General features: G+C 36.1%; 2 protein-coding genes across 4 annotated transcripts in view; both read left to right on the top strand.

The window, feature by feature from the left end:
* Window positions 1-19,522: 19,522 nt before the first annotated feature.
* Window positions 19,523-53,707, top strand: CLEC4A (C-type lectin domain family 4 member A). 2 transcript variants are annotated; one of them, XM_077169939.1, is made up of 6 exons: window positions 19,523-20,947; window positions 22,445-22,561; window positions 30,557-30,655; window positions 49,230-49,381; window positions 50,137-50,252; window positions 53,488-53,707. In XM_077169939.1, exons 1-6 carry the CDS (start codon window positions 20,866-20,868, stop codon window positions 53,633-53,635), a joined length of 714 nt encoding a protein of 237 aa, XP_077026054.1. In that variant the 5' UTR covers window positions 19,523-20,865; the 3' UTR covers window positions 53,636-53,707. The 2 variants fall into 2 exon arrangements, with proteins under 2 accessions (XP_077026054.1, XP_077026055.1); XM_077169940.1 differs by lacking the exon at window positions 30,557-30,655 and having other exon boundaries at window positions 19,524-20,947.
* Window positions 53,708-64,528: 10,821 nt separating this feature from the next.
* CLEC6A (C-type lectin domain containing 6A) overlaps window positions 64,529-72,089 on the top strand; it is a 17,830-nt gene continuing 10,269 nt past the window's right edge. Inside the window, exons 1-5 of one of the 2 annotated variants that reach the window (XM_077169938.1) lie at window positions 64,529-64,748; window positions 65,237-65,329; window positions 67,201-67,302; window positions 70,956-71,107; window positions 71,897-72,012. In XM_077169938.1, the coding sequence (XP_077026053.1) occupies window positions 64,718-64,748; window positions 65,237-65,329; window positions 67,201-67,302; window positions 70,956-71,107; window positions 71,897-72,012 (494 nt within the window). In that variant the 5' untranslated portion in view covers window positions 64,529-64,717. The remainder of the gene's footprint in view (window positions 64,749-65,236; window positions 65,330-67,200; window positions 67,303-70,955; window positions 71,108-71,896; window positions 72,013-72,089) is intronic. The other variant, XM_077169937.1, reaches the window with a different exon arrangement.

The following is a 72,089-nucleotide window of genomic DNA, read 5'->3' as shown; positions in this document are numbered from 1 at the left end:
GGTCCTCCAGAAGTATCTCCTAGGCATGCCTATAGGTAATCTAAGCTTCTCCACTCCCTACATAAGCTTCATAAGAGTAAGCCTCATGATCAAGAGCATGGCCTATTGATTTGGATGTCCCTAAAGTTTCACACAGTATCAGAGGATTTCTTGATGGTAAGGTTTAATAGTTCCATATTCTTTCTCCCCTCCCTCAGGGGACTTTGCCAATACTTTTTGATTATCTGCTTAATCTACTGTAGGATATATCCAGACATTATATTATTAGGTTATACAGGATTAAAGGATCTTTTTCTTATTCTGTGCTCCCTGTGTTTCAAGTGTTCAAATGATCTATACAGCTAGGTTGAATTAGATTATCTACTACAGAAAATTTCAGTTCCAGACCAAATAAACTTTTCTTCCATTGGTCTCAAAGAGTATGTGTGGTTATAAAATATAGAACCTATGTTCTGAATTACTTTAACCCCAACCTGTTTTGCTTCATTCTTATCTCTAAATATCAGGTTATATATATAAAACAACCCCTCAAAATCCAGAAATAATAATCACCACTCCAGACTAAACGTGTCTACTATAAAAACTTACAATCTAGGCCCTTGTTTTCTTATAAGCATTTTGTAAAGGTGACCATACCATTCTTGTTCTTTTGTTCCCAGCTTATTTTGTCTCACCAAATGTCCCACATATTCTTTCACATTGTTGGCATGCCTCATGACTTTCTTCCTTTCTGTAGCAGCACAACCTTCATTCAACAAGTATACATCATCATTCACCAAACTACGTCTCTGTCAGTTCATCCTTCAGCCACCTGCATTCATTGGGCTTCATATATAGGGCCCAATGTCCACAGTCCATCAACATCCTCAATATTAGATAATTTCATTGTACCCAAGATAAAGAAAACCAACAAACACACCCTGCCAAATAATAAATCTAAATCTCCTGTTAATTCTTGTCCCTCCTCCCATTACTTACCTTGCTGTAGCTGTGATAGTGCTGATGGCTTCCTTTTGAAAATAACTCATAGCATGCAATAGCAGCCCCCCCATAAACCTGGATTTAAACACTCTTTGTACAAGAATCATAGCTTTAATTCTTGTGAGAACTAATTCCTATTTCTAGTATTAATCAGTGGGACACATAGATCTATACAACCCCTTTCAATCTTATTAGTCTTCAATATGGTAATATTACTTATAGACCTATTAGAGAACCACCTTTACTCATATCTATTCCCTTACATTGAAGTTCAAACTCATTAGCTAACAGTTCACCCATCTCTAGCTTCTATGTATCTCTAAGTCCCCTATATTCTGTATTATAAACCTCTGATTATACCTTTATGCTGGTCATAAAAGTGGAATCATACAGGAATCTATCCTTTTGTGTCTGGCTTATTTCAGTCATCATTACATCATCAAGGGTCATCCATCTTGTCCTGTGCTTCAGGATGTCATTTTGTTTTACTGCTGCATAATATTCCATTGTATGTACATACCACATTTTGTCGATCCACTCATCTGTTGATGGTTGTTTGGTTTGTTTCCATCTTTTGGCCATTGTGAATAATGCTGCTATGAACATCAGTGGGCAAATGTCTGTTTGTGTTGTTGCTTTCAGCTCTCCTGGGTGTATACCAAGTAGTGGTATTGCTGGGTCATAGGGCAACTCAATATTTAGTTTCCTAAGGAACCACTAAAGAGTCTTCCATAGTGGCTGTACCATTATACATTCCCACCAGCAGTGCATAAGTGTCCCAGTTTCTCCACATCCTCTCCAACATTTATAGTTCCCTGTTTGTTTAATAGCAGCCATTCTTATAGGTGTGAGGTAGTATCTCATTGTAGTCTTGATCTGCATTTCCCTTACAGCCAAAGAAAATGAGCATCTCTTCATGCGTTTTTGAGCTGTCTGTATTTGCTCTTCAGAAAAATGCGTATTCATATCTTTAGCCAATTTTATAGATGTTGTTTGTTCTGCTGTTGTTGAGTTGTATGATTTCTTAGTATATAGAGGAAATCAAACCTTTGTCCTATATGTGATCTCCAAAATATTTTCTCCCATTGAGTTTGCTGCCTCTGCACCTTTTTGACAAAAGTCTATTGAGGAGCAGAAGCATTTGATTTTGAGGAGTTCCCATTTATCTATATTTTTCTTTTGTTGCTTGTGCTTTGGGTGTAAAGGTTAGGAAGTTACCTCCTATTTCTAGGTCTTGCAGATGTTTCCCTACATTTTATTCTAGAAGCTTTGTGGTGCTAGTTCCTATATTTGTTTATCCACTTTGAATTAATTTTTGTGTTGGGTGTAAGATAGGGTCATCTTTCATTCTTTTGGCAATTGATACCCAGTTCTTCCATATCCAGTTATTGAGAATACTATTTTGTCCCAGTTCAGAGGATTTGGGGGACGTGTCAAAATTCAGTTGACTATAGATTTGGTCTATTTCTGCACTCTCAATTCGATTCCATTGATCAATGCTTCTATCTTTGTGCCATACCATGCTGATTTGATCATGGTGGCTTCATAATAGCTTTTAAAGTCAGGGAGTGGTAATCCTCCCACATAGTTCTTCTTTTTAAGGATGGTCTTAGCTATTCGGGGTCTCTTTCCCTTCCAGATGAATTTGGTAATTAGCTTTTCCAAATCCTCAAAGTACATTGTTGGAATTTTGATTGGTACTGTGTTGAATCTATAGATAATTTTGGGGAGAATTGACATCTTAATATATTTAGCCTTCCTATCCATGAGCTGAGAATGTCTTTCCACCTAATTAGATCTCCTTTGATTTCTTTTAGCAATGGCATGTAGTTTTCTGTGTAGAAGTTCTTTACATCCCTAGTTAAGTTCATTCTTAAGTACTTGATTCTTTTAGTTTTGAATGGAAGTTTTTCCTTAACTGACTCCTCAGCTATGTCATTGCTCGTGTATAGAAATGTTACTGATTTTTGCACATTAATTTTATATCCCACCACTTTGCTGAATTTTTTTTTATTAGCTCAAGAAACTTTGCTGTAGATTTCTCAGGAGCTTCCAAATACAGTATCATATCATCTGCAAATAATGAGAGTTTTACTTTTTCTTTTCCAATTTGGATGCCTTTTATTTCTTTGTACTGCCTGATTGCTCTAGCTAAAACTTATAACACAATGTTGAATAATAGTGGTGACAGTGGACATCCTCCTCTTGTTCCTTATTTTAGGAGGAAAGCTTTCAATCTCTCTCCATTGAGTATGATGTTGGCTATCAGTTTTTCATATATTTCCTTTATCATATTGAGGTAGTTACTTTTGATTCCCATGTTTTGGAGTGTTTTTATCAGAAAAGGATGCTGAATTTTGTTGAATGTTTTTTCAGCATCAATTGAGATGATCATGTGATTTTCCCTTTTGATTTGTTAATGTGCTGTATTATATTAATTGATTTTCTTCTGTGAACCATCCTTGCATTCCTGGTATAAACCCCACTTGGTCATGGTATATAATTCTTTTAATGTGTTGTGTATTTGATTTGCTAATATTTTTATTGAGAAATTTTGTATCTATGCCCATTAGGGAGATTGGCCTGTGGTTTTCCTTTCTTATAGGATTTTAGTGCAGTTTTGGTATTAAAATGATATTAGCTTCATAAAATGAGTTAGGTAGAGTTTCCTTTTACTCAGTTTTTTGAAAAAATTTTGAGCAGGATTGGTGTTAATTCATTTTGGAATGTTTGATAAAATTCCCCTGTGAAGCCATCTGGCCCTGGGCTTTTCTTTGTAGAAAATAATTTTTTGGGGAGGTGTATGGTCCGGGAACTGAACCCAGGTCTCCCAAAGGGAAGGAAGGCATTCTAACTACTGAACTACCCGTGCACCCTGTAGAAAGATTTTTGATAACTGATTGAATCTCTTTACTTGTGATTGGTTTATTGAGATCTTCTCTTTCATCCTGGGTCAGTGTGGCTTGTTTGTGTGTTTCCAGGAATTTGTTCATTTGATCTAAGTTATCTAGTTTGTTAGTGTATAGTTGTTCATAGTATCCTCTTATGATTTCTTTTATTTCTTCAGGGTCTGTGGTAAAGCACCCCTTTTCATTTTTGATTTTGTTTATTTGCATCCTCTCTCTTTTTTTTCTTTGTCAGTCTTGTTAGTGACCCATCAATTTTATTGATTTTCTCAAAGAACTAACTTTTGGTTTAATTGATTCTTTCTGTTGTTCTTTTGTTCTCCCATTCATTTATCTCTGCTTTAATCTTTGTTATTTCTCTTCTTCTATTTGCTTGGGGGTTAGTTTACTGTTCTTTCTGAAGTTCTTCCAGGTTTGATGTTAAGTCCTCGATTTTTGCTCTCTTTCTTCTTTTTTAATATAGGCATTTAGGGCAATAAATTTCCTTCTCACACAGTCTTTGCCACATCCCATTTCTGATAAGCTGTATTCTCATTTTCATTCATCTTCAGATAGCTACTGATTTCTCTAGCAATTTCTTCTTGACCCACTGGTTGTTTAAGAGTGCATTGTTTGATCTCCATATATTTGTGAATGTTCTTGTTCTTTAATGGTTATTGAGATCCAGCTTCATCCCATTGTGATCAGAGAAAGTGCTTTGAATAATTTCAGTGTTTTTAAATTTATGAAGATCTATTTTGTGCCCCAGCATGTGATCTATCCTGGAGAATGTTCCATGAGCACTAGAGAAGAATGTATATCCTTGTGCTTTGGGATGCAATGACCTATATATGTCTGTTAGGCCTAACCCATTCATCAAGTTATTTAACTTCTCTATTTCCTTGTTGATCTACTGTCTGGTTGTCCTATCTATAGAGGGGAGTGTATAGAAATCTGCTACTATTGTTGAAACATTTATTGCCTCCTTCAGTTTTGCCGATGTCTGTCTCATGTACTTTGGAGCTTCTTGATTAGGAGTATAAACATTTATGATTGTTGTATTTTCTTGGTGAATTGACCCTTTAATTAGTATATAGTATTCTTCTTTGTCTCTTATGATGTCTTTACATTTAAAGTCTATTTTGTCTTATATTAGTGTAGCTACTCCTGCTTTCTTTTGGTTACAACTTGCATGGAAAATCTTTTTCCATCCATTCACTTTCAATCTATTTGTGTCCTTGTGTCTAAGGTGAGTCTTTTATAAGCAGCATATAGCTGGATTATGTTTCTTAATCCATTCTGCCAGTCTGTATCTTTTAATTGGTAAGTTTAGTCCATTAACATTCAAAGTTATTACTGAAAAGGCATTTCTTGAATCCACCATCTTATCTTTTTTATTTTATTTGTCAGATCTATATATTCTTTTCCCTCTTTCTTTTTGTATTCTTTAAATTACCCTTGGTTGTACTCTTCTATTCTGTACCTTCCTCCAGACTCCCTCTCCTATCTTTTTTTCAACTGGCAGAACTCCTTTTAGTATTTCTTGTAGGTCCAGTCTCTTGTTGACAAATTCTTTCCGGACTTCTTTGCCTGTGAAAACTTTAATCTCCTTCAGTTTTTTTTTTTTTTTTTGCATGGGCAGGCACTGGGAATAAAACCCAGATCTCTGGCATGGGAGGTGAGAACTCTGCCTGCTGAGCCACCATGGCCTGCTCTTATCTTTAGTTTTTTTTTTTCTCCTTCAGTTTTGAAGGACAATTTGGCTAGGTACAGAATTCCTGGTTACCAGTCTTTCTCTTTCAGGGTCTTAAGTGATACCATTGTCTTCTCACTTCCAGGGTGCTAGTTGAGTAGTCTGAACTCAATCTTATTTGGTTTCCCTTGTAAGTAGTAGATTGTTTTTCTCTTGCCACTTTCAGGACTTTTTGCTTTTCTTCGACATTTAACAGACTGATTAGTATGTGTCTTGGGGAAGGTTTATTTGGATTTATTCTGTTTGGAGTTCATTGTGTTTCTTTGCATTGTATATTTATGTCCTTTATGAGGGTTGGAAAGTTTTTCCCCATTATATCATCAACTACTCTTCTTAGTCCTTTACTCTTCTCTTCTTCTGGGAAACCAATGAGTCTTATATTTGCATACTTTGTTTTGTCTATCATTTCCCTGAGATCCAATTCAATTTTTTCCCACATGATGTTTTGAGTCTTTGAAGTCAGTTATTCTGTCCTCTGTATCACTTATTCTTTCTTCTGTCTCCTTCAAATCTGGTGTTGTGTGCCTCTAGTATGTTTTTTATTTGATCGACAGAGTCTTTAATCTCTGTGATATCTGCCATTTTTCTATTTATTCTTTCAAATTCCTCTTTATGCTCTTCTACTGTCTTTTTTTTTTTTTTTTTAACATGGGCAGGCACCGGGAAATGGACCTGGGTCATCTGGTATGGCAGCAAGAACTCTGCCTGCTGAGCCACTGTGGCCTGCCTTCTTCTACTGTCTTCTTGATCTCCTTTATGTCATTTGCTGTCCCACTTATTTTAGTAAATAGAGGTCTGTGAACAACTTTGGTTAGTTTTTCCAATGTCGGTGTCTCCTCTGATGTTTTAATTTGGTCATTAGGCAGGGCTATATCTGTCTACATTGTGATATTCTTAGTGATTTTCTGCTGTCTTCATGGCATTTAAATATTGTTCTAGTTTGCTAGCTGCTGGAATGCAATATACCAGAAATGGAATGGCTTTTAAAAAGGGGAATTTAATAAGTTGCTAGTTCACAGTTCTAAGGCCAAGAAATTGTCCCAATTAAAACAAGTTTATAGAAATGTCCAATCTAAGGCATCCAGAGTAAGATACCTTGGTTCAAGAAGGCCAGTGAAGTTCAGGGTTTCTCTCTTAAGTGAGAAGGCACATGGTGAACACAGTCGGGGCTTCTCTCTCATCTGGAAGGGCACATGGCAAACACAGCATCATCTGCTAGCTTCCTCTCCTGGCTTCTGGTTTCATGAAGTTCCTGGCAGGTGTTTTCCTTCTTCATTCTCCAAATGTTGCTGGCTTGTGGACTCCCTACTTCTTGGTGCTGCAACATTCTCTGCTCTCTCTGAATCTCCTTCTATCTCCAAAATGTTTCCTCTCCAGAAAGCTGTAAAGACCCACCCAAATGGGTGGAGACATGTCATCAGCTAATCCAGCCTTGACAACCACTCTTGATTAAATCACATCTACAGATCTGATTATAGTTTCAAACATACAGTATTGAGAAGGGATTATTCTGTCTTTATGAAAATGGGATTTTGATTAAAACATGGCTTTTCTAGGGTCCATACATCCTTTCAAACCAGCACAAATATCTTGATTGATTTAATTTGGGAATTGACTTCTTTCAGTAGTCCAAGGCCTTGTGTTTGTGGGATGGTTGTACAGCAGGGAGCAGGGTATGAAGTGGAGCACTCAGGGTGGTGATTTGCTTCAGGGCAGATATAGGCAGTTTGGGGATGTTACGGTGATGCTTGTGAACTTGGGCACACAGAGGCTAGGGAGGATGTAGGTGTGCAGGTGCACTGGTCTGGGAGGCATGGCCCTGGTATGCACTGATCTAAGGCATGGGGCCCTTTGTGCACATGCACAGAGCTGTGGCAGCAGGTTGGTGTTATGCCTTCATGGATTGGGGGTAGATGTGACCCAGCTGCACAGGTCAGCACTTTCTCAGAGCTGGAAAAGGTGGTTGAGGGCTGTGCACATGTGCAGTTCTAGGACTGCTACAAACTGAGGTTTCCAAAGCTAAATGACATGATTGGGGGCCCACGTGCATTTGTGGGTCTAGGAGTGCCATAAACTGATGCACAGAGCTTGGGGTGGGGTGGGGTGAGGCTGTGTGACACTACAGGCAGGGGGCAGGGGTAGCCTGGGTATGGAGGTTAGTGCCCACAACCTTTATGCATTGGCAAAAACCTGCAGGGAATAAGGAGGGGAAGTAGTACTTGGGAGGGTTCAGGAGAGGTAGGTTGGGCTGCACTTGGGGTGGAGGAGTGGGGCAGGTATACACACTGGGGACTTGTGGGGTGGGAGCACCTGGAGCATGGGGAATAGGAGCAGGTGATGGGGTTCTATTATGTGGGGTGTGGGGTGAATCACCAATCATGGGGCTGCACTGGTGAGGGAAGCATGCTCAAGGAATGTGCCCTGGCTTACTTCCTTATTCCTGGTTCCCATGTGCACTCCTGTGGGCTCCACGCCTCTGTCCCAAGCTCCAGCTTTCTGCCTCTCAGTTCTTTGGCCTCTGCAACTGGGGCTGCCTTATGTTGTGCAGAAGGCTCTCCCAGGTCAGCCACACTCCTGAATCAATGCCTCGGTCACCCTTCTGTACCTTCTCTAACTTTTTTTGTGGAGCAGAGCTAATCTTGAGCTACTCTATTCAACCAACTTCCTGGAAGTCCAGTGTATGATTCTTTTAATATCCTGCTGGATTCAGTATGCTAGCATTTTAGTGAGGATTTTTGCATCTACATTCATAAAGAATATTGGTATATACTTTTATTTTCTCGTAGTGTCTTTATCTGACTTTGGTTTGAGGGTGATGTTGGCTTTGTAGAATGAGTTAAGGAGTATTCCATCTTCTTCAATTTTTTGTAAGAGTTTGAGCAGAGTTGGAGTTGGGTCTTCTTGGAATGTTTGGTAGAAATCCCTTGTAGAGCCATCTGTTTTTTTGGGCATTTTTTTGATAACTGGTTCCATCTCTTTGCTAATAACTGGTTTGTTGAGATCTTCTATTTCTTCTTGACTCAATGTGCTGGTTTGGAAGGAAGTGTGCCCCCTAAGAAAAGCCATGTTTTAATATAAATCCCATTTCATAAAGGTAGAATAATCTCTATTCAATACTGTGTGTTTGAAACTGTAATGAGATCATCTCCCTGGATGATGTGATTTAGTCAAGAATGGTTGTTAAACTGGACTAGGGGATGACATGTCTCCACCCATTTGAGTGGGTCTTGATTAGTTTCTGAAGTCCTATAAAAGAGGAAATATTTTGGAGAATGAGAGATTCAGAGAGAGCAGAACGATGTAGCCATGAGATGCAGAGAGTCCACGAGCCAGCGACCTTTGGAGATGAAGAAGGAAAATGCCTCCCGAGGAGCTTCATGAAACTGGAAGCCAGGAGAGAAAGTAGCAGATGATGCCTTGCTTGCCATGTGCCCTTCCAAACAAGAGAGAAACTGTGACTGTGTTCGCCATGTGCCTTTCCAGATGAGAGAGAAACCCTGAACTTTATCAGCCTTCTTGAACCAAGGTATCTTTCCCCGGATGCCTTAAAGTGGACATTTCTATAGACTTGTTTTGATGGGGATATTTTCTCAGCCTTAGAACTGTAAACTAGCAACTCATTAAATTCCCCTTTTTAAAAGCCATTCCATTTCTGGTATATTGCATTCTGGCAGCTAGCAAACTAGAACACTCAATCTAAGTAGTTTTTGTATTCTAAGAATGTGCCCATTTCACCAAGGTTATCTAATTTATTTTCATATAGTTGTTAAATTCTATATTTTCAAATATTTGTATAGCCACCTGTTCTAGTTTGAAAGCTTCCAGAATGTGATATACCAGAAATGGAATGGTGTTTGAATAGGGGAATTTATTAAGTTGCTAGTTTACAGTTCTAAGGCTGTGAAAATGTCCAAATTAAAGCAAGGCTACAAAAATGTCTAATCTAAGGCATCAGGGAAAAATACCTTGGTTCAAGAAGGGCAATGATATTCAGGGTTTCGCTCTCAACTGGAATGGCACATGGTAAACATGGCAACATCTGCTAGCTTTCTCTCCAGGTTTCTTGTTTCATGAAGGGTCCCCAGAGGCATTTTCCTTCATCTCCAAAGGCCTCTGGCTGTATGGGCCCTAAAGCTTTTCCAAAATGGTTCCCTCTTATAGGGCTCCACCTTGAATGGGTGGAGACACATCGCCATGGTAATCATCTAATCAAACATTACCACCCACAATTGGGTAGGTTACATCTCCATGGGACAATAAAAAAGCCCCCAATCTAGTAGTATTGAATTAGGATTAAAAGACATGGCTTTTCTGGGGGTCCACCACAGACTCAAATTGGCATGCAACCCCCACACTCTTTTGTTACTACTTGCATGATGTTTTTTTCATGCTTTCACCATCAATCTACTTGCACCTTTGACTTTAGGGTGAATCTATTACAGACAGAAAATAGTTGTGTCATTTTTTTTTTTTTTATCCATTCTGCCAATCTCTGCCTTTTGACTAGAGCATTTAATCCATTACATTTTGGTCTCTACTGATAATACAGGACTTCTGCAATTTCGCTATTTAGTCTTTGTGAGTCTATACTTTTATTGTCCCTCAATTCCATTAATGCCTACTTTCATATTTATTTGCTTTTTTTGTGTTGTACCATATTGTGTGCTTTATCCTTTCTATCTGGATGTTATTTTTTACTATTTTCCTTGTGGTTACCATGGAGTTAAAATTTAACATCCTAATAAATAGCAGTTATATTTGGTTTGATACCAACTTAAACTTCAATGGCACACACATATATTTTTCATATACCCATCTGTCTCCCACTTTTTTGTACTTGTTACCTCTATATCTTTGTACATTGTATGTCCAAAAACCTAGATTTATCATTTCTTCTTATGTATTTGCATTTTACTACCTGTAGGAAGTAAGAAATTGAGTCACATGACAAACAATATAATATAATAATATTGGCATTTTTTTTTTTTACATGGGCAGGCACGGGGAATCGAACCTGGGTCCTCCGGCATGGCAGGCAAGCATTCTTGCCTGCTGAGCCACCGTGGCCTGCCCTTTTTTTTTTTTTAATATTGGCATTTTTAATTACCCAAATAGTTACCTTTACCACAGTTCCTTGTTTGTTTATCCTGCTTTGAACCACTGTGTAGTGTTCTTTTCTTTCAGTCTGAAGAACACCATTAGCATTGCTTGTAGGATGGGGCAGTGGTGAAAATTTACTCCTCATCTTTTGTTTATCTGAGAATGTCTTAATCTCTTCCTCATTTTTGAAAGAGAGTCTCACTGTATATAAAATTCTTTGTTGGCAATTATTTTTTTTAGCACTTAGGTATTTCAACCTACTTCCTTTTTGCATTCATGGCTTCTGATTAGAAATTGGCATCTGATCTGATTAGGATTCTCTTTTATGTAACATGTTGCTTTTCTCTGTACCTTTCAGAATTCTCTCCTTATCCTTTGCATTCAATAATGCAATCACTGCATAATGGGGTGTATTTTCATTCATATTTATCCTGTTTTGTGTTCTCTGAATTTTTTGGATGTGCATATTCATGTCTCTTGCTAAATTTCAGAAGTTCTCTGTCATTATTTCTTTGACTACTCTTTCTGCTCCTTTCTTTTACTTGTCTCCTTTTAGGAATCCCAAAAGGTGAATAACAGTGTTCTTGATTGTGTCCCATGACAGTCTTAGGCTATTTTCACTTTTAATATTTAATTTTCCTTTATGTTTCTCAGCTTGACTCATTTCAAATGTCTTGTCTTCATGTTCACAGATTCTTTCTTCTGACAGCTCCAATCTGCTCTTGAAACCCTCCTGAGCTTTTTTCACTTAAGTTATTATAGTTTTCTATTCTAGTGGTTCTGTTTGGTTCCTTTTAAAAATTTCTATCTCTTCACTTAGATTCTCATATCATTCATTCTTTGTTTTTCTAATATCCTTTAGCTATTTATCTGAACTTTTCTTTCATCTCCTTGAACATTTTTGAGATAATTTTTAAAGACTTTGTTTGGTGTATCTACATTCTCATCTTCATCATTGGTGTTTTCAGTATTTTTAGTCTCTTCCTTTGGGTGGGCCATTGTTTTCTGTTTCTCTGTGTGTTTTGTGCTCTTTTGTTACACACTATACATTTAAATATTTAAAAATGTTTACTCTGGGATTTGATCCCTGGGATGTCTGTTCTTTGGTTTTGTAACCAGCTGGTGATAAATCAGAGGTTTTCTTGAGCTTCAGCCTTCCTATCAGGAAGGTCTGCCCTAGGTGAATGCAGTGTGCAGGGTTTACCCTGTCTTTCTGGGACTCTGTCTGTATCCTAGAATTTTGCTTTTTAGTTGCTTTGGAGTGCCCCTGTTTATAGGAGTTTGACTGTCCCCTCTGTTTCCTTGGGTTAAGACCTTTCTCTCCCAGGTATTTTTAGCCAGCAGGCTTTTATCCCAGTCTGTCTGCCCCTATATGGTTTTAGACTCCTTTCATTGTCTCTAGCTGCTTTTCCCTGAAGGGCAGATTCTAAGAGAAGGTCACCTGGAAGAAGATTTTCCCAAGTCAGTATTTTCCAGCCATACCAGGGCCAGAGTACCATGAAGGGGACACAGACTGACTCCAAAGTGTCCAGGGGAGGAGATTAGCAAGGGCACCAAAACTTTTTCTGATGGTTTTGCAAAGCTGAGCTTTCCTGGCTTGCCCAGAAATTACAGCCCTTCAACCAATTGTCTCAAGCAGCTCTGAGGAAGTGCTCTGTCTTTACAACTCCACCATTTCTTTCTTCTATCCAGAGAGGTTGAAACAATGGCTGCTGCCAACTTTGTCTGGGATGGAGTTGAAACAATGCACTGTCAGAGCTGGGCCTCCAGTGATCTATATTTAATAATCAAAAGTTGTGATCAGTGATCAGCCATGCCTACCCATATTCTTTGGTAAGAAGACTTTTTATATCTCCTTCTGTTACCAGAGAGCTAACCAGGGCTGGACTCTGAGACACCTTGCCATGAGATTGGGGAATGCGTGCCAGTAGTTGCAGAACAGAGAGAGAAATTACTGTTCTTTATGGTTATTTATCAGCTTCTTCCTCCTTTTCTTTCCTAGATGCTATACAGTGTTCTTATGAGTTTCAAAATAGTTGTTTCAGACAGTTCCTGTTTGCTTAACAGTTGTTTTGGTGGAAGTACTGAGTCCTGGCTCTCTACTCCATCATCTTCCCCAGACATTCATGTTTAATTTTTAAAGAAATGGTCAAACTGATTTTCAAAGTCACTGCAGCATCTTATTTTCCATTCCTGCCAGCAATGTATGAGAGTTCTGATTTCTCCACATCCTTGCAAACATTTGCTATTGCCCATGTTTTTTATTATAGCCATTGTAGTGAGAGCAAAGTGGTAACTTATTGTGGTTTTAATTTGCATTTCCTAAAAGAATAATGATGTTGTACATATTTTCATGTGGCAATTAGTAGTTCTTTGCATATTTTCTTTGGGGAATTCAACTCAAATATCTTGCCTTTTTTTAAATTGTGTTTTCTTATTTCTGATTTGTAAGAGCACTTGATAAATTCTGTGTACATACTATTTATTAGGTATATGATTTGAAAATATTTCCTCCAAGTGTGATATGTTTTTCATTTTGTTAATGATACCTTTTGATGTAGAAACATTTTGAGTTATAATAAAGCCCAATTTTTCATTTTTTTCTTTTATGGATTGTGCTTTTGGTGTAATTTCTAAGCAATCTTTGCCTGATCAAATGTCCACTGTATTGCTTTTGAAATAATAATGTGACAACAGCTTGGATTTATTTTTATATTTTTTTTTATCCAAACTGAGGAGGAACATCTCACCACTGAGGGAAAAAACTAATACTGCTGACTTGTTCAAGGTGACAAAATTAAAGAGTACTATTACTATTTTGCATGTCAGTGCTATATTTTACTAAAGGCTCTATAATTAGATTCAGTATAGGGTTCATTGTATCCTAATCTTAATCATCTGCATTGATTTATAAGCCTTCCCATGTGTTCTCATTTGCTAGCTGCCAGAATGCAATATAGCAGAAATGGAATGGCTTTTAAAAAAGGATATCTAATAAATTGCAAGCTTATGGATTTTAGGCCATGGAAATGTCCCAATTAAGGCAAATCTATACAAATGTCCAATCCAAGGGAAAGATACTGTGGTTCAAGAAGGCCAATGACATTCAGCATTTCTCTCTCAGCTGGAAGGGCACATGGCGAACATGGCATCATCTGCTAGCTTTCTCTCCAGGCCTCTTGCTTCATGAAGCTCTCTGGAAGCCATTTTCCTTCTTCAGCTCCTAAGGTCACTGGCTGGTAGACTCTCTGCTTCTCATGGCTATGTCATTCTCTGCTCATTCTCTGTCCCAGAATCTCCAAAGGTTGCTGGCTGGTGGACTCTGTGGTTTTCTTGGTCTCCTGGCTCTGCTTGGCTCTGTTGTGGCTTTTTCATCATTCTTAAAAGGCATTCTCTCAAAAAAATGTCTCCTCTTTTATAGAATCCCAGTAAACTAATCAAGACCCACCTGTAATGGGTGGAGACACATCTCCACCTAATCAAGTTTAATACCCGCACTTGATTGAGGCACATCTTCATGGAGATAATCTAATTAAAGTTTCCAACAAACAGTACTAAATATGGATTAGAAGAAATGGCTGTCTTTGCAAAATGGGATTAGGATTAAAACACGGCTTTTCTAGGGTACATAAATCCTTTAAAACCAGCACACCATGTTACTCATGTTGATGTACTCCTTAACCTGAACAAATGAGTATTTTTTGAGGTACCCAAAATTATCATTTAAAGGTGGCATCAAAAATATCAAGTACAGATAAACATGCCTTGTTATATTAACACTTGGTCAGGATTTTATATGTACTTTCGTGAATCAGCTTTTTATCTAACTAGTATTTGTTAGGGAAAATATGATATATAAAATAAAGGTGTTGTCTGAACAGCCTATATCTCTAGTGAAAAGGTTAATACATTCAAAAAATGCATTTAAAAAGTTGTTTTCAAAATATTTTGGCTTTAAATTTAGTGTAAAACAAATATTTAATTCTTAGTTCAGTCTATTAAATGGAAGTTTTAGCTTACTTAGCCTGGTTATTTGCCAAGGATGTGCTTCACATTTGGTATTATTGAGTAGGGGAGACTCTAAGGAGCTGATTCTGTGATATTTTCTTGGCAGGAGGAATGTCTCTAAACCATTGGCAGACAGTCATGACCTACATTTAGTGCCATAGTAATTGTGTAAAAAGACTATTCATCAGTAGGGGAACTGTGAACACTCATCTCTTCCATTTGTCATCAGCCAATACATTAACTCCATTCTTATTTTGGTCAAAATCCTTAATATTCTTATAGGTTCAAAGAAATCATAGAACCTTGGATTTGGAAGAGATCTTAATGATAATTTTGTAGAATACTACCTTTCCGATAATATCCCTGAAAGACAATTATTTAATATCTGTTTGAGTAGCTTACTCCTTGAAAGTTAATGTTTGGCATACAAGACTGGGTTTTGGAATTAGGCAAGCCTAGGTTAAAATTAAAAAAAAAGTTTTTACTAGATACCTGGCCGGTTAGTTAATGTCTGACTCTCAGTTTCTTCATTGGTCAAATGGGGAGTACAAGGTATGTTTTCCAGGTTCTCAGTCAGCTCAAACTTGGACAATTAGAGCATCAAAATAAACAATGTTATTGACAGGTTATAATTCATTGAATAAAATTGAAAATAATGAATCTATACTTTATAAAAAAGCAATGAATGATCTGAAAGTTTAATGAAGAGTGAGATGTTTAGCTAGTTTCAAGGACCGTCCCATACAAAATACTTGTTAATTGTAAAGGGGAAAAAGAATAACTTTACAGTAGAGAAATGTAACAGGCATCACCTTAATCAAGTGACTGAAGTGAACATCGGCAGTACTGGGGCAAGTTGAAATTGTGTACCACCTGATAGGAGGTAATGATTACAGCAGACAAATACAAATTGAGGAAATTATACAGAATAACTTGCCTGTAATCTTCAAAAGTGCCAGATCATGAAAGTCAAGAGACAATTGAGGATTTATTGCATACTAAAAGTGACTAATGAGAATGACAACTAAATGCAGCATGCAATTCAGAATGGCATTCGTTTGCTACAGATGATATTATTGAGATAGTTGGCAAAACTTCAATGGGGCTTGATGATTGGATGGCAATAATGTATCAATGTTAATTTCTTGATTTTGATGATTATATTGTGGTTGCTTGTTTGTAGGAAATATACATTAAGAATTTGAGGGGGCCTAGAGAACTGGATATCCATATGCAAAAGAATGAAAGAAGACCCATGTCTCACACCCTATACAAAAGTTAACTCAAAATGGATCAAAGATCTAAACATTAGGTCTAAGACCATAAAACAGTTAGAGGAAAATGTAGGGAGATATCTTCTGGATCTCACAACTGGAGGCAGTTTTATGGACCTTAAACCTAAAGCAAGAGCACTGAAGAAGGAAATAAATAAATGGGAACTCCTCAAAATTAAACACTTTTGTGCATCAAAGAACTTCATCAAGAAAGTAGAAAGACAGCCTTCACAATGGGAGACAATATTTGGAAATGATATATCAGATAAAGGTCTAGTATCCAGAATTTATAAAGAGATTGTTCATCTCAACAACAAAAAGACAGCCAACCCAATTACAAAATGGGAAAAAGACTTGAACAGACACCTCTCAGAAGAGGAAATACGGATGGCCAAGAGGCACATGAAGAGATGCTCAATATCCCTGGCCATTAGAGAAATGCAAATCAAAACCACAATGAGATATCATCTCACACCCACCAGAATGGCCATTATCAACAAAACAGAAAATGACAAGTGCTGGAGAGGATGCGGAGAAAGAGGCACACTTATCCACTGTTGGTGGGAATGTCAAAGGGTGCAACCACTGTGGAAGGCAGTTTGGCGGTTCCTCAAAAAGCTGAATATAGAATTGCCATACGACCCAGCAATACCATTGCTAGGTATCTACTCAAAGGACTTAAGGGCAAAGACACAAACGGACATTTGCACACCAATGTTTATAGCAGCATTATTTACAATTGCAAAGAGATGGAAACAGCCAAAATCTCCATCAACAGAAGAGTGGCTAAACAAACTGTGGTATATACATACGATGGAATATTATGCAGCTTTAAGACAAGATAAACTTATGAACCATGTAATAACATGGATGGACCTAGAGAATATTATGCTGAGTGAATCCAGCCAAAAACTAAAGGACAAATACTGTATGGTCCCACTGATGTGAACGGACATTCGAGAATAAACTTGAAATATGTCATTGGTAACAGAGTTCAGCAGGAGTTAGAAACAGGGTAAGACAATGGGTAATTGAAGCTGAAGGGATACAGACTGTGCAACAGGACTAGATACAAAAACTCAAAAATGGACAGCACAATAATACCTAATCGTAAAGTAATCATGTTAAAACACTGAATGAAGCTGCATCTGAGCTATAGGTTTTTGTTTTGTTTTGTTTTGTTTTGTTTTGATTTTACTATTATTACTTTTATTTTTTTCTCTATATTAACATTCTATATCTTTTTCGGTTATGTTGCTAGTTCTTCTAAACCAATGCAAATGTAGTAAGAAATGATGATCATGCAGCTATGTGATGATGTTAAGAATTAATGATTGCATGTGTAGAATGGTATGATCTCTAAATGTTGGGTTAATTTCTTTTTTTCCGTTAATTAAAAAAAAAAAAAAAAAGAGAAGGGATAATTGGAGATGAAGGGATACAGACTGTACAACGGGACTGGATATAAAAACTCAGAAATGGACAGCACAATACTACCCAATTGTAATGCAATTATGTTAAAACACTGAATGAAGCTGCATGTGAGGTATAGGTTTTTTGTTTTTGTTTTTTTTGTTTTTTTTTTCTTTCTATTATTGTTTTAATTCTTATTCTGTTGTCTTTTTATTTCTTTTTCTAAATCGATGCAAATGTACTAAGAAATGATGAATATGCAACTATGTGATGTTATTAAGAATTACTGATTGTACATGTAGATTGAAATGATTTCTAATTGTTTTGTTAATTCTTTTTTTAATTAATAAAAAAAAAAAAAAAAAAAACAGTTAGAGGAAAATGTTGGGAGATATCTTATGAATCTTACAACTGGAGGTGGTTTTATGGACCTTAAACCTAAAGCAAGAACACTGAAGAAGGAAATAAATAAATGGGAGCTCCTCAAAATTAAACACTTTTGTGCATCAAAGAACTTCATCAAGAAAGTAGAAAGACTGCCTACACAATGGGAGACAATATTTGGAAATGATATATCAGATAAAGGTCTAGTATCCAGAATTTATAAAGAGATTGTTCATCTCAACAACAAAAAGACAGCCAACCCAATTACAAAATGGGAAAAAGACTTGAACAGACACCTATCAGATGAGGAAATACAAATGGCCAAAAGACACATGAAGAGATGCTCAATGTCCCTGGCCATTAGAGAAATGCAAATCAAAACCACAATGAGATATCATCTCACACCCACCAGAATGGCCATTATCAACAAAACAGAAAATGACAAGTGCTGGAGAGGATGCGGAGAAAGAGGCACACTTATCCACTGCTGGTGGGAATGTCAAATGGTGCAACCACTGTGGAAGGCAGTTTGGCGGTTCCTCAAAAAGCTGAATATAGAATTGCCATACGACCCAGCAATACCATTGCTGGGAATCTACTCAAAGGACTTAAGGGCAAAGACAGAAACGGACATTTGCACACTAATGTTTATAGCAGCGTTATTTACAATTGCAAAGAGATGGAAACAGCCAAAATCTCCAGAAGAGTGGCTAAACAAACTGTGGTATATACATACGATGGAATATTATGCAGCTTTAAGACAGGATAAACTTATGAAGCATGTAATAACATGGATGGACCTAGAGAACATTATGCTGAGTGAGTCTAGCCAAAAACTAAAGGACAAATACTGTATGGTCCCACTGATGTGAACAGACATTCGAGAATAAATTGGAATATGTCATTGGTAACAGAGTCCAGCAGGAGGTAGAAACAGGGTAAGATAATGGGCAATTGGAGTTGAAGGGATACAGACGGTGCAACAGGACTAGATATAAAAACTCAAAAATGGACAGCACAATAATACCTAATTGTAAAGTAATCATGTTAAAACACTGAATGAAGCTGCATCTGAGCTATAGGTTTTTGTTTTGTTTTGTTTTGTTTTGTTTCGTTTTTACTATTATTACTTTTATTTTTTTCTCTATATTAACATTCTATATCTTTTTCAGTTGTGTTGCTAGTTCTTCTAAACCGATGCAAATGTACTAAGAAACGATGATCATGCATCTATGTGATGATGTTAAGAATTACTGATTGCATATGTAGAATGGTATGATTTCTAAATGTTGGGTTAATTTCTTTTTTTCCGTTAATTAAAAAAAAAAAAAGAGAAGGGGTAATTGGAGCTGAAGGGATACAGACTGTGCAACAGGACTGGATATAAAAACTCAGAAATGGACAGCACAATACTACCTAATTGTAATGCAATTATGTTAAAACATTGAATGAAGCTGCATGTGAGGTATAGGTTTTTTTTTCTCTCTATTATCGTTTTAATTCTTATTCTGTTGTCTTTTTATTTCTTTTTCTAAATCAATGCAAATGTACTAAGAAATTATGAATATGCAACTATGTGATGATATTAAGAATAACTGATTGTATATGTAGAATGGAATGATTTCTAAATGTTTTGTTAATTTTTTTTTAATTGATAAAAAAAAAAGACCAAAAAAAAAAAAAAAAGAATTTGAGGGGGTGATGGAGCATTAGGTCAGTAACTTTCACATGATTCAGGGGGAAAAAGTTTTATAATTGTAACTTTTCTAAATTTGTGGTTGTTTGAAATAGAAAAAGGATGACAAAAAGGTTTTGTGAACTTCAGTAGGTATGCCTGCAACTCACATTGGGAGGAGACCATGATGGGGGTTTTGACTTAGAATGTTCATGTCCATTTTAGCTCCTATGAGGATATTTTGAATATCCAGTTTTGCCTGTGGCTATGCTGTCTAAAACTTTTCTGTTAGACTCAGGAAGTCAGTTACTTTCACTGATTTTGCTGAAGGGTCTTCTGTCCTAGAGTATTACTTTAAACTGAGAGTCAGACTTTGGGAGGAATGAGGGCAGACAATTTGGGTTATGAAGTGGGAGCATGTCTGTGTAAAGACTCCACCTGAAAGATTTAATTTTTGAAATATTTTCTTCTTGTCATTTGTAGAAACTCATATTTAGCATCCAGTTTAAAATTTTTCTCTTCTGACATCATGATTCTGTTTAAATATCCCAACTGTTAAAAATAGCCATATGTACCTTGATAGCCTTTTGTTGTGGTAATACAGGGATTAAAGGGATACCAATAGGGGAGAATAAAGTGTGGCCTATACCTCTAGCATCCAATGGAGAGAGCTGCTTTCAGGAGTTCCTGGAGGTGTCTAGCAGAAAAATGATTGGGGATTCATGATGGAGTTAGTTAAGTGCAACAGAGAAAAAATCAGAGTGCACTGAGGAGCAGCTTCAGAAGGCATAAGAGTTAAATTCTGACTTCCTCACTACACTAGAGGAAGTTGACTCTTCAAATTGAGAAATCTGATATGATTTTTATGTCAATGACCTTTTAGAATGCAAGAAATTGTATGATCAGCCACAAATGATGAGGTGAATGCAACATGAACGAGCATATACTCAGCTTAGATGGTCTACAAATAATTATGTTTAACTGTGGATATGTACAAATACTTGAATTTTGTTCTTGCTGGTGAATTCAGAGAACACAGTTCTCAGGAAACAGTTCTCTAACTGCTTGGTTCCTCTTTTTCTTTCCTTCTTTTTCCCTCCACCCCCACCCTTTCAGTTCCTACTTTTACTGCATTTGCTAAGGAATGATTAAAAACTTTGGTTCTCACTGAGTTGATACTGGGGATTGGGTCTCTGTGGACTGGGTGTTCCTGTATTGAGGTTTTTATGTTTTGTGAGATTCTTCTCAGGGCTATGTACCTATTTGACACTCGTGCTTTTGTTTAGTTGAGTGATAGGAAGTGTGACAATTTACCAACATGTTTGGTTCTCATAAGATGTTTTAAGAAAGAGATGAAACAGATTTTCTGAAGGAAGAAGTCCTCTTCTCAATATGACTTCAGAGATCACGTATGCTGAAGTGAATTTCAAAACTGAATCCAAGTCCTCAGGTACCAACTCAAAGTCTCTTTCAGGTAAGAAACATTTTCTGGTGGTCAGAGTTGGTGATGAGATGAAAAATGATGGATAAATTATAGTTGGTGGTTCTGTGACTGACCATGCTTGGGAAACCTTGAGGATTCCTGGAAAATTAAGTTGCCTATAGATGGGCAGTAGGGGGTTGTACAGATATACGATAAGGAAAAAAGATACAATTACTTGATCTTTAAGCTCAATCCCACTATAAGAAAACTGGAGTGAGAAATCAACTACAGTCTGAGCTAAGGAAGGTGGTAATGATGCTGTGTTTTCTGAGTCTGAATGAGGCTGGAGTTAAGTGCTTTGGTACAGCTCTTGAAACCATGTCCAGCCCAAACACAGGGTTTATTGACGGACCAGTGGGCTTTATTTCTTTACCAGTTAGAGGGGAAGAGTTTGGGTGGAGAATGTCAAGTATATGTCTTTCAGTAGTGGGAGAAGTGCAACAAAAGCATTTCAGTTGAAAGACTATTAGGTCTTCCAAAGAGAATAAGTCTCTTAAATCTTCAGGGAAAGTTTTCTGAGCTCAGAAAATCCATCACATATTGCATCTCCAAGACAGACTCAGTTCAGTTTGAGAGTAGATAAAATATGCATGCATGTTATCTTAAGTAACTAACAAGAGAGAAAAATGTATGTAGATTTCAAGAAGGTATGAGGGACAGTAAGGATTGCTTGGGATTTCTAAACTTTTTGTCTCTGGTGATAGGACAGCACTGAAGGAAACTTTATTCCCCCCTTAAAATAATTTATATCATTTCTTTATTATACAAGTAATAATGCTCATTATAGAACATTTTGTTATACATAATCTTACTGTTTAGAGAGAAACAAATTACATTTTCATGCATATCCTTCCATGTATAAGTGTACTTAAAATTTTTTTTCTAAAAATAAGATCATATTATACAATATTGGGTCCCCCCTCACCTGCATGCAACAATATATAGTAACATTCTGAAAGTGGTTCTTAACAATGAAATGGTGACTACAAAGTACTGGATCTTATTCTAGAGAAATGATCAAGGATGATTTTAAAGTTTTATGTACAATAGCATTATTTAAATAGATAATATTGGAAAAAACCTTGAGGATTATTTAACTATATAATGAAATACTATGTGACTATAATAAAGAATGTAAAAGAACAAAAATTTTCATGATACAGTATAAATAAAAATAATAGATCAGAAACTAGTATTTATAGTGCGTCAATCATGTAGGAGAATATGCATACATGTATAATCACTTTAATAAATCCAGAAGAATATATACCAAAATGCCAACAACACTTATCTCTCAATGGTAGGAATTTGTACTTTTATGTATTTTTCAAATACGTATTTGGAATTTTCCGATGGACATTATTATTTCCTTTCTATTCCTTATTGCGAATGTCATTTAGTTAATAATTGCATGTCATCCAGGAAGAGAAGGAGGAAGAAGTATGGATAGAATCCTTACTGATGAATTTAAATTGGTTTCTCCTTCAGATCCCAAAAAGAAGACCAGCCCTCACAGAAGTAACCCCAGTTTTCCCAAGCTGCTTCTTACTTCATTGCTGATATTTCTGCTGCTATTGGCAATCTCATTCTTTATTGCTTTTGTCAGTAAGTATGTCAATTGAATCAATAGGAAATATCCACCTTACATGAAAAGGAGGTACCTATTAGATACTGATGAATTTAACAATATCTGGAAAATAACTTTTCTCTTGGAGGGACATAATTAGTGGGAGTCCATTGGGAATTTTGCTATTTACTTGGATTTAGTTACAATTTTGCAAAAATATTGTAATCTGATTTCTTCAGAGAAATTGAACAAAGTTTGTTTAGCAAGCATTTTTGTTACAGACTGAAATCGGTGGGACACCATCTGTATATTATTCAGCTGTGCGAGGCCAAGCCTATGTTTCCTTCGTTGTGTTTATAAGGCCAACTCTATTTGAGTGCAGAACAATTTATATTTTGAGATGAACAGGCAAATAAGAAAGAGATTGGAAGAAATATTACAGAAATAGTTAACTTCTGATTTTTTTTAAAGTACTAGTCTGTCTTGGTTTGTTAGGGTTGTTTAACAATGTACCACAGACTTGTTGGCTTAAACAGCAGAAATTTATTGTCTCACAGTTATGGAGGTTTGAAGTCCAAAATCAAGGTGTCAGCAAACCCTGTTTCTCTTCTGGCTTTTGGAGGCTAGTCAGAAAATCATGGTGTTTCTTGGTTTATGGCAACATAGCTGAATCTTTTCCTCTATCACATGGCCATTTCTCTCTCTGTGTCCAAATTTTCTTGATTTATATGGACTCTAGTCATACTGGGTTAGTGTCCACATTAATCCAGTTTGACCTCATCTTAATAAAAAGATCTTCAAAGAACATTTCCAAAGGAGGTCACATTAATGGAACTCTGGGTCAGTATTTGAACCTATCGTTTTGGAAGACACAATTCAATCCATAACATAGACTTTACTTTTTATAGCAATTTTAGCTTGACAGAAAATATAGAGAGTTCCCCCAAATTTCCTGTTTTTGGTTCACACTTTCCTCTATTATTAAAATCTTGCATTGGTGTGAAACATTTGTTACAATTGATGAACCAATACTGGTTAATTATTAACTAAATTCCATAGTTTACATTAGGGTTCATTCTTTGTACTGTACAGTTCTATGGGTTTTGACAAATCCATAACATCATGTGTCCATCATTACAGTATTATACAGAATTGCTTCACTGTCCTAAAAGTGCCCTGCCCTCCTCCACCTAGTATTCATCCCTCCTTTTTTGCCACTCTATGCCCTCCAAACCCTGGTCAAACTGTTGACAGACAGTTATCTTTTTACTGTCTCTATAGTTTTGCCTTTTCCAGAATGTCACATAGTAAGAATCATACAGTAAGTAACATTTTCAGACTAGTTTCTCTCACTTAGCAATATACATTTAAGTTTCCTTTATGTCTTTTCATTGCTTGATAGCTCTTTTTTTTTTTTTTTTTGGATCAAATCTGGCCTGCTGGCTATTTCTGTAAATAAAGTTTATTGGTGTATGGCCCCACTCATTCATTTGCAAACTGTCTATGACTGCTTTTGTACTTTGAAGCAGATTGAGTAGTTGTTAAGAGAGACCATATGGCATGCAAAGTCCAAAATAATTACTATCAGCAGTTTTCAGAAAAAATTTGACAATCTCTACCCCAGAGAATAACGGCAATTTAGGAAGTTGTTTCTCTTTGAAAAGGCCTCAGGAGTCAACAGTGTGCTGTGGACAAGAACCTTCACTGTGCTTTCAATGAGCTCTTACCCATACTAGACTCCTGATCAAGTCTATAAAACTCAGGATGTGTGCATATATGTATGTGTATGTGTGTCTATCTGTGTGTATATAATATCACACAGAGACACATTCAGGGATCATTCCAAAAGGGGGCTAATGGCAGACTCTTGTTGTTCTTTGTGCTTATTTCTTTTTATCACTGTATAATATTCCAAAATATGGATGTATCAGAATTGGTTTATCTAGTCCCTATTGAAGGACATCTTGATGGCTTCCAATTTTTGGCAATTATGAACAGAGTTGTGATAAACATTTGTGTGCAGATTTTATTTGGACATTAATTTTTAACTCAATTGGGTTAATACTTAGGAGTGTGATTGAATTGGATGTTAATACAGTGTTTAGCTTTGTAAGAAAATTGCCAAATTGTCTTTCAAAGTGGATGTACCATATTTCATTCCCACCACCAGTAAAGGAAAATTCCTGTTACTTCATATACTTACCAGCATTTGATATTTTCATTTTTTTTGTTATAGATGTATAGTGGTATCTTGCTGTTTTAATTTGCAATGAATTACCTAATGATATATGATGTTGACTACGTTTTCATGTACTTATTTTCCATCTCTCTGTCTTGTTTGATGAGGGGCTCTGATTTGTTGTTAATTTTTTATTTGGGTTGTTTGTTTTCTTGTTGTTGTAAGAAGTACTTTTTATATTTTAAATGTGTTCTTTTTCAGATATTTTTTGTAAATGTTTTTCCAATTTTGTGGCTTGTCTTTTCATACTATTAGAGTGTCTTTTGTGGAATGGAAGCTTTAAACTCTAATTAAATCCAATTTATCAATTATTTTTTCTGCTATGGATCATACTTTTGGTGTTGTATCTAAAAAGTCATTACCAAAGCCAAGGCCAGCTAGATTTCCTCCTAAGTTATCTTGTAGTTTTTGTGTTTTGCATATACTTCTATGATCCATTTTGAGTTAATTTTTGTGAAAGGTGTAAAGTCAGTGTCTAGATTCATCTTTTTTTTTTTGCCTTTGGATTTCCAATAGTTCTAGAACCATATTTTGAAAAGATTACCCTTCCTCCATTAGATTGCCTTTGCTCCTTTTCAAAGTTTAGTTGACTCTATTTATATGGGTCTATTTCTGGGCTCCATGTTCTGTTCCAGTGATCTTTTTGTCTATTCATTCATCAATACTCCACACCTCCACTGACTGTATACTTGTATTAACTCAATAAATAATGGGTGCAAAGTAAATTAAAATAATGACTAGCTTTTTGAAGTATGTAAAATTCTATCTAAAAATAATACAGAAAATTGAAAATGACTTAATGTATTCTAAGGCCATTTTATTTTTAGAAAGGTGAATAGAGAAATTGGATTAACTTTTTTCTTTGTAAAATTATTTAATTAAAATAAGCAAAATGAAACAGCATAAAAAATACCTTTATGATGTTCACAAATAACCATGAATGCATAGCTTCTAAACCAGAAGCATGCAAAAGTCAATGAATACATTTTTATCAAATAGAACAAAGATATCAAATGCCTGGTATAGTTTTCTCACAGGAAAGAAAGGTCTTGCTATTTGAAGGATATTGATGATTGGCAGGTAATAAGAGCACACTATTATTTATATCCTCTTCCCTGTTCATAAAAATACCCCCCCAATAATTTAATGTTGCTATCTCAAATACAGACAAATGCCATCTACCCTCCTTAAAGTAAGTGACTTAAATGTCATCAATTTATTGTACTGGTTTCAAGTTCTGGAACTTTAATTGAGAAACTATGTGTTTCTAATTGTGCTTTTCTTCCATTTAGTTTTTTTTTGTGTGTGGGATACCTTTATTCTTTTTTTTTTTTTTTAACTTTTTTATTGTATAATATAACATATATACAAAGCAAAGAAAGAAAAAAGCAACAGTTTTCAAAGCATTCTTCAACAAGTAGTTACAGGACAGATTCCAAAGTTTGTCATGGTCTACCATACCATCATCTCAGATTTTTCCTCCTAGGTATTCCAGAACATTGGAGGCTAGAAGGAATAAATATTTTTTTTATCATCACAGCTTACTTTCTTTTTCTTTTTTGTGAAAAATAACATATATACAAATAAGCAATAAATTTCAAAACACATTCCAACAGTTAATTGTAGAATAGATTTCAGAGTTTGGTATGGGCTACAATTCCACAATTTTGGTGTTTACTTATAGCTGCTTTAAGATACTGGAGACTAAAAGAAATATCAATATAATGACATAATCATTATATTGCTCATTATAAATGAGCAATCACACTCATTTGTTAAACTCTACCTTCTCTGAGTAGCTCCACCATCACTTTTGCTCTTTCTCCCACTCTTTAGGGGTATTTGGGCTATGCTCATTCTAACTTTTTCATGTTAAAAGGGACTGTCAATAATATAGGGTAATGAGATGGGTCTAGCTGATGTTCTGGAGAGGCTGGCCCCTCTAGGCTTCAGGACTTACCTTATCCAGTGGCCCATCTGCTCCACTGACTTTTCATCTTATTTGTTTCTGTTTTGCCTAAGGCTGTGTGAGATTCAAAAGTCAGCTTAGCAAATAGGTTTATTTCTGCATATCTGGCTTTATCAAATTTTTTAAAGTATTGAAAACCAGTACATATTTGGGTAGAGATTTTAGTTATTCATTTTGTTTGGAAAGTGCTATACAGCAAATAAGTAAAGGAAGCTGAATAGGCTTCCTGGAGGTGGTAATGTTTGGGCTCAGTTAAGAACAGGATGAAGAGCATATTAAGCAAAGAACTGTGTGTACTAAGAATGACACAGAGATGTGATAGATTATGGAAAATTTTGGAGAAATATAAGCATGTATGGCAGGAGCAAATAGTGCTAAGTGAGAAGCGATAAGAGATGAAGTTGTAGTAGGGAGTAATAAGCAGGGTTCTGATCATGAAAAGTGTTGGGCACCTTTCTAAGGAGTCTGGATTTTTTCTGAAGGTTATTATATATCAGTCATCTTTAGCTGCTTGATAAGCCAATCCAAAATTTATTGGATTAAAATGACTAGGTCATGATTCTTTGTGATGACGATTTGGACTGGACTCAATTGGGAGGTTTCTTTGATTTTAGCTGGACTCACCTATGCACATGCAATGAGGTGCCAGCCACCTAGGCAACTCAACTTCTGAGGATTGGCTAGATGCAGATATTGGCTTGAGCAACTGGGGCAATTGGGCTACATTTCTTTCATCATTCTTTAGGCTAATCTGGGACTCTTTACATGTCAAATTTTAGGCTCTCAGGAATGAGGATGGATGTAAGTAAAGCTTCCTGAAGCTTAGGCTTGGAACTGGCACTGCATTGCTTCTGCTATATTCTATTGGCCTAAGACAGTCATAAGTTCAGCCTAGATTTCAGCGGTGGAAAAATAGATCCTGTTTCTTTATGGAAGAAGCTGTGATGTCAGATTGCAAAGGGGTGTAAATACAGAGAGGGATAGAATCTTGGCTATATTTGTAATGTGACACAGTCATGGAGAGCCATTACATAATCTTAAACTGTGAAATGATATAATAAAATTTCATTTGTGGAAATGTACTTTTGCAAGAGGTGGAAAATAGATATATGAGGACAAAGATTGAGGCAAAGAGAGACTTAGAGAACTAACTCATTAATCCAGTAGGGAAATAGCAAGAGCCTCCTCTAAGGCCAGTAGTAGTGAAGAAAGAGAAGGGGAAAGATTTGAATGATAATAAGTAGGTAGAATCAGGTTGGTAGAGGCTTTATGAATATTTAAATTTGGGGAATAAGGGACCCAGAGAAGTAAAATGTGACTTCAAGTTTCTGAGTTGGTGTATTCAGAAATGATGAAGTTATTCAAAGAAGTAAATATATAGGATGAGTAGCAGGTCTGAGTTGGAAAACAGTGATGTAAGTTTCGGCATGTTGAGTTTTCTATGACTATGTGAACCTCAAATGGACATGCCTAGTGGGAGATATATTTGTCTGGATTTCAGAAGAGAAATAAAAGCTTTGAAAGTCATTCATGTATAGGTAGCTGCTGAAACCAGAGTACATGATATTACTCAACATCATGTACTCAGTGGAGAATATTTAGTATGTGAAGAGGGATAAAAGTGTTACTCTGGAGAATGTTACAATGAAAAGAAGTGGATGAAGGAAGATGAGTATATAAAGGAGTATAAGAAATAGTAGCAGAAAAGGTAAAGCAAAATCAGAAAAGAGAAGTATCCTAAGAATTAAGAGTATGAGAACTGGGATCAAGTATCTCAGGAAGGTTTTTTTCTCAACATTTTTATTCACACACTATACAACCTATCCTAACTGTACAATCAATGACTCACATAGTTATTTTTCACCACCACAATCTATATAAGAACATTCACATTTCTTCCAAAAAGAAAGAAAAAAAATCCCATACTTCTCCCTTACATCCACCTATTATTGACTTTCAGCTTTGGTATAGTGCCTTTGTTACAATGAATGAAAGAATATTATAATGTTGCTGTTAACTGTATTTCCACCCCATTATTAACACCTTGTAATAGTGACATATATTTGTTCTACTTCATGTAAACATTTTCTTATATTTGAACAATTAACCACTTTCATCATCTACTTTAGGTTTTTCTAAGTTATATAGTACCAGTTTTTATCCTCTAGCCCTCCTTCTGGTGACATACATGACCTTAATTTTCCTCTTTCAGTCATACTCACACACAGCTTTGTTATTTACACTTACAATATTGTGTTTCCATCACACAGTATTTTGTTTTCCATTTCCAAACTTTTACAATCAACATTATTAAACATTCTGTACTCCTTAAGCATAAATTGCCCAATCTCTGCCCTCTTTCTATCTCCTGAAAACCTATGCTCTCTAATTTAACCCTCAGAATTTCTCATTATAGTTAGTTCATATTAGTGAGCCCATACAATATTTGTCCTTTGTTTCTGGCTTATTTCACTTGACATAATGTCCTAAAGGTTTATTAACATCATCACATGCATTGGGAAGGGGTTTTAATAAGTACTCTTTGGATATATCCCCTAGGAGATTATGGGTGACCCACTGCAGGAGCAATTTTGTGGTGTGGTGGAAGCAGAAGCCAGATATGGTAGATCAAGGAACAAATAGGGTATAAGAAGGGAAAGAAGAAAAGTCAGTTTCTAGAGGGGGAGGTAGCTTATTTTAAATTGGGAAAGACTTGAGCATGTCAATGTGCTGAGGAGTAAGAGCCATTTGGGATGGAGACAGTAAGGGGAAGAAGAAAAAGAGGATATGCCCTCTTTATCAATGTCAACATGTCTTTTTCTGGTTTCCTACTCTCCAAGCTAATCCCAAACCTCTCAGAATGAACTGAATACCCTCCCCACAAGACCCATTTTGGGTACATCCTCAAATAGAGATTATTTTAGTTTGCCAATGCTTCGAGAATGTAATATAACTGGGATGGGTTGGCTTTTATAAAGGGGATTTATTAAGTTATAAATTTACAATTCTAAGGACATAAAAATGTCCAAACTAAGGAATCCAGAGAGAGATACCTTGACTCAAGGAAGGTCAGTAGCACCCAGACACCTCTGTCAACTGGGAAGGCACACGGTGGGCATCTGCTGGTCCTTTGGCATCTGATTTCAAGCAGCTTCCCCAGGGGCATTTTCTTTCTGCAGCTCCAAAAATCTCTTTGTCAGTTCTGAGCTTTTTCCAAAATGGTTCCCTATTAAAAGAACTCGAGTAAGTGGATTAAGACTTTACCTTGAATGAGAGGAGATACAGCTCCATGGAAATCACCTAATCAAAAGGTCTCACCTATAATTGGGTGGGTTAATCTCCATGGAAACAACTTAATAAAAAAGATCCCACCCAACAATAGGTCTGCCCCAAGAAGATTGAACTAGGAAAAAGAACATGGCTTTTCTGGGGCACATAACATTTCAAACGAACACAAAGGTGTTTAATTAATTGCCTTCCATTCTTCTCCTCTCCCCAGTTTTGATCTTGCATACATCATACATTTAGTATTGAAGAAGAATATGGATAAGTACCTTTGTGACCCATTATAATGGAACTGTCATTTCATCTTTCAACTACTGATCTCACAGCTATTCCTAAAGAAATCTTTAGGAGAAATCAGTAGGAGTAACATTATGTTGGTGGGGTGATGGGAGCTCTTTCACACAGTTAGGATTCCTCCACTCAAGTAATTGTCATTTGTAGATTTTTTTCCTATAAAGAATATAAGAATAACAAAACAGTAATAAAGAGTGAAGTCATAACACTATTAGGAAACTGAATGGTCTTTATTCTCTTTTTCAGTTTTTTTCCAAAGATATTCTCAGCTTAAAGAAAAAAAGACTCTAAAAGAACCAATTCCCAGATTTGTGGAATGTGAGAAATCAAATTGGACAATGGGAGGTAAAAAATTAATGTGCCTATAATTCATTTGCTGACTATATTACGTAAGGATCCCAAATCAATATTTCTAATAAGATTTCCAGGTATGTAGCATTAAGAAGTTGAATTTGATAATCATTTTCAGCTACAAGTGTACAAATATATAGGACCTATAATTCTTATATGCATGCCTGTAATTTGTGCAAGAAAATAGAGGCTTACTTGTGAAACAGGTTACACGGTTTCTGGACTTCTCTAACTTCCACTTTTTTCTGAACTTTCTATGCACACTTGATCTTTTTCTGACACATCAGTTAAAACCTATTCTTCAAGAAATATCTGATGCATTTGTGTTTGAACAAAACATTGCATGTACATAAAATATTTCTGGAAAGTACATAAAATGTTCTTATCAGATTTTACCTCTATGGACTGGAGTTGTGGCTGTTATGAGAGAGAGAGAAATTTTTAGTTTTCATAATTTAGCTCTGTTTGCTTTTTTTATTAATTAAAAAAATTAACAAACGAAACATTTAGAAATCATTTCATTCTACATATATAATCAGTAATTCTTAATATCATCACATAGTTGCATATTCATCATTTCTTAGTACATTTGCATTGATTTAGAAAAAGAAATAAAAAGACAAGAGAAAAAGAAATAAAATGATAATAGAGAAAAAAAAACTATACATACTATACCCCTTACCCCTCACTTTCATTTACCACTATTTCAAACTGAATTTATTTTAACATTTGTTCCCCCTATTATTTATTTTTATTCCATATGTTCTACTCTTCTGTTGATATAGTAGCTAAAAGGAGCATCAGACATAAGGTTTCCACATTCACAGAGTCTCATTGTGAAAGCTATATCATTGTTCAATCATCACCAAGAAACATGGCTGCTGGAATACAGCACTACATTTTCAGGCAATTCCCTCCAGCCTCTCCACTACATCTTGAACAACAGGGTGATATCTACTTAATGCATAAGAATAACCTCCAGGATAACCTCTCGATTCTGTTTGGAATCTCTCAGCCATTGACATTTTGCCTCATTTTACTCTTTTTTTTGGTCGAGAAGGTTCTCTCAATCTCTTGATGTTAATTCTCAGCTCATTCTAGGGTTTTTCTCAGTCCTTTGATGCTGAGTCTCAGCTCATTCCAGGATCTTTGTCCCACGTTGCCAGGAAGGTCCACACCCCTGGGAGTCATATCCCATGCAGAGAGGGGCAGGGTGGTGAGACTGCTCATCATATTGGCTGGAGAGAGAGACCACATCTGAGCAACAAAAGAGGCTCTCTTGGGGGTGACTCTTAGGCCTAAATTTTAAGTAGACTTGACCTATCTTTTGTGGGGTTAAGCTTCATGTGAACAAACCCCAAGACTGGGGACTCAGCCTATAGCTTTGGTTGTCCACACTGCTTGTGAGAATATCAAGAATTCAACTTGGGGAAGTTGAATTTCTCCCCACTCTCACCATTCCCTGAAGAGCTCTGTTTGCTTTTGTTGATAGTGATGGTGATCATGATATGAAGATTTTATTATGGATGTGAAAGATTATTTATCTCTTTTATTACTAGACTTCAATTTTCAAATCAGTTTTAGATTTACAGAAAATGGGCAGATATTAAAGAGAATTCCCATTTAACCCCCAGGCAAAGTTTCCCTATTATTAATGTCTTACATGAGTAAAGTATATTTGTTACAATTATTAAACCAATATTGAATTAATGAACCAATATTATTATTATCTAAAGTCCATTGTTTATTTAGATTTCCTTAGTTTTTATCTATTGTCCTTTTTATGTTCCAGAATCCTATCCAGGATACCATGGTACATTGAATTGTCCTGTATCCTTAGGCTACTCCTGGCTAGGATAGTTTTCCAGACTTTCTTTGTTTTCAATGACATTTAAAGTTTTGAGGAGTACTGGTTAGGTGTATTGCAGGATGTCCCTCTATTGGAATATTTAAGCTGCTTTCTCATGGTTAGACTGGGATTATGGGATTTTGAGAGGAAGATTACTGAGATAAAATTCAATTTTCATGACATTAAGGGTACTGTAATGGCTATTGATGTTGATCACCTGGCTGAAGTGATGTTTGTCAGATTTATCCACTTTTTCCCCCATGTTTCCATACTGCATTCTTTGAAAGAAAGTAACTACTATAGCCCACACTTAAAGAGTTGGGGACTCTTTTAAGATGGAGTATCTGCATAATTTATTTGGAAATCTATTTGGTAGAGTTGTCTACTCTACTCCATATATTAACTTATTAACATTTATTTCTATCAGCATGAGCTTATAGATTTTTAAAATTTTTATATTAATTAAAAAAAATTATAAGAAAGAAAAACAAACATTCCCAACACATGCACTCAGCAATTCACAATATCATCACATAGTTGCATATTCATCATCATGATCATTTCCCAGAACATTTACATCAATTCAGAAAAAGAAATAAAAAGACAACAGAAAAATAAAACTAAACAGAAAAAAAATTTTTACATACCATACCCCTTGCCCCTCCCTTTCATTGATCACTAGCTAAATTCATTTTAACATTTGTTCCCCCTATTATTTATTTTTATTCCATATGTTCTACTCATCTGTTGACAAGGTAGATAAAAGGAGCATCAGACACAAGGTTTTCACAATCACATAGTCACATTGTGAAAGCTATATCATTATACAATCATCATCAAGAAACATGGCTACTGGAACACAGCTCTACATTTTCAGGCAGTTCCTTCCAGCCTCTCCATTACATCTTGGTTAACAAGGTGATATATACTTAATGCATAAGAATAACTCCAGGACAACCTCTCGACTCTGTTTGGAATCTCTCAGCCATTGCCACTTTGTCTCATTTCACTCTTCCCTCTTTTGGTCAAGAAGATTTTCTCAATCCCTTGATGCTGGGTCTCAGCTCATTCTAGGGTTTTTCTCAATCCCTTGATGCTGCATCTCAACTCATTCTGGGATTTCTGTCCCACGTTGCCAGGAAGATCCACACCCCTGGGAGTCATAGACAGGTGGAGGGAGGTGAGTTTGCTTGCTGTGTTGGCTGGAGAGAGAGGCCACATCTGAGCAACAAAAGAGGCTCTCTTGGGGGTGACTCTTAGGCCTAATTTTAAGTAGGCTTTACCTATCCCCTGTGGGGTTAAGTTTTGTATGAACAAACCCCAAGACTGGGGACTCAGCCTATAGCTTTGGTTGCCCACACTGCTTGTGAGAATATCAAGAATTCAACTTGGGGAAGTTGAGTTTTCCCCTGTTCTCACCATTCCCTGAAGGGGACTTTGCAAATACTTTTCCACTCGCTGATTAAATCACTCTGGGATTCATCAGGGCATCACCTGGATAAACCAACAAAATCTCATGTCCTATACAAAGTTCCATGTACTTAAGCTGTTCAACCAACTATCTACATAAATTATATTAGGAGATGCACTAGTCAAAGTATAAATTTGTACCAAATACACATTTTTGGCTTTAGACTCACACATAAGTTGAAATTTTAAAATATTAATTACCATCTATTTTCAGCACCCTGCAGTAATAATATTCTTTTGTTCTTCCTCATACAAACATTTTTAAAATTTGTACATTTAGTTACTATCATTATACACTCTAGGCATTCCTAGATTATACCATCTCAATCTTTATGGTCTATCTTTCTTTGTGATTTCATTTATGCACCAGCTGTCCTCCCTCTATCATTCTCATATGCAGCTTCATTCAGTGTTTTAACATAATTGTATTACAGTTAGGTAATATTGTACTGTCCATTTCTGAGTTTTTATATTCAGTCCTGTTGCACAATCTGTATCCCTTCAGCTCCAATTACCCAATATCTTACCCTTTTTCTTTCCCCTGATGGTCTCTGTTATCAACGAAATATTCCAAGTTTATTCACTAATGTCAGTTCACATCACTGAGACCCTACAGTATTTTTCCTTTTGTTTCTGGCTAATCACACTCAGCATAAAATCCTTAAGGTCCATTCATGTTGTTACATACTTCATAACTTCATTCTGTCTTACAGCTGCATAATATTCTCTCTTAGGTAAATGCCACAGTTTGTTTAGCCAACTCTCTGTTGATGGACACTTTGGCTGCTTCCATGTCTTGGTTATTGTAAATAATGCTGCTATAAACATTGGTGTGTAAATGTCCATTTGTGTCCTTGCCCTCATGTCCTTTGAGTAGAGACAGCATATAGATGGGTCCTGTTTTTTAATCCATTCTGCCAGACTATGTCTTTTGATTGGAGAGTTTAATCCATTAACATTCAGTGTTATTACTGCATGGGTAATACTTTCTTCTACTATTTTGCCTTCTGGATTTTATATGTCATATCTAATTTTCCTTCTTTTTACCTTTACTCATAGTCTTCCTTTCTACACTCTTCTCCACACCTCTCTGTTCTATCTTCGTGTCTGTCTCTAGTGCTCCCTTTAGTATTTCTTGCAGAGCTGGTCTCTTGGTCACAAATTCTCTCAGTGATTTTTTGTCTGAAAATGTTTTAATTTCTCCCTCATTTTTGAAGGACAATTTTGCTGGATATAGAATTCTTGATTGGCAGTTTTTCTCTTTTAATAATTTAAATATATCATCTCACTGTCTTCTTGCCTCCATGGTTTCTGCTGAGAGATCTGCACATAGTCTTATTGGGCTTCCCTTGTATGTGATGGATTGCTTTTCTCTTGTGGCTTTCAAGATTCTCTCTTTCTCTTTGACCTCTGACATTCTGATTAGTAAATGTCTTGGAGTATGTCTATTTGGATTTATTATCTTTGGGGTATGCTGCACTTCTTGGATGTGTAATTTTAAGTCTTTCATAAGAGTTGTAACATTTTCAGTGATAATTTCCTCCATTAGTTTTTCTCCTCCTTTTCCATTCTCTTCTCCTTCTGGGATACCCACAACACATATATTCATGCGCTTCATATTGTCTTTCAATTCCCTGAGTCCCTGCTCATATTTTTCCATTTTTTCCCCTATAGTTTCTTTTTCTTGTCGGATTTCAGGTGTTCCATCCTCCAGTTCACTAATCCTATGTTCTGTCTCTTGAAATCTACCATTGTAGGTTTCCTTTTTTTCCTCATCTATTCTACTGTGCTTTTCATTCCCATAAGTTCTGTGATTTGTTTTTTCAGACTTTTGATTTCTTCTTTTTGTTCGTTCCTTACCTTCTTTATATCTTCTCTCAATTCATTGATTTGGTTTTTGATGAGGTTTTCCATGTCTGTTCGTATATTCTGAATTAATTGTTTCAGCTCCTGTATCTCATTTGAATTGTTGGTTTGTTCCTTTGACTGGGCCATATCTTCATTTTTCCTGATGTGATTTTTTATTTTTTGCTGGCATCTAGGCATTTAATTACCTTAATTAGTTTATTCTGAAGATTGTTTCACTTCTTTTACTTATGGTTTTCTTGCTGGATGAAAATTTGTTGTCTATCTGTTCTTTGACATTCAGTTCAGCTTTTTATGGACCTCTAGCTTAGGTTTTGTTTAACAGAGGAGAAATTTTCAGTTCTTGTTTTCTTGTTTCTTGCCCTGCTTGTATGGTGTCTTCCTCCCACCCCCCCTTAGGAAGGTCTACTTAGGTATTATGGACCCCAGCCAGATTTTCCCAGGCCAAACTGGCCTCCTATCAGGAGGAAAGATCACCTGCATTGGTTTTCCCTTAGCATGAGACCTAGCAGGTTGAAAGACTTTCCTGTGAATTCTCTGGGCTCTGTTTTTCTTATCCTGCCCAGTATGTGGCACTTGTCTGCCTGAAGGTCCCACCAGCATAACATGATGTGGTACCTTTAACTTTGGCAGACTTTCCCTGCTGGGGACATGATAGAGACAGAGGAGAGGTTGTAGGCTGGTTTTAATGGCTTCAAATTGCCAAGCACTGGTGTCTGAATTTCTTGAGGGAGGGATTCCACCTGATTTGGGCTTCACCCTCCCCTGGGGAAGGCACAGGATCCAGACAAGCCCTCAAATGGACTTGTTTTTGCCTATGCCTGAGGCAGTTGCAGCCTGAGAAACCCTGTTGCTGTATCCAAAGGCAGTCAAGCCTTTGTAGAAAAACAGCCACAAAAACCTCTGTTTCCTTTTTTTTTTCTTTTTTTCTTTTTCCATCAGCCCTGCCCCCTTGGTGCCTAGGCAAAACTGAGCTACCTCAGCTTTGACCAGGTTCACCTGAGCTGGAGGCCTATTTTTAGTAGTTAGAATTTGTTAATTAATTCCACAGTTGGCATTTGGTTGGGCTCAGCCCCTACTGCTGGTGAAGTCTCTTTCCTTTCCCTCCAGGGAAGCAGCTTGTGGGGTAGGTGTGCTGGCCGCCATGGCTTGGGGAACTCATGGTTATGGGGGTGCTCACAGCCAGTCCAGCTGGTCCAGACTGGAGTATGCTATGTGTTTGGTTACTGACATGGCCCCAGGAGCTGTTCTGTACTGGTTCTGGTTATTTAGTAGTTGTTCTGGAGGACAAACTAAAGCACACACATTGCTAAGCTGCCATCTTGGCCCGGAAGTCCTCTTTTTACTTTCTTGACAAAGTTCTTTGATGCACAAAAGTGTTTAATTTTGAGGAGTTCCCATTTATCTATTTCTTTCTTCAAATCTCATGCTTTGGGTATAAGATCTAGGAAACTGCCTCCTATTATAAGATTTATAAGATATTTCCCTACATTTTCTTCTAAAAGTTTTATCATTTTAGGTCTAATGTTTAGGTCTTTGATCCCTTTTTAGTTAATTTTTGTATAGGGTGTGAGATATGGATCCTTTTTCATTCTTTTGCATGTGGATATCCAGTCATCTAGTCACCCTTTATTGAAGAGATTTTTCTGTCCCAGGTGAGTTGGCTTGACTGCCATATCAAGGATCATTTGTCTATAGATGAGAGGGTCTATATCTGAACACTCTATTCGATTCCATTGGTCAGTATATCTACCTTTATGCCAGTACTATACTGTTTTGACCACTGTAGCTTCGTAATATGCCTTAAAGTCAGATAGTGTGAGATCTCCAACATCATTTTTCTTTCTCAGGATATTTGTAGCTATTTGGGGCACCTGCCCTTCCAGATAAACTTGGTTATTGGTTTTTCTATTTCTGAAAAGTAAGTTTTTGGAATTTTACTTGGTATTTCGTTGAATCTATAAATCAATTTAGGCAGAATTGACATCCATGAACATGGTATGTCTTTCCATTTATTTATTCCAAAACACTTCTGTGTTTTTTTTTTTTGTAGCAATTTCTTATAGTTTTCTTTGTAGAGGCCTTTTGCATCCTTAGTTAAATTTATTCCTAAATATTGTATTCTTTTGGTTGCAATTGTAAATGGATTTTTTTCTTGACTTCCCCTTCAGATTCCCCTTCATTTTCCTATGAAAATGAATTTTAATTATGAAGTATCATTGCAAAGGGAAGCTTTATCTTTACAATTGGAAAACTGAGTTTTTATAGTAGATTAAAAGTACAAGTTGGATCCTGAGAAATGCTAATAGAGCTGATTAGGTTTCCTTTTTTGCACTTGGAAACCTCTAGCTATATCTGCATGAACCTCTAGCTCATGTGCACTGTACCACCATCACCATGACTAGTTTCATTTTATTTAAAAAAAAAATTTTTTTAAAAATACAACAAGAAAGAAGTACAATCTCAACACATGATCACTCCACTCCACACACACAGCCAGCAATACACAATATCATCATACAGCTGCATATTCATCATCACCATCACCTCCCAGAACATTCACATCAATTCAGAAAAAGAAACAAAAGACAATAGAAAAAACTCATACATATCATACCCCTCACTGCTCTCCCCCACTGATCACCAGCACCTCAATCTAAGTTTAACATTTGTTTCCCCATCACTCACCTCCACTCCATATCCTCTACTCATCTGTCAACAAGGCAGACAAAAGGAGCATCAGACACAAGGCCCTGACAATCACATAGTCACACCATGAAGGTACACCACCATACAATCATCCCAATAAACATGGACACTGGAACACAGCTCCACACCCTCAGGAAGCTACCCCCAGCCTCTCCACCACATTCTGACCAACAAGGTAACATCTACCCAATGCATAAGAATAACCCCCATGACAACCCCTTGACCCTGCTCAGAACCCCGCAGCCACCAACACTCCATCCTGTCTCATTTCACTCCTCCAACCCCCCCCAGTCAAGAAGTTTCCCGCAACCCCTTGATGCTGAGTCTCAGCTCATTCTAGGGTTTTTCTCAATCCCTTGATGCTGAGTCCTAGCTCATTCCAGGACCCCCATCCCACGCTGCCAGGAAGGTCCAGACCCCTGGGAGCCATGCCCCACATAGACAGGGGGAGGGCAGTGAGCTTACTTGTGTTGACTGGAGAGAGAGGCCACATCCAAGCAACAAAAGAGGTTCTCTTGGGGGTGACTCCTAGACCCATCCTCCATGGGGTCAAGTTTCATATGACCAAACCCCAAGACTGGGAGCCCAGCCTACCACCCTGGCCATCTGCTCTGCTTGTAAGAATGTCAAGAACTCAACCTGGGGAAGTTGAATCCTCCCCCCACTCCCACCACTCCCAAAAGAGGACCCCACAAACACTTTTTTATTCACTGTTCAAATCACTCTGGGATCCATCAGGGCATCCCTCTGGACAAGCCAACAAAATCTCATGCCCTACTCAAGTCTCCATGCACCCATGGCATTCAATCAAGCTGTCTACATAAGCCACACTAGGAAATGCACCAGTCAAAATATGAACCCTGCACCAAATAAACATTCCCTGCTCCAATCCCACATACAAGTTAAAATTTTAAAATATTAATTACTATCAATTTTCAGTACCCTGCAGTAATGTCATTCCTCTGTTCTTCCTCATGTAAAAACAATTTTTAAAATTTCACTACTGATTTTTTGAGTGTTGATCTTGTAACCTGCCACTTTGCTGGACTCATTTATTATCTCTAGTAGAAAAATCTAGTAGATTTTTCAGGGTTTTTGACATAAAGTATCATATCATCTGCAAACACTGAAAGTTTTACTTTTTCCTTTCCAATTTTGATGCCTTGCATTTCTTTTTCTTGTCTAATTTCTCTGGCTAGAACTTCCAGTACAATGTTGAATAACAATGGTAATAGTGGACATCCTTGTCTTGTTCCTGATTTTAGGGGAAAAGTTTTCAGTTTTTCCCCATTGGGGATGGTGTTAGCTGTGGATTTTTCATGTATTCCCTTTAGCATATTGAGGACGTTCCCTTCTATTCCTATTCTTTGCAGTGTTTTCAACAAGAAAGGATGTTGAATTTTGTCAAATGCCTTTTCTGCATCAATTGAGATGATCATTTGGTTTTTCTGCTTTGATTTGTTGGTATGGTATGGCTCACTACATTAGTTGATTTTATTATGTTCAACCATCCTTGCATACCTGGGATGAATCCTACTTGGTCATGGTGTATAATTATTTTAATGTGCTGCTGGATTCATTTGCAAGAATTTTGTTGAGGAGTTATGCATCTATATTCATTAGAGAAATTGGTCCGTTTCTTTTCTTGTAGTATCTTTGTCTGGCTTTGGTATGAGGGTGATCTTGGCTTCATAGAATGAGTTAGGTAACCTTCCCTACTCTTCATTTTGAAGAATTTGAGCAGGATTGGTACTAATTCTTTCTTGAAAATTTGGTAGAATTCACATGTGAAGGCATTTTGTTTTTTGGGAGCTTCTTAATGACTAATTCAATTTCTTTACTTGTGATTGGTTTGTTAAGGTCATCTATTTCTTCTTGTGTCAATGTTGGTTGTTCATGCCTTTCTAGGAAGTTGTCAATTTCATCTACATTGTCTAGTTTATTAGCATAAAATCGTTCATAGCGTCCTTTCATTACCTCGTTTATTTCTGTGGGATCAGTGCTTATGTCTCCTCTTCCATTTCTGATTTTATTTATTTGCATCCTCTCTCTTCTTCTTTTCGTCAACCTCACAAGGGTCCATCAAACCTAAGGTTTTCTCATAGAACCAACTTCTGGTTTTGTTGATTTTCTTGATTGTTTTCATGTTCTCAATTTCATTTATTTCTGCTCCAATCTTTGTTCTTTCCTTTTGCTTGTTTTGGAGTTAGATTGCTGTTCTTTCTCTAGTTCTTCTACATGAACAGTTAATTCCTCTATTTTTGCTCTTTCTTCTTTGATATAGGCATTTAGGGCAATAAATTTTCCTCTTAGCACTACCTTTGCTGCATCCCATAGATTTTTATTTTGCATGGGCAAGCGCTGGGAAATGAACCCAGGTCTCTTGTATGACAGCTGAGATTTCTACCAGCTGGGCCATTGTGGCCCCATCCCACAGATTTTAATATGTTGTTTTTTCATTTTCATTTGCCTCAAGATATTTACTGATTTCTTTTGTAATTTCTTCCTTTACCCACGGGTTGTTTAAGTGTATGTTGTTGAGCCTCCATATATTTGTAAATTTTCTGGCCCTCTGCCTATTATTGATTTCCAACTTTATTTCTTTATAATCTGAGAAAGTGTTTTGTATGATTTCAATCTTTTTAAATTTATCAAGATTTGCTTTGTGACCCAGCAGATAGTCTGTCCTTGATAATGACCCATGAACACCTGAGAAAAGGTGTATCTTGCTGTTGTGGTATGTAATGTCCTATAAATGTCTGTTAAGTCTCATTCATTTATTGTATTATTCAAATTCTCTGTTTCTTTATTGATCCTCTGTCTAGCTTTTCTGTCCATTCATGAGAGTAGGGAATTGAAGTCTCCAACTATTATGGTAGATATGTCTGTTTCTCTTTGCAGTGTTTGCCTCATGTATTTTGGAGCACTCTGGCTCAGTGCATAATTGTTTATGATTGTTGTGTCTTCTTGTTGAATTGTTCCTTTTATTAATACATAGTGTCCCTCTTTGTCTCTTTTAATTGTTTTATATTTGAAGTCTAATTTGTTGGATATTAGTTTAGCTACTCCTGCTCCTTTCTGATTGTTATTTACATGAAATGTCTTTTCCAAAACTTTCACTTTCAACCTATGTTTATCCCTGGGTCTAAAATGTGTCTCCTGGAGACAGGACATAGATGGGTCTTGTTTTTTAATCCATTCTGCCAGTCCATGTCTTTTGATTGGGGAGTTTAATCCATTAAAATTTAGTGTTATTACTGTAAGGGCAGTACTCTCTTCTACCATTTTGTCTTTTGGTTTTTGTATGTCATATCTAGTTTTTCTTCTTTTTACTTTTACTGATAGTCTTCCTTTTTATACCCTCCTCCACACCTCTCTCTTCTGTCTTTTTGTATCTATCTCTGGTGCTCCCTTTAGTATTCCTTGCAGAGCCAGTCTCTTGGTCACAAATTCTCTCAGTGATTTTTTTTTTGTCTGAAAAATTTTTAATTGCACCCTCATTTTTGAAGGACAATTTTGCAGGATATAGAATTCTTGGTTGGCAGTTTTTCTCCTTTAGTGTCTTAAGTATATCATACCACTGTCTTCTCATCTCCATGCTTTCTGCTGAGCAATCTGTGCGTAATCATATTGGGCTTCTTTGTATATGATGGATTGTTTTTCTTTTGCTGCTCTTTCTCTTTGACATCTGACATTCTAATTAGTAAGTGTCTTGGAGTATGTCTATTTAAATCTGTTCTGTTTGGGGTACACTGTACTTCTCAAATATGTAATTTTAAGTCCTTCATAAGAGTTGGGAAGTTTTCCATGATAATTTCTTCCATTAATTTTTTTCCTCATTTTCCCTTCTCTTCTCCTCCTGGGATGCCCCAAACAGGCATATTCATGCACTTCCTGTCATTCAATTCCCTGAGACCCTGCTCATAGTTTTATATTCTTTTTCCTATATTTTCTTTTGCTTGTGGGATTTCAGATGTCCCACCCTCCAGTTTATTAATTCTATCTTCTGTCTCTTGAAATCTAATGTTGTAGGTTTCCATTTTTTTAATCTCTTTTACTGTGCCTTTCATTCCCATAAGTTCTATGATATGTTTTTTCAGACTTGATTTCTTCTTTTTGTTCATCCCTTGACTTCCTTATATGCTTCTGCAATTCATTGATTCAATTTTTGATGAGGTTTTCCATGTCTGTTTGAACATTCTGGATTAATTTTTTCAACTCCTGTATTTCATTTGAATTGTTGGCTTGTTTCTTTGACTGGGCCATATCTTCAGTTTTCCAAGTATGATTCATTATTTTTTGCTGGTGTCTAGGCATTTTTAATTAGTTGAAATTGAACTAAACTTAATTAGTTTATTCTGCAGATTGTTTTCACTTTTTTTTTTTACCTAGGATTTTCTTGCTGCATGACTTTGTTGTCTATTTGATTTTGACATTCAGTTCAGCTTATTCTAGACCTCTAGCTTAGGTTTTGTTTAACAGATCAGATTTTTTCAGTTCTTGTTTTTCTGTTTCTTGCCCTGCCTATATATATGGTATCTTTTTCCCCCACTTAGGAGGATCTACTTAAGTATTATAGCCCCCAGTGAGAATTTCTCAGACCAACTGGCCTCCTCTCATGAGGAAAGAGTCATCTGTGTAAGTTTTCCCTGAGGGTGAGACCCAGGAGGTTGTAAGACTTTCATATGAAGCTTCTAGACTCTGTGTTTTTCCTATCCTGCCCAGTATGTGGCATTTGTCTGCCTGTGGGTCCCACCAGCATAAGATGATGTGGTACCTTTAACTTCATCAGACTCTCACTTCTGGAGGTATGGTTGAGACAGAGGAGAGTTGTAGGCTGGCTTTAGTTGCTACAGTTTTCCGGGCCCTGTGGTCTGAATTCCTTGAAGGAGGGGCTCTACATGTGCTGGGGCCCACCCCTCTCCTGGGGACGGCATAGCCTCCAGATAAGCTCTCAGATAAGCTTAATTCTGCCCTCTCCTGGGGGCAGTTGGAGCCTGAGAAGACTTGCAGTTGTATGCAAAGAGCAGTCAAGCCATAGAAACACAGCCACAAAAAAGAAAAGAAAAAAAGTCCTTTTCAGAGCATGACCCCCATTCCTTGGGTTTGCCAATCAAAAGCTTAAGTTGATATGTTGCTCTGTATATCTCCAGGTGGTATGTACCCCCTCCTTTCCTTTAGGGCTCAAACCCTTTCAAGTATTTTCTACTGTTCAATCCAAAACAACCTGTTTGTTTTCTTTTTCTTTCTCTATCAGCCCTGCCCCCTCTGTGTGGGGGCAAAACCCAGCAACCTCTGCTTTTACTCAAAGTTCAGCTGAGCTGAGGGCCTATTTTTAGTAGTCAGAATTTGTTAATTAATTCCACAAATTGGAGCTTAGTTGGGCTCAGCCAACTTCTTCCTAGTAAAGTCTCATTCCTTTCCCCTCTGGGAACCAGCCTGTAAAGGAGAAGTACCGGCTGTGGCTTGGGGGACTCACAGTTCTGGTTGGGATTGCAGCTGGTCCAGCTAGTCCAGGCTGGTGTATGGACTGGTGTGTCTGGTCACTGATGTGTCACCAGCAGTTGTTCTGTACTGTTCCTGGCTATTTACTAGCTGCTCTGGAGGACAAACTAAATCCCACACCTCAGTAAGCCACCGTCTTGGCTTCCCTTTCCTGTTATTTATTTCCAACTTCATTCCATTATGATCTGAGAAAGTGTTTTGTATAATTTCAGTCTTTTTAAATTTATTGATTCTTGCCTTGTGATCCAGCATATCGTCTATCCTTGAGAATGATCCATGAGCACTTGGGAAAAATGTGTACCCTGCCCTTGAGAAAAATGTGTACTCTGCTGTTGTGGGATATAATGTCCTGTAAATTCCAGTTAAGTCTAGTTCATTTTTCATATTTTAAAAATCTCTGTTTCCTTATTGATCCTCTGTCTAGATGTTCTATTTATTAATAAGAGTGGGGAATTGAAATCTCCAACTATTATGGTTCAGGTGTCTACTTCTCCCTGTAGTGTTGTCCGAGTTTCCCTCGTGTATTTTGGAGCTTGTGCATAAATATTTATGATTGTTATTTCTTCTTATTGAGTTGTTCCTTTTGTTAATACACAGGGTCCTTCTTTGTCTCTTTTAATTGTTTTACATTTGAAGTTTAATTTGTCAGATATTAATATACCTATCTCTGTCCTTTTCTGGTTGTTGTTTCCATGAAGTATCTTTTCCCAACCTTTCACTTTCAACCTGTTTTTGTCCTCAGGTCTAAAGTGAGTCTCCTGTATACAGCATATCATTGGGCCCTGTTTTTCAGTCCATTCTGCCAGTCTATGTCTTTTGATTGGTGTATTAGTTAGGGTTCTCTAGAGAAACAGAATCAACAAGAAATATTTGTAAATATAAAATTTATAAAAGTGTCTCATGTAACTGTGGGAACATGGAGTCCAAAATCTGTAGGGCAGGCTGTGAAACTGGCTATTCCTATGAAGGTTCTGGATGAACTCCAAAGGAGAGGCTTCCTGGCTTACCCAGGAAGAGAGCCTGTCTCTTCTGAATCCTCCTTAAAAGGCATCCAGTGATTATATTAAGCATTACTCACTGCAGAAGACACTGCCCTTGGCTGATTAAAAATGGAATCAGCTGTGAATACAGCCAACATGATCATGATTTAATTCTATGAAATGTCCTTATAGCAACAGACAAGACAGCACTTGTTCAACCAGACAAACAAGTACCACCACCTAACTAAGTTGGCACATGAACCTGACCATGGCAATTGGGGAGTTTAATCCCACTGACATTTAATGTTATTACTATAAAGGCGATACTTTCTTCTATCATTTTGTCTTTTGGGTTTTATATACCATATCTAATTTTTTTCTCTTTTTACCTTTATTGATAATCTTCAGTTCTACACTCTTCTCCAGACCTTTCTCCCCTGCCTTTTCCTGTCTGCTTATAGTGTGCCCTTTAGTATTTCTTGTAGAGGTACTTATTTAGTCAGAAATTCTCTCAGCTGTTTGAAAATATTTTAGTCTCCCACCTATTTTTTGAAAGACAGTTTTGTTGGGTATAGAATTTTTGGTTGACAGTTTTTCTCTTTCAGTATCTCAAATATCTCATACCACTGCCTACTTGCCTCTATAATTTCTGCTGAAAAATCCACACATAGCCTTGAGCTTCTCTTGTATGTGATGGATTGCTTTGCTCTTGCTGCTTTCAAAATTCTTTTTTTCAAAATTCTTTTTGCCTTTGACATTTGAGAATCTGATAAGTGTCTTGGAGTAAGTCTATTTGTATCTATTTTGTTTGGGGTATACTGCACTTCTTAGATCTGCAATTTTATGTCTTTTATAAGAGATAGGGAACTTTCAGTGATTATTTCCTACATTAGTCTTTCTGCTTTGTTTCCCTTTTCTTTTCTTTCTGGGACTCCCAGAACATGTATATTCATGTACTTCGTGTTCATTCAGTTCTCTGGGACACTGGTCATATTTTCCCATTCTTTTCCCTATATTTTCTATTGTGAATCATATTTCAGATTTCAGTCCTCTAGATCTCTAATCCTTTACTCTGCCTCTTCAAATTTATTGTTGTAGATTTCCATTTTTTTATCTCTCCTATTGTGCTTTTCATTTCCATAAGGTCTGCAATTCATTTTTCACACTTTCAAGTTCTTCTTTATCTTTTCCTAATGTCTTCTTTACATCCTCCCTCAATTTGTTGATTTGGTTTTTGATTAGATTTTGCATGTCTGTTCAAGCATCCTGAATTAGTTGTTTCAACTCTTGCATCTCATTTGAAATGTTGGTTTGTTTCTTTGACTGGTCAATGTCTTTGATTTTCTTAGTATGATTGCTAATTTTTGCTGACATCTAGGCATTTGATTTCCTTAATTAGTTTATTCTGGGGCTGTTTTCACACTCTTATTTTTTTTTACATGGGCAGGCACTGGGAAATTAACCTGGGTCTCCAGCATGGCAGGTAGGAACTCTGCCTACTGAACCACCATGGTCCACCCTGTTTTCACACTTTTACTTAAGGTTTTCTTGCTGGATGGGTTTGTTCTCTCTCTGTTCTTTGGCATTCAGTTCAACTTATTCTAGACCTCTAGCATATGTTCTGTTTAACTGATCAGAATTTTTCAGTTCTTGTTTTTTTGTTTCTTATGCTGCCTATATGGAGACCCCCCCCATTTTAAAAGAAAGGTCTTAAGATATTATAGACTTCAGTCAGATTTTTCAACACCAGACAGCCCCATGTCTCAGGAGAAAAGAGTAACTAGCATCACTTTTTCCTGAGCTTGAAACTGAGCATGTTGTCAGACTTTCCTATGAAGCCTCTAGATTCTGTGCTTTTCCTATCCTCCCCAGCTGTGGTGCTTGTATGCCTATGGCTTTCCACCAGCTTAAAGTGATGTGGTGCCTTTAATTTCAGCAGACTCCCTTCCAGAGGCATGATTAAGACAGAGGTGAGGCAGTAGGTGGGCTTTGAGTATATCTGTTTTCCAGTTCCTGGGGCTTGAATATCTTGAAGGAGGGATTTTGCTTGAACTGGGCTCCACCCTACTTTTAGTGGGGAAGTTACCTCCTTTAGGAAATTAACCCTTTTTATCTGATTACTTACTTTGTCTCTTATATATGCTTTAGTTCTTCCCTTGCCTGGAACAGTGCTGGAGACTGAGAGTGCTTACCATTCTATCTAGTGTGTTGTTTGTGAAGAAAAAAAAAAAGCAAAAAGAACCTTTTTAAGAGTTAATTTCTGCTCTTTAGTTTTGCCAATCAAGAACTTGAGTTTGTATCTGGCTCTATGTATCTCTTGCTTCTTTGTGCTCCTTTTTCTTGGAGTCCAGCCCTTTTCCAGTATTTTGTGCTATTCAACTTGAAAAGCCTGTTTTTTCTTTTTCCTTCAGCTCTGCCTCCTTTCTGCTGGGGTAAAAACTCCTAGCTCCTTTTTTCAGTAGTCATAATTTGTTAATTAATTCCACACCATAGCTTGGTTGAGCTATGCCCTTGCTACTACCAAAGTCTGTTTCTTTTCCCCTTGGGAAACCAGCCTGCCATGCCCATGGGGGAGGAGTGCTGGCTTCAGTGGCTTAGGGTACTTACAGTTCTGTGTGGGATCTCAGCCATCCACCAGACCCAGACTAGGGTACATTGGGTGTCCTGTCATTGATGTTCCCCTAGCAGTTGTTCTGTACTGTTTCTGTCTATTTACTTGCTGCTTTGGAGGATGAACTAAATTCCACACCTCACTGTCTGCCATCTTTCCCCACCCTCTATCATCTTCTTAAATCTATGAGTTTATATTCCTTTCCAAATTTAGGAAGTTTTGGCCTATTTCTTTGAGTAGTTTTTCCTTGTGAGCATGCTCCATGATGACTCAAGTGTTAGACATATTGTCATAGTCCCATAGATCCTAGATGTTCTCCTCATATATTCTTTTCACTTTTTTCCCCTCTGTTGTTCATATTGTCAATTCCTACTGTTTTCTCTTCCATTTCACTGTTTCCTCTGTCCCTTTAATTCTGCTGTTAAGCCCTACTACTGAATTTTAAATTTTGGTTATTGTAGGTTTCTGTTTTAAAATTTCCATTTGGTTCTTTTTCATATCTTCTATAATTCCTTGCTGAGAGTTTCTATTTCTTTATTGAGGCTTCCTATTTTTTCCATTTATTTCAAGACTGAACTTTCTCATTGAAACATTTTTATCATGTCTGCTTTAAATCTTTTTTCAAATCATTCTAACATTCTATTAGTCAGGTATCAGCTTCTAATGCGTGTGTTTTCATTCAGTTTGTGATCTACTGGCTTCTTGGTATAGTGAGTGATTTTTTTTGTTGAAACCTAGACATTTTCAATTTATGTTATGAGACTCTGGATCTTATTTAAAACTTGTTTTAGCTCACAGCCACTCTGGCTGGGAAAAGGGATCCCTGCTTCATTACTTTAAGATGGGGGTAGAAGTTCAGTTCCCCACCTGGTGTCCATGACACCTAAAGGATGAGGGCATCTTGTTACTGCTGGATGGGGATGGTAATTTTTACTTTCCATGTGGTCTCCACTGATACTGTAGGGTGGGAAGACCTCCTTACTTATCGTAGGGCTAAAATTCCTGGTCCCTACTTTGTCTTCATTGTCATCACCATCGTGGGGGTGTTTGGGTACCTCATTACAGCCTTGCAATGATAGAAATTTAAGCTCTCCACTCATCCTTTGGTTGTGTAGAGTGTGATGAAGCTACAGTTTTTTTCTGTGGTCATTGCCTGGATCAGAGTGGTTATTGTCTAAAAGTTTTATGTCTTGCTAGACAGGCCCCTTTCCTCTTCCTTTTACTATAGAGAGAAGGCTTTCCCTGGGGCATGTTTCTTTCTTTTCCCCATTGCCATTTCTTGATTGCTAGCTTTTTCAGTTCCAAGTTTGGGAGACGTGTGACAAAGTGAAATCCTGGGAACTCATTACCATGTCATTTTTGGGTCCTGAGGCCCCTAGTTAGTCTGCTTATATTCACCTTCCAGAGTGTTATATGTTTGTTTTATATATAATATCAACAGTTTTTGGTTTTACTTAGTGGAAAGAATAAGGAACAATATGTTTACTCCATCTTCCCAGAAGCAGAAATCTCCCTTGGTGTTACTATTTTAATGCACACACTTTAAACTTTACTTTTATGCCCCTCTTCCTAATACAGAGAAAGACTGGAGCTGCTGCCCAAAGAATTGGACTTCATTTGAATCCAACTGCTATCTTATTTCTACCACATCTGTGTCTTGGGATAAGAGTGAGAAGATCTGCTCTGAGACAGGGGCTCATCTGCTGGTGATCAACACCAAAGAAGAGCAGGTACTTTCTAAGAGACAATGGAGTCTGGAGTCCTGTTTATCTCTCTTGGCTGAGGAGGAGATTTTTATTGCTCTGCATTGTTGGTGCTGTGACACCAACACTACAAAAAATTAAAGTACAGTACAGTATGGTACAATAAATAGGAGTGGCTCCCTAAGACTTTATGTTCCACACCTTCTTCCTGCTTCAGTAAAACTGACCTCCCTCAAAAGGACTTGGTCAATTTAAAACGTACATGTGGGGGTTGAGTGGTAGATAAAAAGATTCCAGTTTCAGATATCGGTTTGTCATTTTAATATGTAAATGTTTTTTGAATTATTAACTACTTAACAGAGAAGGGGTTTTAAGTGTAATAGAGAAATAAAACTGAAAAATGAAGAGCAACTATAAATAATGAGAAATGAAGTTAAAGCACCTCTGAAATTAAGAAAGGAAAATAATCAAATCTGTAGAAATTTTCTCATGCATGACTTTGGAGAATATCATCTCTTAGTGAAGAAAAAAGGGAAAGAGAGTCTGAGATGAGAATTCATCATGATCATGGATAGACAGTGCTCCTGTATATAGTTAACATCATGCTTGCAGGTATTATATTTGATCCTGTCTTGCTTAGCCAGCAAAGACCTGCATTTCTGGGTGTAGGCCCATGTAGCTGCTCCTGACTGTCTCATGCCCTTCTCTTTTCTGTAAGGCCACATGGAGCTCAGCACAACCAGAATACTCTGAGGGTTGTGTTCATTTTTTTCTTCCCTCAGGAGTTCATCATCCAGAAGCTGAATGAAAATTATGCTTACTATCTAGGACTGTCAGACCCAGAGGGGAAGAACCAATGGCAATGGGTTGATCAGACACCATACAATGAAAGTGTCATGTGAGTATAGAATTAGATAAAGGAATTCTGGGTGATGGACCATACAGGTGTTTTAGAGTGTTTAAGCTGTCTGCTCATAAAATAAAATAGCTTACTCTTCTTTTAATTCTTGGGCTCTGGGTTAAATGATTTAATTATTATCTCATTTAATCATCCCAAGAATCCTATGAGGCACATATTTTTTTTTCCCTATGAGGAAATTGAGATTGCAAAGTTAGAGGTTAGATAACTCAGCTAAGGTTGCCCAGCAAGGACAACAATGGTTCTCAAGTCCAGGTCTATCTGATACCAAAGACTGTGCTTTTAATCATGACCTTTGTATCTCTAAATATGACAAAAATTCATGTCAATTAAAATCATGACCAATTATTGATTTGATATTTCTTATAAAGCAAAATGCTTAATTCTGATAGCCTTATAAAGTCTCATTCATGTGGTTCTTTAAAAACTCCTAAGTATTTAGTACATTTTAGTGCATTAACACCTTTATCAACCTTATATCAACTGTGTGAAATATACTTCTCTATTCTCTACTTTTAGATAGGAAAACTGAGAATCAGAGATATCAAACTACTTGTCCAAGGTAATAGTAAGTAAGTGGCAGGTTCAGAGACTCAAACTAGTCTTCCAAAAGCAGTGCATAAAAAAGGAACAAATTGAATCAATATTTGAAACTAGAGGAGAATCTTTTGATTATTAAAGGAGCCCTATGGGATTGGCAGTTCCATGGGAATAGGACATAGATTGGACAAATAGAAGTAATCCATTGGTATATCTGATAGGAAGATGTTTAATGTATCCTGAGTTGCTTAAGGTGACAGAATATTTGGTGATGTGACACAATTTTCAAGAGAAGTGCTAGAGATACAGATGGAGGAGAAGCTGCCTCCAAATGTTTTTTTTTAAATTTTTTTGAAAATACCAAAAAAACCCAAACAAACACAAACATTCATAACTTTTGATCATTCCGTTCTATATATATAATCAGTAATTCACAATATCATTACATAGTTGCATATTCATCATCATGATCATTTCTTGGAACATTTGCATCTATTCAGAAAAAGAAATAAAAAGAAAACAGAAAAAAATTTCATATATACCATTACCCCCCACCCCTCCCCTTCACTGATCACCAGCATTTCACTCTAAATTTATTTTAACATTTGTTCCCCCTATTATTCATCTTTATTCCATATGTTTTACTCATCTGTTGATAAGGTAGCTAAAAGAAGCATCAGACACAAGGTTTTCACAATCACACGGTCACATTGTGAAAGCTATATCATTATACAATCATCTTCAAGAAACATGGCTACTGGAACACAGCTCCACATTTTCAGGCAGTTCCCTCCAGATTCTCTAGTACATCTTGACTAAAAAGGTGATATCTATTTAATGCATAAGAATAACCTCCAGGATAACCTCTCGACTCTGTTTGGAATCTCTCAGCCATTGACACTTTATTTTGTCTCATTTCACTCTTCCCCCTTTTGGTTGAGAAAGTTTTCTCAATCCCCTGATGCTGAGTCTCAATTCATTCTAGGATTTCTGTCCCACATTGCCAGGAAGGTCCACACCCCTGGGAGTCATGTCCCATATAGACAGGGGGAGGGTGGCGAGTTTGCTTGTTGTGTTGGCTGGAGAGAGAGGCCACATCTGAGCAACAAAAGAGGTTCTCTTGGGGGTGACTCTTAGGCCTAATTTTAAGTAGGCTTGATCTATCCTTTGTGGGGTTGAGTTTCATATGAACAAACCCCAAGATTGGGGGCTCAGCCTATAGTTTTGATTGTCTGCACTGCTTGTGAGAATATCAAGAATTCAACTTGGGGAAGTTTAATTTTCCCCTTTTCTCACCATTCCTTGAAGGGGACTTTGCAAACACTTTTTTATTCACTGTTTAAATCACTCTGGAATTTATTGGGGCATCACTCTGGACAAACCAACAAAATCTCATGTCCTAACAAGTTTCCATGTACTTATGGTGTTCAGTTAAGCTGTCTACATAAGTTATATTAGGAAATGCACTATAGTCAAAATATGAATTTTGTACCAAATAAACTTTTTTTGCTTTAGTCTCACACATAAGGTAAAATTTTTAAATATTAATTACCATCTATTTTCAGCACCCTGCAGTAATGACATTCCTTTGTTCTTCCTCATGCAAAAGCATTTTTAAAATTTGTACATTTAGTCACTATCATTATACACTCTAGGCATTCCTAGATTATACTATCTCAGTCTTTTTCGTCTTTCTTTCTGATTTCATTTGTGCCCCTAGGCCTCCTCCCTCTATCGTTCTCACATTCAGCTTCATTCAGTTTTTTAACATAATTGTGTTACAGTTAGGTAGTATTATGCTGTCCATTTCTGAGTTTTTATATTTAGTCCTGTTGCACAACCTGTAATCCTTCAGCTCCAATTACCCAATATCTTACCCTATTTCTACCTCCTGATGGTCTCTGTTACCAGTGAAATTCTCCAAGTTTATTCACTAATGTCAGTTCATATCAGTGTGACCATACAGTATTTGTCCTTTTGTTTCTGGTTAATCTCACTCAGCATAATGTCCTTAAGGTCCATCCATGTTGTTACATACTTCATAACTTTATTCTGTCTTATGGCTGCGTAACATTCCATTGTATGTATATACCACAGTTTGTTTAGCCACTCGTCTGTTGATGGACATTTGGGCTGTTTCCATCTCATTGCAATTGTAAATAATGCTGCTATAAACATTGGTGTGTAAATGTCTGTTTGTGTCCTTGCCCTCATGTCCTCTGATTAGATACCTAGCAATGGTATTACTGGGTCATATGGCAATTCTATATTTAGCTTTTTGAGGAACTGCCAAACTGCCTTTCACAGTGGTTGTATCATTTGACATTCCCACTAACAATGGATAAGTGTGCTTCTTTCTCCACATCCTCTCCAGCATTTGTCATTTTCTATTTTATTGATAATGGCCATTCTGGTGGGTGTGAGATGATATCTCATTGTGGTTTTGATTTGCATTTCTCTAATAGCCAGAGAAGTTGAGCATCTCTTCATGTGCTTTTTGGCCATTTGTATTTCCTCCAAATGAAGTTTTATAAAAGGAGGCAGCAGGGGAAGTGAGGACGGAATGATTTGGGCATATCTGACCTTGACTTATACACTGTTCAACCCCAGCTCTCTCTCAGCTTCTAACACTGTTTGAAAAAATACGCTTGTCCTTTTTTTTTTTTACTTTCAGATTCTGGCATGAAGATGAACCTAATAATCCTGCTGAGAATTGTGCTTTACTACTTTTTCGTCCTACAACAAAAAAATGGGGCTGGAATGATATCCCTTGTAGTGAAATGCAATATTCAATTTGTAAAATGAAGAAGATCTACATATGAGTGGAATTTTCTACATGGACATGAAATTGGTTTGGCATCCACCAATAAAGGAGTAGCTTATTTGCTTTTTTATTTATATGTAAATCTTGTGTAAAGGATATGCATAGAATTTTTCAGTAAACTGTCAACTGTTTTACTTATGAAAAAAGCAGTTTGCATTCATTCATTAATAAAATAAACATTTATTGCACATCTTCCATGTGCCAGAGAACTTATAGAGTCTTTATGCAGATGGAAAGGACATGACCCTCCTCTTCTAATTTCTGTTTTATGGCTAAGGATTTAGGTACAGATATAATTATTTGATGTGGTTCCTCCTTCAGTATGTTGTTTTTAAATGGGTTGGTAAAAACCAAAGTAATCCCAACTATCACTTTCCATTTCTTTCAGATTGATTTCTTTTTAACTGAAAACATGAAAGCACATTATGTAACAGTAAGATTGCAATTCACATGAGTTTTCCAGTTTTGGTACAATAAATGTTTTGTACTTATTAACATTCTCTGTTCAGTCAAAGCTAGTATTTAACATCAGGGTAGAGACAAAGGGGAATTGAAAATTCTAGATTGAACATTAGAGAATTAGAATTAGAGGTCACTGCTAATGAGATAATATGTAGAGTTATATTCTTCAGGTACTCTCTTAGTTTTTTCTTTGGTTAGGTTTATAGTTTGTGTGAATGGATTGCCACTCAAAAACCCCTGATTTGTTTGTTTTTGGGGGTTCATGGGCTGGGAAATAAATCCATTATCCCCTGGAAGGGCAAGTATTCTACCTTTGAACCACTCAAGCTTACACTCCCCTGATTTGTTTTTATTTCCTTTTTTACTAAAGTTCTTACAGATCATTTTCTTTCTACTACAAAATAAAATATGTCATATTAACAATAAAGCCTGTGATTCATTGTCTTAGTATGGTAATTATAATAGATTTTGATAGCTGGTTCTATCCATAGATATATTTGGTAGATTTTCCCAGTGTAACTTCCTAACATTATGATCTGATCATTTGGGTGTAACTGAGCCATCTATTTTGCCACTTATTGCCCGACTATATATTTTCCCCCATTATAATTTCCATGTAATTAAATTGTTTAGATAAATTGACCAGACAGATTAAATTAGGTGTGCTACAGAAAATTTAAATTAGATAGGATCAACACCAATCAGCTTTTCCCAGACCAGAGAGACCCATGACTCATTCTGGGGATGTAGACCAGTATTAAAGTTTCCTGGGGATGAAACCCTGCAGGGTGCCAGTCTTTCTTGTGAAGCCTCTTTTTTTTTTTTTTTTTTTTTTTATTAATTAAAAAAAGAATTAACAAAACAATTAGAAATCATTCCAATCTACATGTACAATCAGTAATTCTTAATAACATCACATAGTTGCATATTCATCATTTCTTAGTACATTTGCATCGATTTAGAAAAAGAAATAAAAAGACAACAGAATAAGAATTAAAACAATAGAAAGAAAAACAAAAACAAAAATAAAAACAAAAAACCTATACCTCACATGCAGCTTCATTCAGTGTTTTAACATAATTGCATTACAATTGGGTAGTATTGTGCTGTCCATTTTTGAGTTTTTATATCCAGTCCCGTTGTACAGTCTGTATCCCTTCAGCTCCAATTATCCCTTCTCTCTTTTTTTTTTTTTTTAATTAACGGAAAAAAAGAAATTAACCCAACATTTAGAGATCATACCATTCTACATATGCAATCATTAATTCTTAACATCATCACATAGATGCATGATCATCATTTCTTAGTACATATGCATTGGTTTAGAAGAACTAGCAACATAACCGAAAAAGATATAGAATGTTAATATAGAGAAAAAAATAAAAGTAATAATAGTAAAATCAAAACAAAACAAAACAAAACAAAAACCTATATCTCAGATGCAGCTTCATTCAGTGTTTTAACATGATTACTTTACAATTAGGTATTATTGTGCTGTCCATTTTTGAGTTTTTGTATCTAGTCCTGTTACACCGTCTGTATCCCTTCAACTCCAATTGGCCATTATCTTACCCTGTTTCTGCCTCCTGCTGGACTCTGTTATCAAGGACATATTCCAAATTTATTCTCGAATGTCTGTTCACATCAGTGGGACCATACAGTATTTTTCCTTTAGTTTTTGGCTAGACTCACTCAGCATAATGTTCTCTAGGTCCATCCATGTTATTACATGCTTCATAAGTTTATCCTGTCTTAAAGCTACATAGTATTCCATCGTATGTATATACCACAGTTTGTTTAGCCACTCTTCTGTTGATGGAGATTTCGGCTGTTTCCATCTCTTTGCAATTGTAAATAACGCTGCTATAAACATTGGTGTGCAAATGTCCGTTTGTGTCTTTGCCCTTAAGTCCTTTGAGTAGATTCCCAGCAATGGTATTGCTGGGTCGTATGGCAATTCTATATTCAGCTTTTTGAGAAACCGCCAAACTGCCTTCCACAGTGGTTGCACCATTTGACATTCCCTCCAACAGTGGATAAGTGTGCCTCTTTCTCCGCATCCTCTCCAGCACTTGTCATTTTCTGTTTTGTTGATAATGGCCATTAGTGAAGCCTCTTAATTCATTTCTTTTCATGGCCTGCCCAGTAGATGTCACTTATCAGCTCTCCTCAGGCCTAAAGTGGTACTGTGCATTTAATTCTTAGCAGACCATGTTACTGACAGGTACATGATCAAAACAGGAACTGAGATTGAAGGCATACTTAAACTGTTTCTGTTTTCCACCTTATCAGGTCTAGATTCTCTAATAGTCATCATTTGTGCTGTGCCTTGCCCCCACCCCCCATTTTTGGGGGAGGGGAGGAACCACTCTCAGCCTCTTCTTGCCTATAGCCTGGAAAAGATAACAGGTCTTTCAAGCAGTTCCCCTTCCCCCCTGTTAGGAGTTTGTTTGAGATAGACTAGACCCCTCCCCCCACTTTTTTGGTTGAAACTGCTGCTGATATCCTTCAGCCCCTAGGGTCTAAATTCTCTGAATGAGAGCTGCCACTTGTGCTGGTCCCTGCCTCCACCTTTCTTGGGGAAGATACACCCTTTAGGGAAGAACATTGTCCACCTTAGTATTTTGTCTTTCAGTCAGCCCTACTTCTACCCTTGCCTGGGACATAGCTGAAAACAGAATGTGTGCAGCTTTCTTTAAATGACTTCTTAATATAAAAAAAGAAAAATTCTGTTCTTAGATCCAGTCTCCAGCTGCTCCTGTTCCCTCAACCCAGGTTAATCAATCAAGAGCAGGAGTTGGTGCCCAGCTCTATGCAATCATTTTCTTGGGTCACAGTCTTTTTCCAGTATTCTGAGCTCAGTAAACTCCAGAGCCCTCTGTGTTTCATTTTTATTTTTTTGGCCTGAATATATCTTAAGAAGAATTATTTTTATAGAGGCCTGATCTTATCCGTTGTGTGTAGAATTTATCAGTTTAACTCCCAGAGAGCAACTTATGCAACAGTATTGAAGGATTTCACTTTATTTACAGTAAACTTTTCCCACTATTATTTCAATAATAGCAGACATGAAGGAAGGGCAAAAATGAAACACTTTAATAAATGCCTTGATTGGTAGAACAGAGGGTGTGCTTGAACTGGAGTGAAATGGGGAGTGTGATATTACTCAGTGCTGCAGCTCCTCTTTTCCTTCTGCCTTGCATTTTATAAGCACATTTTACAAATGTGATTCAGAGCCTCTTTTCTTTAGACTCCTCTAGAACACTGTTAAATCAAAGTTGTGTGTAACAGATTTATGTAAGGTTTGTATTTAAAGAGTGACATTAAAGTGAAGAACCATCCAGCTGAGCCCAGTCAATGGATAAAATTGTGAGAAATAATAAAATGGTGGTGAGACTTCTAAGTTTTGGTGTGAATTTTTGTCAACAACATGTAACTGAAACAACTTTTGAATTATATGACAATTTTGAACCAAGATTCTGCAAAATAAGGAAGCATATTCAGTTACACTGCTGTGTCTAAAAAGATTAACAACCATCTTTAAATGATAGTAAATTAACTTTTACCATTAGCAAATAAGATAAAAATTAATCAAAGGGTTTATTTTTATATTATTTAATTTCTATTCTTGCAGAGTGGGCATATTTTATTAGAACATATGTATGTAATTATTTAATAAATGTTCACTATTAAGTGTGAATAGGCTAAATTCTTTTTCTGTTAAGGATGTGTAACCAAAAACTGTCTTGAGGTCATCATTGTAGACAATGTTTCTTGAAATGCATGATTGAAGTTTACATGTTCCCTTTAATGTACAAGAAAAGGGCCATATACAAACTATTTGAAGAAAGTATGTTCAGGTGTTGGTTTATTTGACAAATACATTTGAGCCTATAAATGTATCTTAGAATTTTGGATCTATATTTGTTTTTATAGTTGCTTCTAAAAACAAATAAACATACAAATAAACCTACCAGCACTTCAAGCTCTTTTGGCCAAGCTACTAAAGTGGAAAAAGGAGGCAGAAACTCTGGAATGTTCAGTACTAGGGGAAATTTTTTGCCCGTTGTGATTAAAATGACAAACCCTGACGATTTCTCTGAAGGTTTGAATCTACTGACACTTGACAAGACTTTAGGACTCTTAATTTTTTAAAATTTGTTTACATGATCCTAATATTGAAACATGGGTTAATAATTCTGTTTTTGCCCATATGGAAACATCACTGGTGTACACCTCATCAAAGAAGAACTAAATGACTCAAGAACAAAAGAAATAATGTGACATAATTTCAATTGTATTCAACCAAATGTTCAGTTAAAGGGTTTGATGAAATTTACCACATTATGTCCACACAATGAAATGCTCTGCAGCAGTTAAACTTGTTGCAAATGGAATACTCTAATGAAGAATGAATGTTTTGGACTGTGGTGCATATTGTTGATCTATTCATCCCTTTTTCCCTACAAAGAAGTCCTCAACATTATATAGAGAGTCAACATTCCTTCATGCAGCTAAGGTGGTTTGGGATGTGGACCTCACATTCAGCAACGTGATACTGACAGGATACTGATTCATCCAAAGCAATCAAAGCATCACCAATCAGCATTCATCCAAAGCAATAAGCATGGCTGCAAGTCCTGCCAATGAATTGCTTCTCCTTTCCTCTTCATAGAGGGATCAGAGAGCAAATCTCCTTCTCCCAAGGAAAATGAACAGGAAAACATGCACTTCTGCTGGCTACGGATAGTCATTCTAGGATCATGAAGGGAACCAACCTTATGATGACATAAACACCAGGGATAGCAGAGTAGAACCCTGAAAAGAATCTGGTTTCTTAAGGATATGGTAGGGCCACTGGATCAACTGTCTTTGAAGCTCACACTGCATTTTTAATGGTAAAAACTAATAAAATTTCTATTTATTTAAGTCTCGTTGAAGTTTGACTGAAACAAGAAAATATGGTATTTTAAACAAATGAATTTCCCTGAGGTATAATTTATATATAGTAATATACACACATTTTTAGACTACAGCTTAATGATTTTGACAAATGTATGCAACCATGAAACAACCATACCAATCAATATAAAGACCATTTTCATCATCATAAGGCATTCCCTTATATCCATACCCTAGGATAGCAGTAATCTGATTTCTGTCAACATAGATTTGTTTTACCAGCTCTAAAATGTCATATAAATATTTGCTGAACATGTCTGTGGGATTCATCTTTTTTTGTTGTTGTATTTTTAATATCAAATTCCAATTGTTCATTGCCAGTATAAAAGAAAAAACTTGGCTTTTGTATATTAACTTTGTATCTTGCAAACTTACATTAATTTTTTTACTTCAAGGAGTTCTTTGAGGTTTTCTACATAGACAATCATATCCTAGACAGTTGTATTTTTCCCTTCCCAGTTTGTGTACCTTTATTGCCTTTTCTTATCTTATTGCATTAGCTAGGGCTTCTAGTACAGTGTTGGGCAGGAGTGGTGAGAGAGGATATCTTTATCTTGTGCTCAATTTTAGGAAGAAAGCATCCAGTTTCACCATTAAGTATGACATTAGCTATTTTTAAAAACATTTTTATTGACAAATCTTCACACACATACAGTTCATACATGGTCACAATCAATGACTTATGATACCATCACATAGTTGTGTATTCATCACTACAATCATCTTTAGAACATTTGCATCACTCCAGAAAAAGAAATAAAAAGAAAAAAGAAAAAACTCTTACATCACACACCCCTTACCCCTCCTTCTCATTGACCACTAGTATTTCAACCTACCCAATTTATTTTAACCTTTGTCCCCCTTATTATTTATTATCCATTTTTTTCACTCATCTGTCTGTACCCTGGATAAAGGAGCACCAAACATAAGGTTTTCACAATCACACAGTCACACTGTAAAGCTATATCATTATACAATCATCTTCAAGAAACAAGGCTACTGGATCACAGCTAAATAGTTTCAGGTATTTCCTTCCAGCCACTCCTAAACTAAAAAGGGATATCTATATAATATGTAAGGGATATATATATTCTTATGCATAACCTTGAGGATAAACTCTCAACTCTGTTTAAAATCTCTCAGACACTGAAACTTTATGTTCTCTCATTTCTCTTCTCCTCCTTTTGGTAAAGAAGGCTTTCTCAATCCCAAGATGCGAGTTCCTGGTGAATACCAGGAGTTCTGTTTCACACTGCCAGGGAGATTTACACCTCTGGGAGTCACTATAGGTTTTTAAATAAATGTTTCTTATCCATTTGAGTAAGTTCCCACCTATTTCTAGTTTGCTGAGGTGTTTTTTTTTTTTTTTAAATTGTGGATGGGTATTGTATTTGTCAAATGTTTATCCTGTAGCTCTTGATATGATCATGTAATTTTCCTCATTAATCTGTTGTTGTGATGGATTATATTAATTGATTTTTGAATGTTGAACCAGACTTGCATTCTTGGAATAAATCCTATTTGGTTGTGGTGTATAATTTTAAAATACAATTTTGAAGTTGATTTGTTAATATTTTGTTGAGGATTTTCATCTATATTTATGAAATTGGCATGTAATTTTCCTTCCTAGTACTCTGTCATTTTTTTTTCCATTTTAAAAAATTATTTATCTTTGTCAGATTTTAGTGTTAGGGTAACTTGTCCATAGGATGAGTTAGGAAATGTTCCCTCTTCTATTTTCTGGAACAAATTATAGATAATTGGTATCATTTATTCTTTAAATATTTGATAGAATTTACAAGTGAAATTATTTGAACCTGTGCTCTTTCTTTTAGAGGATTTTTTATTGATTGAACTTCTTTAACAAATGTGGTCCTATTCAGATTATCTGCTTCTCTGTGTGTGATTTTGGTAGATTGTGTCTTAAAAGGAATTGTTTCATTTTATCTAAGTTATAAAATGTGCGGTATAGAGTCATTCATAATTTTTCTTTATCATTCTTCTAAGGTCCATGGGATCAGTTGTAATAGCCCCTCTTTCATTTCTTATATTATTAATGTGTGTTCTTCTCCTTTTTTTTTCCTTAGTAAGCCTAAGAAAAAAGGAGGTTAGTGAATTTTTTTGATCTATTTAAAGACTCAACCTTAGACTTCCTTGATTTTTCTCTATGAATTTCTTGTTTTAAATTTCAGTGATTCTGCTCTAATTTTAATTATTTTCTTTAGCTCACTTTAGATTTAATTTGTTCTTATTTTTTGATTTCTTAATTATTATTAATTTTAGACCTTTCTTCTTTTTTAATATATAGACTCCATGCTATAAGTTCCCCTCTAAACACTACTTTTGCTGCATCCCACATGTTTGGACCAGCTGTATTTTCAATCTCACTGAGTTACAGGGATTAAAAATTTTCTAGAGACTTCTTTAAATCATGCATTGTTTAGAAGTGTGTTGTTTAACCTCCAAATGTTTTGAATTTTTCCCATTGTCTTTCTGTTACTGATTTCTAGAGTGATTCTGTTGTGGTCTGAGAGAATAATTTTCCTTATTTATATTCTTTTAAACTTGTTGACATGTGTTTTATGACCTGGGATGTATTCTATTTTGGTGAATGTTTCATGTGAACTTGAGAAAAATGTGTGTTCTGGTGTTGTTGAAATAAGTATTCTATAAATGTGAATTAGTTCTAGTTGATTGATTTTGCTCTTCAGTTAAAGTTTATTCTTACCAATTTTCTACCTGCTGGATCTGTCAATTACTAATAGAAGAGTGTGTAAGACTCTGACTATAATAATGAATTTGTCCATTTCTCCTTACAGTACTATCGGTTTTTGTCTCAGAAATGTTGTTGTTCTGTTGTTAGGTTCAGTAAATCCTTGGCTGATAGGTCTTCTTGGAGTATTGAACCTATTATCATTATGTAATTCTCCTCTTTATCCCTGATAATTTCTCTTGTTCTAAAATCTACTTTGTCTGAAATTAATACAGCTACTCCAGCTGTCTTTTGATTTGTGTGGCATGGTATTTTTTCTCCATTCCTTTACTTTCAATGTATTTGTGTCTTTATACTTAAAATGGGTTTCTTGTAGACACGATTGGTTGATTTTTTGTTTTTATCCATTCTGACAGTTTCTTTCTTTTAATTGCTGTCTTTAGATCATTCACATTTAAGACGATTGTATATTGGATTGGTATGTACCATATTTAAAACTGTTTACTATTCATTGCCTTTGTTCCTTTTATTTTTGTCTCCTACTGTTTGTCTTCTCTGGCTTTAATTGAGCAATTTTTATGGTTCTATTTTCTCTTCTCTATTAGCATGCCAATTATACTAAAAGCTTTCTTTTACTGGTTGTATTCATCAGAGTTCTTTAGGGAAACAGAACCAATGGGAGATATCTGTAAATATTGTGAAATTTTATAAAAGTGTCTTATGCAGCATAAGTCCAAATCCATAGGGTGGGCTGCAAGGTAGCAACTTCGGTGAAGGTTTTTCATGAATTCCCCAGGAGAAGCTGGCTGGCTGAAGTAGAGATGAAAGTTCTCTCTTCTTACTGCTGATGCCATCACTTCTTGAAAAGCCTTGAACTTGTTGAATTAAATGTCTATCATTGCTGAAGACACTTTCCTTAGTTGATTGTAGATAATCAGTCATAAATGCAATCAACTTACTGGTGATTTAAATCCATGAAGTGTTCTTGCAGTAACAGGCCAGTACTTGCTTGACCAGACAACTGTGCACCATTACTTGGCTAAGTTGACACATGAGCCTAACCATCACACTGATTTCCCTAGAATTTGGAACATATATCCACAACTTATATAAGTCCACTTCAAATAACAGAATCCTTATTCACAGATTGTACAGGTAACTTATATCTGAGTATTTCCAGTTTCTCTCTTCCATCCCTTGTAACATTGCTGTCATATGTTTTCCTTATCCACAAGCTATAATTATTCAACATATTGTTGCTTTTTAAAAGCAAATTTATCTGTTAGATCAGTTGAGAAGAAGAAAAATAAAATATTTCATGTTATTTTCATTGGTTCCTTCTTGGTGTCTTAAGTTACTGACTCACCTCTCATGTCTTCTTTAAAAGACACCAAACCAAAAAAAAACAATATTCACTTTGATGCTTTCTAATAGCACCTTGTGTTTTTTATCCCTAACAGTTGTTACCTTTGCATTGCTGTTTGTTATCACTCCTGGTCAGCATAAAATATCTTACATTTGTTTGCACATCTGACCTGAGCTTATAACCTATTGTGCTTTTACTCTGTTTTGTTATTTTCCCTGTCTATTTTTGTTTTATTTTGGTGTATCTCTCTTTTTTGATTTTGCTTCTACATTTTAAAAGGTATGGCACTGGAATCTAGAAACTTATACAGAAAAAAAGAACAGAAAGGAGCAAAGACAATAGAGTAAGGGTTACCAATGGTCAAGATCAGAAAGCTTAGGGGAGCTTTAGGGAGCTCCCCTAAATTAGGGGAGCATAAATTGGAGATGAGCAAGGAAGTCAATAAGTCTTTAAATTGCTTTGTAATGTGTACAGCTCACGAGAAAATGTTCTTCTGCTGGTTCACCATGTTCTGCAATCCTCGGGTTTCTGTATCTTCCATTTATGAGGGGAACTGGAAACAGATGGTGATGTCTCATAACCACTTCCCCTTATCATTTGCAGCATTTCAACACTGGTAAAAATTTCCTGGGTATCTTGTTTCTTAATGTCAATTTCATCATTAGTTATAACTTTCCTTTTACTTAAAAATCTTATCCAGTTTAATATTCATATATCCATGGTAGATTTTGTTGTATTCAAGACTGCTCACTTGAAAATGTGAGGATGTTTGTGATGTTAATAGAGAATAAGGTTCACATTCTGTAGACTGTATATTAGTGAGGAACCCCAAGCCCTTGTATAATAGCATGGAACTCAGGAAGCCTAACTTTGATATTACACCACTTTAGGCTCCCCTTCCCCTATTCAGGGAGATTATAAAATATTACTTACCTCAGCCAAATATTGGGCATGGAGAAATAAGGATGTTTTACTACCTATGCAAATACATTTCAGAATCTTTCATTTTGCAGCCATATTTCTGGACAATGTCCATGGGTCTTTCTGTTACTTCCTAGACTAACCCTTAATGTCTAAGCCATAGTTATCCTAGAAATGTATTAATTCTAGGACAGTTTTAAACACATGGACTAAGACTTACATAAAACCCAATACAAATGTTATTTAGGAAGCACTCAGTTTAACAAAAGTCTATAAATTGATTTCTTTCAGGGAATATAAAGTGGTTTTTTTTTTTTGCATGTCAGAATGCATAGGCTCCAAAGACAGAAATTTTATTTCAGGATCTGAGCAAATGATCTTACAGTTGTTGCCAAAGTTCTCATTAACAGTTTTTGGTACGTTTCTCAAATTCCTCTTTTGTTTTCCAGACATCTTTAAATCACTGGAAAATTTAGTTCAAACCACGACTTCTTCTTTTGAGGTAAACTTTATTTTAGATGACTTTTAACTTTATCAGAGTAGTAACAGTTTGTCTCTGAGCTCTGGCCCCTGAATGAAGTCAGCATCTGGATAACTTCTTCAGGGAAAGAGATATAAGACGCTCCTGGATCTTCTGCACACCAGGAGCCCACATAATGGTGCAAGAAGGGCAACCTCAAGTTAGAGGTGAGCATTCATTTCCTCAGTTCCAGAAATGAAGTTAGAAATGCGTGATGAACTATAAAGTGAGCTGGAAAGAAGAGATCAGACAATGGGTAATTGAAAGAATAGAGACTGGGCCAGTATTGTAGAATCATGTCTTCTGGAAAGAATAAGAAATCACATAACAATGTAGTGATATAAGAACTGGTAGACAAGAGTGATATTTTGAGAAAAACAAGGAATCAATGGAAGAATGTAATATTTATGAAGAAAGAATAAGGAAATGTAAATTGAGTTTTGCCCAGATTCATTTTGGATTTCAGAGCTATTTCCTGGCCATTGTTTTCTGGGGGGAGTTTTTATATTTTCTTGTTTTAAGTTTTTATTTTTATTTTTTATTATTTTTTTATTGCTCTGAAGTTCTCCATCTGGCTTCTTCATTGCTCTAGGCTTCTGTAGGGCTTTGGCTTCCTGGCCTTCTAGTAACTGCATTTGTCTTGCTCATCTGACAGAGAAAGGAGTCTGGCGGGCTAATGTGAGGCTTTGGTTTGTGGCTGTGATTTCCATCACACTCCTCAGTGCCTGTTTCATTGCGAGCTGTGTGGGTAAGTTCTACATTGAGTTGTCATTTCTCTCTAGCCACTCTTTCTCTATCATCTTCTATACAGAGTCCCTAAAAATGTATGTTCTTTTACCCCCATAATATGTCAGTTTTTACTTGGAATGCCATGCTTTTCTTTCTTTTTTTTAATTTTTAACTTTTAATTTTTTTGTATGGGAAGGCACTAGGAATCAAATCCATGTCTCTGGCACGGCAGGCGAGAAGCCTGCCTGTGGAGCCACCATGGCCCTTTTCTTTCTTTTTTTTAAAATATATTAAAAAACAAAATCTTTATGCACCATACATTGCATCCAAAGTATACAATCAGTGGCTCACAATATCATCACATAGTTGTGTATTCATTACCATAATCCTTTTTTAAAACATTTGCATCACTCTAGAAAAAGAAATAAAAAGAAAAAAGAAAAAAACAATACATCCAATACCCCTCCCTCTCATTGACCTCTAGTATTGCAATCTACACATTTTTAACTCTATTACCCCCATTTTTATATATATTTTTCCTATTTGCCATACTTTTCCTGATTTCTCTTCTTCCCCTTTATTCCCTACTCTTCCTCCAACTTTTGATAATTGACTTGCTTCCAGGCTTATTTTTCCTGGGTTTAGTACCATTTTCCCAGTTATAATCATGACCTACATATATGCATGTGTGTAGTTGTAGCCATCCTCTAAGACACCATCTTTCAGTACTGGTTTCAATAGTGATGACATGTTCTCTGCTCACAAAAGCCTTCTAATGGAAGTCAAACAATAATTGCTTTTATAATTGTAATACTTTGGAGTAGTTTATCTTCATGTGAAAATCTCTCTCAATATAAAATTAAAACAATTCAAATGATACAATAGAGGTGTAAGGGAATAAAACATTTCTTCCTGGTTCATTTGCCTCCAAATAAATATCTGATGTTCATTTTGTGGGAGGCTTCAAAGTTCTTTTTGCTCTCCAGTCTCTATTTGGCTTCCCTATTTACTGATGAGATGATTAAAAATAGTTATTGAATAATTCGGGGGGAATTAAAAGTGACTTCTACTGTCAACTGGGTCATGCTTGTAGTTCCCTCTTAGATATTATTAAATCTCACCATCTTTAGTAAAACACAAATAATTGTCACCACAGTTAAAATATGTTTTAATTTTCATAATTACGTGAAAGAGCAAAGGGGGTTTAAAGATAGTTATTTCATTGGTCAAGGGGTAACAGATATTCAGGTCCCCAAGTCATAGACTAAGGGAAAAGAGAAAAATTTGATAATATTGAAGTTCAATAGAAGAAGGGTAAGAAAAAAATGACAGAATCAAGTCATAACCTAAGAAAGAACAGGTCTTGTTCAATATGTACTCCCATGAATGTAAAAGTTAACTTTCATTATGAGACTTTAAAATGTCTCTAAATGTTTAAAGTTTACCTTTGGTTACTTACCCCATATGTTGTTCTGTAGTTACTAACAGTGAGAAATCTTTAGAAAATGTTTTAAAATAACCTGGGAGCTTGCTTCACAATTATTAGCAGTAAGGAGAAGCAGACAGCCAATGAGTCAAGAATTATCTATTGATTACTTTGTGACAATCACTGTTCTAGGTGTTTGTGATTAATTGATGTAAAAACATCATGTCTGCCTTAGAATATGGAACTTAAATTACACTGGAGAAAGGGCCAAAATAAATGTTTAGAAATATAAACAAGCTAATAAGACAAATGAATAGAGGCAAGCAGTACTTCAGAATGGTCTTCACTGTGATTGTATAGAGAAGAGTGATGGAAGTTGGAGATAAGACAGCTTGACGTAGAGATTTAGAACTAAGGCAGTATAGTTAAAAGAATGCTTACTAATTCTTTTTCTTCCTTCACAGTAACTTATCATTTTACATATGGCAAAACTGGCAAAAGGCTGTCTGAACTACACACATATTACTCAAGTCTAACCTGCTTCAGTGAAGGGACAAGGGTGACAGGTAAAGCTTTGCAATGCTTAACTAGATTTTCTCTTTTCTCAGACATGCATCACAGTTGGTTTGAGATTGGTTTATTTATTTACTTTTGAAAATAAAATCTCTGTTTGGATATCTTCAAAATATCTCCAAAGTTACATGTTCATACCAGGTTCCAGATTTGTCCCCCAAACAATTTCTCTTCCAGACTTTTTGTTCTCAAGCCAACCCTAGAAATTACTCATAACAATTTTTTTCCAAATGATCTTCATTCTCTATTAAATGCATAAATTCCCCTTTTTGATATTGAAACTTCACAATTAATAACACCCATCTCTATTGCAAATATCATCTGTGTTACTGGCCAATTTGGATCTTGGAATATGGCTCAGGATGACTTCTCCACTCTGAAGTACAGTCCTAGTAACTTCATATATAGAGTTGGGAGAGTTGATTCAGGAACATGGTCTGCCTCAGTCCCTATTTAGTTAAAAAAACCTAAGTGAGGAAAAGTGGACTTCTGTAGTGGTCCTTGTGGCCTTAATCCTTCCAGGTACAGAAATGCAAGCTGAATGGATGTCAGACTCTTGCTATTTTAAGAACTAAATAATTCACTCCTCTGCTCCAATGGAGAAACCCGGGAGCAGTGAAGAGAAGACAGAAGCTTCTTTGAATTTCTATAAATGTTGGAATTTTCCCTCTTTTAGTAATTGGCAAGAATATGGTGCATAGAAGTAGATAAAGTTGGTTTTATCTACGTTTCCTGACTTACATTTTTCTTATCACACTGGGCTTCTTTGATAATCAATTATGGAGCCACCCTTTCTGGAGAGGAAAACATAGTTTTATCAGAATAATCTTCTCCCACTTTTTGGAGGCACTCCTGCAAGAACACCTAGAGTTTTGAAAATATCCTCCTGGAAGCAGCAATGGACACTTCAATCTTTGCCCTCAGAAAGCTCTGAAATGTGACAGAAATGTACATTATTTAACTCCAAATCCATTTGAGATTACAAATTTACTCCCTAAAATATCCAACCCCAAGCTATCCCACCTAAAAGTATGATCAACTAGGGTTTTCAGTACAACTAATTCAAGTTACAGATAAGCTTAAAATGAATAATGAACAAATAAAATTATTTTCATAATGCACATATAAAACCAACAAAAAGGGGCTCAAATTTTAACAATATCCTTTCAAATTATTATTACAATGAAAGAAAAAAATAAAAGTCCAAACACAAAATTTCCACTTTGATTAAAGTTTAAAAGTAATTGAAATCCACAATTCTATCTTCTTCAATTTTTTCCCCATTCAGTCTCAGTCAGAGACTGTTGAGACATTTAGATGCATGGGTAGTAAAATCTGAGTTCCTTCAATAGGTTAGTGCTTTTTCTAGACTAGTAATCTTCAAAGTGTTTTGCTTTCCAAATCCCAAAAAGGCTTTTGCTTAACTCTGTATGCTCTTACATAATTTAAATTGAGGTCTAAAATTTTTCATCATGTTATAGAAGCAAAAGCTTTAATTTTAGAGCATTGCAAATATTGCCATTAAAAAAATAAAACTTCATATTTGTTTAAACATATCTACCAGTGTCTAGATGTCAGTAAATGTGTTACCCAATATCATCCATTTAAAAAAAATCCTGAATAACATGGTAAATCCTGTAGTATTTGTTACGTATTGAATCATAAATCTCATAAAGAAAGGTTCAAGTCCTAACCCCCAGTCCTTGGATGCAAACCTATTAATAAATAGGATCTTTGAGGATGTTGTTACTTAAAGTGAGGCCAGATTGAATTATGGTGTGCCTTTACCTAATATGACCAGAATCTTTATAAGGAGTAGAAGTAACCAGACAGGGATAGTTGGCCATGTGGTAGAGGCAGAGACTGCATTACGGATTGATGGCAAGTTACCACTAGAATGCTACAGACTTGAGAGAAAGAACAATCCTTCCAGCACATTGATCTTTGGACATCAAGCCTCTAATACTGTGAGACAATAAATTCCTGTTAATACAACTAGTCTGTGGTACTTAGTTATAACAGCCTTGGCAAACTAAGATAGTGATCAATAATGAAAAATGATTTGTAATTGTTAACTGTGTATTTTATTAGGTCATTCATCAACATTGTTGAAAGTAAAGTATAAGAAATATTGTAATTTGCAAAAGGTTTGTTATTTCTTAGACAGTAGTTATTTGATTTCTCAATTTCAGGGAAGTACATCAAAAATACTTTACTAAGACTTACCAAATGACAATTGCTACACCTGTTATTTTTCACACTTATGATACAACTTGTTTAGCCACTATTCTCAGAAGAGATTGGGAAAGTAAGATATTATTAACATTGATATATATTTTTGAAAAATGCTTTTATTTCATCACAACTTTCAATATTTTTGTGAATAGCTAAATCTCCAAATCAGAGCTGGAGATTTAGCTATTCAATTTATGGAAAATGTTTGCCGTATAACTTAATTGGCAAAGCCAATCTACACTATTAAAATTGTCAGTTGAATTAGATTCAACATGCTAATACATGCTTTGAGGAATATCATGAAACCAATCATTAATAAAGAACAGAATACATAGTTAAGAACATTTCTAAAAGCATCCAATATTAAAATGATATAAATTTGGTAATTATAACTGTAAACAGTTTTTCATCACTTTGTATGTAATAATATGACAACATAAAAAAAGAAATTTATTAGAACCACGTATAACATGGATGCTATTTGGAATGAAAAAGCAAGCCCAAGAAGGCCACATATACAATACCTTGAAAAATTCCAAAACCAACAAATCTAAAGAATTTATTGTTTAAACATACATATGCATGTGCTAACGGGATACATATCTCTCTCTCTCTATAAAAAAATATGCCAGTGGATTTATACATGCTTAGCTATAGATTTCTTCAATCCTAGGAGAATGGCACACTGTTACTTTCTAGGGAGAAAGGAGAGAGGACTCTTATGCTCTTGATTTAGTGCTAAAAGCTGGTAATACATACTTTTGTTGAGCAATTATTTTATGTGACACACTGTTTAAAATGCTTTACAAGCATAGGCGTATCATGGGATTAAATCCTGCTATGAAATGCATACTATTATTATTTTGATTTTAAAGATGAAATAACTGAAGCTGAAGGAGATTATGTAAGTTGCTCAAGGGCATAAATGATACATGGTGGAACTAAAATTCTAGTGAAGTATAATTCCAATTTTCACAATCACCCTGGGGATAGGTATTATTTCCATTTGAAAAACCTGAGTCTCCATGGCTTGCCGAAGGTTATCGAGCAGAACTTGAATTCTAGATTCACCTGCGTTAGTCACTTAAAACTCCAAGTTGATTTGGTCCCTTACAGGGGTATGAAACAACAGGGTAAAAGACCCTTGTAGTGACTTTGCTTTTGAAAAATCAGGAGGGATTCTGCAGTTAAGCCTCAGGAAATATTGAGGGTCTACTGTTAAAGAATGTTTATTTAAAAGTAATTCCATGGCCCCAAATTATATAATTCAGGAAATAGTAAAATAAGAATTAAGAAATCCATCTTTAGAAAACAACGTCAGAACCTTAGGGATTTATGTGTATAGAACATAGCTTATCACTCATATTTCTCTTTTGTGCTGTACTCACACTTTTTTTTTAATGCAACACAGAAAAAGTCTGGGGCTGTTGTCCAAATGCTTGGAAGCCATTTGGTTCCAGCTGCTACTTCATTTCAACAGAAAAAAGATTTTGGTCTAAAAGTGAGCAGAACTGTGTTGGGATGGGAGCTCATTTGGTGGTGATCAACACAGAAGCGGAGCAGGTACTTTTAAAAACAGAATTAATGTCAGGGAAACCTCTTGGCTAGGAGACCTTCTTCCCTGCTTCTTCCTCACACCTTCCTCCTTTCTCAACCCCCCTCCTCCCTTCTGATCCTTTCCTTCCCAGCCCTGGAGTATTGGTATTAAGTCAGACAATCTCTGGACAATACAAAGGAAATGCTCCTTAAGCCAGCAGGTTCAATGACTTCCAGTTAACTGTGTTTTACCTCAATAAAATTACCTTTAGAAAAACAATCTGGACATATCGAATAGTTAATACAGAGGTCCAAATATAAAACAAGATTATTTTTTAAGAAACTAATCACTTCAGTTAAAATCTAAGTGGGCTCTCCTATATGTTTAACTTTTCCAAGTAAATTATTACTTCCTAGAAAAAGAGTAGTTAGAGAAGAAGATAAACAAATTTGAATTTTGAGAAATAAGAGGCAATTTTACTGTGATTCAATCAGAAATAAAGATAGCACACACCTGAACTTAAGAAAGCAAAAATATGAACACAAAAATGAACTTGTGTACATTTAAAAGAATTCTGTCTCTTGATAAAAAAAGAAGGAAATTTTGTCTGAGATTGGAATTCGTGGGTTAGGATTCCCTTCCCCTCTGCAATTATGTTGGTGTTTTGGCATATATTCCCAGGACATTGGGCAGTGTCCCCTCGTGCAGCTATTCCTAGTACCTTGGATTTTCTTTTCTCTTTAGAGTATAAGGAACTGTTCTCTTTTCAATCTGGGAATACCAAAGTCAATGATTTCCTATTTTTCTTCATGTAGAATTTCATTATCCAGCAGCTGAATGAATCCTTTTCTTATTTCTTGGGGCTTTCGGATCCACAGGGGAATGGAAAATGGCAATGGATTGACCAGACTCCCTTCGATGAAAATGTCAGGTGAGTTCAGACCAAGGTTAGTTAACTATAGTGCCTTGTTTATACAGAAAATTTAGGGAAATTTTCTTAGGAGCAAC

This window comes from Tamandua tetradactyla, chromosome 7, assembly GCF_023851605.1.
Source record: "Tamandua tetradactyla isolate mTamTet1 chromosome 7, mTamTet1.pri, whole genome shotgun sequence".
Classification (NCBI taxonomy): Eukaryota; Metazoa; Chordata; class Mammalia; order Pilosa; family Myrmecophagidae; genus Tamandua; species Tamandua tetradactyla.
This window is presented reverse-complemented; position numbering and strand designations above follow the sequence as displayed.

Bases quoted from the DNA above. Each gene is read 5' to 3' on its own strand.
- CLEC4A (XM_077169939.1), top strand. From the start codon at position 20,866: ATGACTTCAGAGATCACGTATGCTGAAGTGAATTTCAAAACTGAATCC. The intron at 30,656-49,229 runs GTAAAAAATTAA...TTCCTAATACAG, and splicing joins ATCAAATTGGACAATGGGAG to AGAAAGACTGGAGCTGCTGC. The intron at 49,382-50,136 runs GTACTTTCTAAG...TTCTTCCCTCAG, and splicing joins TCAACACCAAAGAAGAGCAG to GAGTTCATCATCCAGAAGCT.